The sequence below is a fragment of the Ascaphus truei genome, chromosome 1 (genome assembly GCF_040206685.1).
Source record: "Ascaphus truei isolate aAscTru1 chromosome 1, aAscTru1.hap1, whole genome shotgun sequence".
NCBI lineage: Eukaryota > Metazoa > Chordata > Amphibia > Anura > Ascaphidae > Ascaphus > Ascaphus truei.
The window spans coordinates 405684430-405756518 of record NC_134483.1 but is presented as its reverse complement, the minus strand read 5'-3'; the positions used below and the strand labels follow the sequence as shown (position 1 = coordinate 405756518).

At 42.0% G+C, this 72089-nt stretch overlaps 2 protein-coding genes across 7 annotated transcripts in view; both read left to right on the top strand.

The window, feature by feature from the left end:
* The window catches only part of ARFIP1 (ARF interacting protein 1), a 119637-nt gene extending 116734 nt beyond the window's left edge, over positions 1-2903 (top strand). For all 5 annotated transcript variants that reach the window (XM_075613324.1, XM_075613303.1, XM_075613330.1 and 2 more), the window contains one exon: positions 1-2903. This exon is cut by the window's left edge and continues 148 nt beyond it. In XM_075613324.1, coding sequence (XP_075469439.1) covers positions 1-8 — 8 coding nt within the window. In that variant the 3' untranslated portion in view covers positions 9-2903.
* Positions 2904-19458: 16555 nt separating this feature from the next.
* Positions 19459-71858, top strand: FHDC1 (FH2 domain containing 1). 2 transcript variants are annotated; one of them, XM_075613279.1, is made up of 12 exons: positions 19459-19677; positions 36818-37401; positions 48823-48884; positions 49501-49603; positions 55712-55797; positions 56269-56369; positions 60996-61066; positions 61180-61287; positions 62046-62116; positions 66829-66946; positions 68235-68399; positions 68987-71858. In XM_075613279.1, the coding sequence occupies exons 2-12, from the start codon at positions 36949-36951 to the stop codon at positions 71018-71020; spliced, it is 3372 nt and encodes a 1123-aa protein (XP_075469394.1). In that variant the 5' UTR covers positions 19459-19677; positions 36818-36948; the 3' UTR covers positions 71021-71858. The 2 variants fall into 2 exon arrangements, with proteins under 2 accessions (XP_075469394.1, XP_075469388.1); XM_075613273.1 differs by having other exon boundaries at positions 19459-19681.
* Positions 71859-72089: the final 231 nt, after the last annotated feature.

Sequence of the window (72089 nt, the reverse complement as noted above, 5' to 3'; positions counted from 1 at the left end):
AGCAGTAATCCAACCAGAAAGCAGGAGGCATTGTCTGCGCAGGAGCGATAAAGCTAATGCGAGAAGGGGGCTGGGAATAAGCAACAATCTTAATGATGCATACGCAGACAGCTTTAATTTTCCCGTTTTGTAATACTTTAACAATCAAGTTGTGAATGGGGGGGGGGGGGGGGAAGCTTTAATGTATCCAAACATAATTTCTGTAATTTAATTAGATAACACTTTTTTTTTCTGGACGGGGATGGCAGTCTATTTCTTGTAGTTTCAAAATATTCAATGTAGTTTAGCACTGAAACAAAATTGACCTGGTTTCTGGCCTCAGTGGTGGCCACTTGTAATATTTCCTAAGCGTGCGTTACAAGATTTGTACCAATAACATCTAAATTTATATTTAAAAATATTAAATATCTTTAAAAAACAAAACAAAAAATGTCCCTTTCATGTAATTGTGTTTGAAAAGGAGAGATGAGAGAATGCAAATATTTTGCGAAGTAATTCAAATGTTAACCTGTAAATATATAGCCTTTATACAGTAACATAGTCAGGGGCTGCTTAGACTGTTCGTTGGCTTTGCTATTGCGGCAAATACTTTTAAACCATACTAATACATTTTCATTGTAAAATATTAAAAAGGGAGAGGATTTAAGCTACGTGTATAACAGGTAAAATGTGACTCCATGGCAGTGGGGCAGACTGAGCCAGTTAAGCTTTTTAAATGGGTGTTTGTAGTTTTGTTTGTTTTTTAATTCGAACTACAATTGCCAAGATGCTGTAAGAAGAAAACAAAAATGGACTCCTGCTATCCCATGATTTCAAACAGTTTAATGGATGTATGAAGTCCTGGGAGTAAATGGCAGGAGTACACTTACTGTTTAATAGACTTGCATGGTTGTTTTTTAGACTTGACAAGTTCCTTCATATATGAGGTCTTCAAAACTCACGTGAAAACTATATTAATAAAGAAGCATCACGTTGGACCATTAACGGATCTCAATACATAGTCATCTACTCTGGAGAGGAGCAGAGCAGTAGGAATTACTTGGACAGATGTTACACCATCAGTCAAAGAAATGGGAGTAAAAGTGTGCTAAAGCTTACCATCCTTTTGTGGGTCTGGGCCTTAGTAGTAAAGACCAAGCTATGAATATGTGACAATCCAGATACCTTGTGTAGTACTTTGGCTGGGAAATCTATAGCATCTGGCATCCTCTAACCAGCAATGTTGGAGATTAATTTCTTTATGTGGTAAAGTTTGTCCGGTTTTTTGTCCATTTGTGTGTTTTTTGTTTTTTTCTTTATTACCAAACTATTTAATTGGTAGGTTTGTGCTTCTTTGTTACTGATAACTAAATTAGTCTACTTACTAGTAATTTCTAGATGGAATTGCACACCAGTTTTCAGGACATAATAATTCCCTGTGGAAGCTTGTATGCAACCAAGTCAAGTAATTGAAGAACGATCATGTTGCTTTATTAAAAGGTATCACAATGTGCGACAAACTTGCACGTTATTAGACCTGTGCTGAGCGTCTTTAAATACACGTTAAGGTGAGTTCTTTGAAGCAGCCCATTACAAATACACCGAAGATGTTCCTAGTAACCATACTGGGTCATTTTAGAACAATGTTTCTCAACCCTCAGCCAGGCCATGTTTTAGGGATAACTAGCTAATCACACATTCAAATATAAGAGAAGTGCAAATATTGGTCTTTGGTAATAAAATATTTCTGAAATGTAGTCTGCCCTGTGTGTCTCAAGGAGAGGGTTTAGAAATACTAAATGTAAAGCCTTAAGCATATATATTTCATATATATATATTTGTGGGCCATCCCATGAAATCTATCTGTTACTTTTTCACAATTTCAGCGTACACTGTACTCCGAGCATTTTGGTAAAACCACATGCAAGCTCAATGTAAAAACTGGGGCCAGGCCAAGATGTTTGGAAAATGTAGAGTTATTTAATTGGTAAGGACAATTTGTAGTTGGTTGACGGCATAGGTGGATAAGTCCTGTAACGAGTGAAGATGACCTGTTTCAGCTGAATCCGTTATTGATACTTCTCACTTAGGTGGACTTAAAAACACTGCCTTTAAAAGCCATTCTTGCAGTGAAAAGGTTTGTTCATTGGTGCTCGCTATTACACTCCAATAATATGACAAGCAGTCATTCCTTTGCAATCTTATTCCTTTCACATATGGAGTGGGGTCCAAAGCCACGCCTCCGCAGCAATCACCCAGGGAACGTGAGGGGGGGAACAGCAGTCATTTCATTTAGGTAAAACCATATTGGCCTTAATTCACAATTATGTGCCTTTTGCAAGATCTGACCCCGTTTAAGTTAGTACAGTTGGACTTAACAAATATACACCATTATTCATATTCTTATACATTTTAACGCAAGTTAACATTTGCTGTGGTACTAGAAAAAGGGGGGGTCAATGTTTTAGCCACTTCTACTTCATTACTTTGTTTATTTGATCCACATACTGTATAATGGAAGTCATGCAATGGTGGTTTTGTTTTGGAGTTTCTCAATCCTGTGTTTTTGTGTGTGGGGTTCGTTCTTTGCACATGCATTCCTTTGCTGTGTGCTGTTTCCTATTAAATGAAGTATAACTTTTTTTTACAGTATTTACTCTGTGTTAAATAGATTGTGTGATCTATGTATGATATGTTTAATAATGTTAAAATACTTTAGTTGGCCTGTTTTATTAGCAAAGCATACCATGACATGGTGATGTACATGATATTCTCTAATCGTTCCTTGTTTGATGCCTAGTTTCATCCGGTCATTTCTTTCCATTCCTGAATATGTTATCTTGTAATAATAGATCACTTACATTCCCCAGAATATGCCTCCAAGTGTGAACTTTGTATTCATATTAAAGGTGTTTGCTGCAATATTCTGTGGTCTTTGGTTTCCATTACAATCATTTTGAGACTATCCCCTAACACTACGTGGATACAAAACTAGCAAATGTCAATGTGTAAGTGAGGTAGAAGTGTAAACATTTTGAATCTGATGGTAATTGTGCATGTGATTTAGTTTATTTTTCTTCCCTTACACAGCTCAACACCTCTAAATTACACACAGAGTTGAGTCGTTCAGTGTGCAAATGAACATACTGTGTATTACAGGGCATTTGTATCCCCAATTAATTTCTAGAATTACATTTTTTTTTTTTTTTAACGGTGTTGAAATTGTATTCTGTTTTTTTTTTCTAAAGACGGTGATTACCAGATTTACAAGGAAAACATTTTGAGGACGCTCATGTTTAGAAGCAGCCATTGGGGGCTGGCTCACATTTCTTGAGTTCCTATTTAATGACCAGTTGATCAGCGGTACTAGGGGTAATTACTATATATTAAGTTAAGAAGAACCTCTTTTGTTTAAACAAAAAAAACAAATGGCCTCTGCTTTATAATGGTAATATTGAAAATACAGAGGGAAGGCTGTAGGGGAAAAAAACAAAGAGGGATAGCTAGACTTTTCTTGATGAAACCTGCTTTGAAAGAAGGGCTTTTTAATGAAAACCGTGGTGAGAAATCAGTCTCTCTCCTTGATGGTTGTAATGTCCTTCCTTTGTAAGAATTCAAAGAGTGTTAATGGGTCCTAATGATGGTGTTAATTCACCCATCACATTAACTGGGAGTTTCATCTGAAATTAATTTTAAATGCATTGTCTCTCCCCACCCACCTCCTTAATGAATGAGGGGAAAGACAACTGACTATTTGAGCCAAATAGATATGTAAAAAGAAAATGTATGTCATTTAAGGTCTGTGTTTACAAGGTGTTTTTGATCTAGGTCTACACCTAACATGGAAGAAAAGAAGAAAGGACAATACCGGGCTCATAAAGTAGGTTTTAGACAAATGTATGTTTTAAATGCATCTATAAAAGAAAATGAAAGCAGTTTTGGGTGTTTTATAATAACAGATTAGAGTGAAATGGGAAAGGAAAGACCATTTGTGATTGCCCAGGCTATGACTGTCCCCAGGAGGTCACGTTCTATAGAATTCAGTGGTGGAACACTGCAGTAACAGGAGTGAGCTTAGAGAGGACTGTTGCAGTGGAATGGGATATTTGGTCACGGCTGTTTCGCCACAACCATATGAGCACTGACGTTTGGCTGCAGAGAGACCCTTTGCCGCTGCCGATCCGCCACTGGAACCTCCGCCACCATCCGCTTCTAGGAGAAGGTAAGTTTTAGTGGTATGGGGTTTTAGCGGTTAGGGTAGGGGTTTTAGAGTAAGGGTTTAGCTTACACTCTAACCTTAGCAGCGAAGCGTCCAGCGGCGACAGGTCCCGGCAGCGGGGTGTGCCGCAGCGAAGTGCCGGCGTTCATAGACTGCTGTGGCAGTGCCTACTAATGTCTGTACCAAGGAAAAGAGACATTAGACAGGTTTGAGAATAGTTTACATTATCCCTCTTCGCTTCTACCCCTGCTACAAGCACAATGGGGTCAACTTAATGGCAGGGACATAAACCGCACAAAATCCAATAATTAGCTCAGCTTTAGATGGGTCTGCTTAGCAGGAGGGTTAACTTTTAGATCTTGTTTTTTTATTTTGTATTATGTAGACACCATTTATGTTTCCCTTCCAATAAAATTATTTTTGGCACAATTTTAAAAAAAAGCCTGTTGTAATAACTTTGAGTAGATGGAATGGAACAGAGCATAGTTTTGCACATGTATCAATTCTTAGTAAGACCACACATAATAGAGTAAAATGTTGGGTGCTGCTTCATCAAAAAGACATTGCTGAACTGAAAAACGTGCAGAGAAGAGCCACCAAATGTATAAAGGGGATGGAGGCCTGACTTATGAGGAAAGGCTATCCAAATTAGGTTTGTTTACATTATAGAGACATTCAGGATGTAATCGTCACGATTTGCAAATATTTTCAAGGTCCATACAATAGACTTTCAAGGGAACTTTTCATCCCAAGCACAGTACAAATGACCCACAGTAAGAGCAAGAGTATGGAATTTACTACCCATGGAGACTGTGATGGCAGATACAGTAGCCATATTTAAGAAAAAGGTTGGACCTTTTTAAAAAGGAAAAGTATACAGGGATATACCAAATAAGTTAAAAATAGGACGAGTGTTGATCTGGGGAGAAATCTGGAAATAACTAGTCAGGAAGGAAATGTTTTCCCCTATGACAGGGGTGGGGAACCTTTTTTCTGCCAAGGGCCATTTGGATATTTATAACATCGTTCGCGGGCCATACAGACACAGACAGACAGGCAGGCATGAAGGCACACAGAACCCCGCCCCCCTACTTCTGGTAGTTGCTGCTGCTGGGGGGATCGTGTACGGCGGATGCTGGGGTAAGTGCGGGGGGAACTGCTGGAGAAGCATGGGGGAAGTGCGGGGAATGCTGCAGAAGTACGGTGGCTGCTGGGGGATCGCTGGGACTAGTACAGTGGCTGCTGGGGATCGTGTAGGGCTGCCGGCGCCTCATACTACCTCCTCCCGATCGGGCGCTTGGTGGCCATTTTTAAAAAAATTAGTGCGACCCCGGTTATAGCAGTTGCCTTAGCAGGGCCAGACCAAATGATTTCGAGGGCCTTATACGGCCCTCTGGCCTGACGTTCCCCACCCCTGCCCTATGAGCTAGAATTGTCGAATGTTGTTCACGTTTTTTTTCTTCCTCTGGGTTAATATAACTGAATGTCAGATGAATATCTTGCCTAATTATAATTTAACAAAGGTTTAACTCTAGGTTGGGGGGAAAAAAATTCCCAAAAAAGAATCTGCTATGTAAGACTTGCTGTGATGGGCTTTAAAGCTGATGTCCAGTTAAACAACAGCATCGCATATATTTTTTTAGGACCAATGTAGTAAAACCACAACATTATCTGCATAACATACAGGACATTTGCAGTATTGGACTTTGGGTAAAGTTCAGTTAGTCAGAAATTGTACAGTGCAGAATCTTGAACACTAATTGCATCAAGCTCTGCTATTCCGTCCATCTCTAAGGAAAAATACCCAGTATATTGTTTTTCACAAAACGTCCACAATAATGCTTCAAAATTAATTGTATGGTATTGTTCCCTTCACACTCCACAAACTGTTCAAACTGCTTATGTGTATTGAAAATAAATGATTATTATTCATATTTAGTATACTTGAGCCATTGGGGGACAGTTATTTGTCCAAGGGCACACACAGACTTGACCATAAGGACATGCCTCCTCATGATCCTCTATATAGGGATTTAACAAAATAACCTTGTCAAGTGATGCAGCAGTAAAGGGCACTCTGACATTGAGGGGGGCATTTCTCCCCTGTGTTTATGATTGAGTATGAGACCGTGTATGACTTTGAGAGGGTTATAGACCTATACATTTGGCTGCTTAATCACACTGACAGACTGCAGTGGAAATTGTGCCTGTTTACTCAGTCACTTGATGTGCTTTGCATGGCGTCATGCTATCGTATGCATTAGTGTGCTCTTGTAGAAATCCTGTTTGGTTATTCAAACATGCTGAAAGAATGTAAATATGGATAGTGCAATTAGTAATAGTCTATTAAGAATTTAAAAAAAAAAACTCCTTCAGCCTAATCTCTCTCAAATACATCTGACTTCAACATAATAAATGGCAGAACTTATATTTTGTGTAATACTATTTGAGTATCTTGAACCGCACTACCTGCCTGTATGAAAGCATCATTATATGCCTGATATATATATACATATATATATAACCAGAGACAGAACATGAAACACAGACAGAGCTCAGTGATACATCCATTAACACAGATACACAGTACAGTGCCTATAGATAGAGATAGATAGATATCTTTTGAATAAAATGGTCTTTTAGTTTAACTCTTTGGCCAAAGTGTCGTAAGCCCTTGAGCCCCTCCAAGGCAGACCACATCTCAAGGGTCCTAACACTAAAATAAATTCTTAATAACCTGTACATTACCAGGAAGAATGATTTATAATAAATCTGTCAAAATTAGTTGCATAGTTCTAAGTCTGATTGAAGCTCTTATTAACCTGTACATTACCAGGAAAAGCACTCCGTATTAGATTTGTCGCAATCAAACTGTATGCAGGTTCCCATGAGTGTGGAGGTGAAATCGAGTGAGCTTTTAACCATTTAAAAGTGGGAGGGAGTGAGCTTCAAACCTGGGAAGGAGGACCCACCCTCCAAATCAGCTAGGACCAGCTGAACAGAATTGCAAAACATACAGAACCCCAATAAGCTCATATTGAACCCCCAAAATAACCACTATATATATGCATATAGGTGTCAGAGGAGTGCTACTGAGCATGGCAATATATATTTAAAACCAGAGACAGAACATGAAACACAGACATTTATATATATTTATATATACTCTGTGTATATGTATATATATAAAACACTAATTTTAATGGTACTCAAGACCATAATTAATTGGGCTCCTTAGGCTGAGTCCATGAAGACTTTAGATGTGCGGAGGCTGAGGGAAAGCGGGTGCTTTCCCTGGACTTAGACCGCGCGCCGTTCGGGGGCGTGTCGGGGGGGGGGGGCTGTGACGTCATGGAGCTGGTTCGCCCTCATTGGGCGAACCGCTCACGTGACCGGCCCTGCACTCCGGCGAGCTCAGAAACTAAAGATTTGTTAAGACACACACTTCCGCAAGCGTGCGCGAGCCCCTGCTAAAGCCGCTCTCATTGCAGCTGCAGGGGCTCACTGCCGAGCAGCAGCGCGCCTCAGCACGGATCAGCGCCTAAGCGCTGACCATGCCCGAGGCCTTATATTGGTTGGCAGAGAAGTTGACAGCAGGTATAAACCACTTGGCCCATCTAATCTGCCAATTTTCCTGTGACTTTTGGATTTATTCCTTCTTTCTTTTCTAGTCTCCAGGGATTTCCTGGCCATGGTAGTATTTTGCTGCTAGACTGTTCATTAAAAATGAATCTTTGAGTACACCGCTATCAAATGCACTCCAAGTGGGCGGGGAATAAAATTGAATTTGGATTATACAGCATATATTCTTTTTCACTGGAATTGAGAAACCAGTCAATAGTTCAGTGCATCTCTTCATCAAGATCAAGTTTACATAAGGCTGGGGCCATAGAGGGGGGGAGCAGTGCTGAGGCGCGCTGACGCTGAGGCTCGCCTGCTGAAGCTGTGCGAGGTGATCGGGAGGCGGGGGGAGGTGGTGGGAGGCAGGGCACTGACGTCGACGTCACGGCGCCGTGACGTTGACGCTGCTTCGCGCTGATTGGATGTTTTCAGCCGACAGCGCGCTGAAAAACAGCTTTGCTGTCGGCTGAAAAATCCAACTCCTCAGCACGCCTGCGGACGCTCGCGTGAGCCCCCTCTAAAGACACATCCTCATTGAGGATGCCGGGGCTCAGCGCGGAGCGTCCGCACGGCTCAGCACGGCTTGTCCTTCTATGGACGCAGCCTAATAGTCAATCCCTGCAGCATAAAAAGTCGAAGGAAAGACTGTTGTACAAATACAAATACTAGTGCAACACACAGGAGAAGCACTGTTGGAAAAAAAGATATTTAAGTCTAGTAGTGGTATTCAGAAATATTCTGTCTGGGTCGTACTTTAACCATTCATGCTCCAGCAAACATTGAAACAATCATTTACTTATTATTATTTTAACCCCCTCAATGCCATGGGGTCATCAACTTGCATTGCAAAAAAATGGCAAGCCCGTTTAGCACTGCAGGGGTTAAAGTGAGGGTGATAGTACATCAGGCATTTTAAGTTTAAAACCATCATCTAAGACCCTGGTATGTAGCAAAACATGTTAATTTCCTTTAATCCTATCAGTACTAGGTGTTCAGCCTTTTTAGTGGTGAAAGGGGTTAAAAGATCTCTAGGAAATGTTTTTTTCTACTTCTCGAAACATTATGCTGTTCCATATTTTACTGACGAAAAGTGATCTGAAAGAATTCATATCGTTGATTAACTTTTTCTCTGTCGTGAAAGTGTTAACTGGAAGAATTAGAGCACTTCCAATTCTTTTCCCAAAATTGCTCCTCTTATTCTAATACTTTAAAAAAGTGGTGTGATTTTTAACTAACATGGAATTACAATACGTTTTGTAAACTTTTTTTTTTAAAATGAATTCCTATATAGCCTAGTTGAGGATCATGTAGCTTCTTACTTGTCCTATTACCGGATGAGTTGGGACTCCGTGAAAACTGATAGGAAAGAAAAGGCTGCAAAAAGCTATTGTTCTTTTAGCACCAGAGTCATATAACCTTTCATAGGAAATAGTGGTCAACCCGGTCAGTGAAATACTTGCACTGCAAACACCCTGATCTACAGAATAATCACGTGGGACATCCTTCCCAGGAAACCCCGTGAAACCACTGCCAGATAAATATGATTAGCACCTTATCGGAATATAGTGATATTTTGTATGTAAATGATTAGATTAAAGCTGCTTTCCCATGTTTATATTTGTATATATTTGTATACATCATGTAAGTGATCCATTTTTATCTATAATCTATATATACAGGTCGAGTCCAGTATTGACCGATTTAGTCTTGTTCTACAATGGATATTGAAAAAAGGATTGCAATAGAAAGTAAGGTCAACCCTAAAAAGTTCTTTAAGTACCTTAATAACAAAAAAATCAGAGAAGAAAATATAGGATCTTTCAGTGTGAGATGGGTAGGCAGATTATTGGAGATAAGGAAAAGGCAGAGGCGTTACACAAATTCTTTGCCTCTGTGTTTACCAGGGAAGAATCAAGTTCAATAGTAGTGCCGCAGGAGGAAGCCACAACCTCCATATTAATGAACAATTGGTTAACTGAGAAAGAAGTTCATAGGCGGCTCGATAAAATTAAAGTAAATAAGGCACCTGACCCCGATGGCATACATCCAAGAGTTCTTAAGGAGATAGGTTCAGTAACAGCCAAACCATTATATTTAATATTCAAGGACTCCATTTCCACAGGCTCAGTACCACAAGATTGGCGTAAAGCAGATATGGTGCCTATATTTACAAAGGGAGCTAGATCGCAACCGGGGAATTATCGACCTCTAAGCCTGACTTCAATAGTGGGGAAGCTACTTGAAGGTTTAATACGGGATAGTATTCAGGAATATCTAATGGAAAACAAAATTATTAGTAATAGTCAGCATGGATTTATGAAGGATAGATCATGCCAAACTAACCTTGTTAGTTTCTTTGAGGAGGTAAGTAGGAATTTAGACCAGGATAATGCAGTGGATGTGGTCTACTTAGATTTTGCAAAGCCTTTTGATATGGTTTCACACGAGGTTGGTGTACAAAATAAAGCAAATTGGACTCAGTAAAAATATATGCACCTGGATTGAAAACTGGTTGAAGGACAGACAAAATAGGGTTGTCATAAATGGAACTTTTTCAGGTTGGGCTAAAGTCGTGAGTGGAGTACCTCAGGGATCAGTACTGGGACAACAGAACACAAAACCCCAGCAAGCTCTTTTTGGGAACCCCCACAAAATATATGTATGTATTTAAGTGTCAAAATGGAGTGCCATTGAGCGTGGCATATGTATACAACAGACAACAGAGAAGCCCAATGCTACATCCAACATGACAGAAATACACAGTAAAATACATATATATTCTCTTGAAAAAGGGTCATTTAGTTTAACCCTTTGGCCAAAGCGTTGTAAGCTTGCGAGCCACGACGAGGCAGACACCCGTTCGCAAGTCCTAACACTACCAGATAAAATACTAATATACCTCTATTAGGATTAAAATTCTCATTTACCTCTATTAGGAGGGAGAAAGACCACATTGGATCTATATCCAGTAAGGACTTGCAAACGGGTGTCTTGTGTGAAACGGATTGTTTTTCTCTTACCAACAAATTATTTGGGGATCAATGCTGACCGGATACTCCATTTTGACACTAAAATACATACATATATTTTGTGGAGGCCCCCGGTTCCCAAAAAGAGTTTGCTGGGGTTTTGGGTGTTCTGTTAACCTATTCTCAGCTGTTTCAGCTGTTGGGGGTTGGTGGCTCCTCCTTCCCAGGGTTTAAGCCCACCCCTCCCCACTTCCCAAGTTAGTAGGTCCTTTCATTCTGCTGGATATAGGTCCAATGTGGTCTTTCTCCCTCCTAATAGAGGTAAATGAGAATTTTAATCCTAATAGAGGTATATCAGTATTTTATCTGGTAGTGTTAGGACTTGCGAACGGGTGTCTGCCTTGTCGTGGCTCGCAAGCTTACAACGCTTTGGCCAAAGGGTTAAACTAAATGACCCTTTTTCAAGAGAATATATAAGGATTTTACTGTGTATTTCTGTCATGTTGGATGTAGCATTGGGCTTCTCTGTCGTCTGTATCAGTACTGGGACCCCTGCTTTTTAACTTGTTTATTAATGACCTTGAGGTAGGCATAGAGAGCAAAGTCTCCATGTTCGCTGATGACTCTAAATTGTGTAAGGTATTAAAATCGAAGCAGGCTGTAATTTCTCTCCAGAAGGACTTGGAGAGACTGGAAGCTTGGGCAGGTAAATGGCAGATGAAGTTTAATACAGATAAATGTAAGGTTATGCATTTGGGATGCAAGAATAAACAGGTGATTCACAAATTAAATGGAGATAAATTAGGGGAATCCTTGATGAAGAAGAATTTAGGACTGCATGTAGACAGCAGACTTAGCAATAGTGCCCAAAGTCATGCAGTAGCTGCAAAGGCAAACACGATCTTATCTTGCATTAAATGGGCAATGGATGGAAGGGAAGTAAACATAATTGTGCCCCTTTATAAAGCATTAGTAAGACCACACCTTGAATATGGAGTACAATTTTGGGCACCACTCCTTAGAAAATACATTATGGAACTAGAGAGAGTGCAGAGAAGCGCCACAAAATTAATAAAGGGAATGGACAATCTAACTTATGAGAGGCTAGCTAAATTAGATTTATTTACATTAGAAAAGAGGCGTCTGAGAGGGGATATGATAACTATATACAAATATATTCAGGGACAGTATAAGGAGCTTTCAAAATAACTATCCCAAGGGCAGTACAAAGGACTCGGTCATCCGTTAAGGTTGGGGGAAGGAGATTTCACAGAGGAAAGGGTTCTTTACAGTCAGGGCAGTTAAAATGTGGAGTTAATTACCCATGGAGACTGTGATGGCAGATACAATAGATTTGTTCAAAACAAGGTTGAACATCTTTTTAGAATGGAAAGGTATACAGGGATATACCAAATAAATAAACATGGGAAGGATGTTGACCATGGGATTAATCCGATTGCCAATTCTTGGAGTTAGGAAGGAATTTGTTTCCCCTTATGAGATATCATTGGTTAATATTTCACTGGGGATTTTGTTTGCCTTCCTCTGTATCAATATAGTGTAAGTACGGATATAGGATAAAATATCTGTTGTCTAAATTTAGCATAGGTTGAACTTGATGGAAGCATGTCTTTTTCAACCTCATCTACTATGTAACTATGTAAGACAGGATCCGATGCTGCATCAGGAAAATGACAAACTGATCCATAACTTGCTATCATTACCACTTTTAGTGCCAGTTCTGAATTTTTACGTAAATCCATTTTGGACAATTGTCATCATATCCTTGCATCAGATTCTACGTTACCAGCTGCACAGTACTGAGAGAACGAAACGGGGCGGTGCACAGCCGAAGAAAACTCCACCAGGCCAGGTAAGTGCAGTAAAACTTCTATTTATTGGCACATAGGGTTAAAAAAAAACACTCCAACGCGTTTCGCGCGGGAGGCGCTTTATCAAAGAGATTTTGAGGTTTTTTACTCACTGCATATATTCCTACAATTGTTGGGCAAAAGGAACTGTTGCTTTATATATTTGTCCACTGCTGCACATTTTCTGATGGACATCTAACTGAGTTGAGGGTTTAGATGCACTGTTTGGGTCTGCTACATCGTTTACCCTGGTAATCATCCCAGCTGTACAGTAGCTCACGCTAAACCAGATTTATTTTTATTTTTTTCTTAGCACCGAAGTACAAAATCTAAAAGATTTTGTGTGAAACGGATTGTTTTTCTCTTACCAACAAATTATTTGGGGATCAATGCTGACCGGATACTCCGTCAGCCACTCACATCACGGTTACTGTATCAAGATTAAACATTGTGTTACTTGCACCAGCCAGTACATGGTTTATAGGATGTGTTGTGCTTTCGAATTAATGGATGTAGGGAAGACAGACCGTACATTCAAGGAAAGAATGGCTGTTCATCAGTCTGCCTTTTAGGGAGAATAGAGTGAACCAACTGGTAGTACAACATTTCTCGGACATCGACGTCCAACGCTGAGGTACATGATCATTGACCATGTCAGCCCCCGTCAGCATGAGGGCAATAGATCACTACTGTTACTACACACCAAGGCTAGGTGGATACATTTTTACAATATATTGCTCCCCCAAAGGGTCTAATAAGAATCTTGCCCTGGGTTGTTTCCTGAAATCTGAATGATCCTATTATGATGGTCTCTGAGATACGGATATGTCAAGGTGGATATTCAACATACATTTTATTACACTCTGTCCTCTTGGTGTTATCTCATCTCTGACACAGATGAAAGGATCTTTCTGCACATGCGTGTCTGGATATAGCAATTTTCACCATAGAAATAGTTAATTTGGGAATATAAAGTCCTCCAAATAGTACAAAGTCTATTCCATGATCTTCCTTCTCTGTCGTCCATGTTCTCCATCGGCGGAGGTAGAATTCGGAGGATCTCAACTATATCCACTCCATCCACACCCGACAGCATCCTTAGCGATGCTCGTAACCACGAAGAAGAAAGATCATGGAATAGACTTTGTACTATTTGGAGGACTTTATATTCCCCAATTAACTATTTCTATGAAGAAAAATCACTGTATCCAGACATGCATGCGCAGAAAGACTGACTTTCACCACAAAGTCACCGAAAGCTCGGTGTAGCAGCCAAATCACCTCCGACTATCACTTTGTGATAACTACACTGGGTTAGGAGCTTTATGTCACAGGAGACCATGCAATTTACACATTTTTAACTGGGATAGTTCACTGAGCAAAACAAGGTAATGAAATAAATGGAAGTTTATTCGCACAAATTCGCTTACACACAATGGAACACAAAATACAGACCAAAAAGACACTTACTGGGCGTCTGGGGTCGAAAACTAGACTTTCCTAGGTGCAGGGAACTCTAAATAAGAGTTTTACCTTGACCGGAACTTAGTCCGGAATCTCCTGGTTCCAAAATCGGCGTGGAATTCCACACGCCACCGCTCCCTTCTCCTCTGAGAACTTGGACTTTCTTGACCGCGAGTTACTCCAAATCTCATGGAACTCAAATTGGCTACAAATCCCAGCCGTGTCCGATATTGAGAACTTGGCCGCAGAAACCGGGACTTAGTCTCTGCTGGTGAGTTCCTATTTTTTCTTTGGAGCAGCTGTTGTTTTGATCTACTTTTGCAATACTAGTCTCTCGCAAGCACCCTTTCCTGGCTTGAAATCGAAGCCGGTTGCTCTGCTATTCGCGCAAGAGCAACTTTGAAAAGCCCGCCCATGCTCTTACTACGGAGAACTCCAATATGATTGGCTCACAGGTTCTTTATAGTATTCTTAGTTTCGTTCACAAAACTCAGCAGCCAATCATTGCGTGGGAAAATTCCCAGCAGCCAATCAGAGCCCAGCCGGTAAGAAAAGTCGAGTCAGCGGGAAATATGAAATAACCAGGAGACATGCGCAAGTCTGGCACCTCACTCCCTGGCTATCTCAATGCCACCCGTTGGGACAGGCTCCTCCAGGTCTGGCAGAGCAAGTGGCATCCTAGATGACTGCCATTGTTCTTAAGAACTGAGCCCTTTCCTGCTAACCAAATGCTTTTCTCATCTCTGGCATCCTCTGGTTTCTTTGAACTCCAATGTCCAGCAGTCTTACTGGCACCTATGGTTAGCCTGGGCAGCCTGGCTGGACATGGGTTCCGAATGTAACAAGCATATTACATTACAGTACATTTAATAAAGTATATTTAAATACACTGGGGTATCTGTTGTAATATACTTCTGAGTCTCTGGGTACAGGAGACATACTAAGAAAGATGTTTGTACTTTCATTCTTAGCTGCCTTATTCCCCATACACTATCTTATAGACTCACACTGGACTCTCAGCATCCCCCCTCAACCTTATATACAGTTGGGGCACCCACAAACCCTACACTGGTTCTGGGTTATCTGGCACTAGCTGGGGTACCCCCTTTAACCTAGGGATTCCCTCAACTACAGGGATACCTATTCATCCCTGTGCCTCATTCTCCTTTCTGGACTATGCTGAAGCAGGGTACCCTAGTGGTGAGTCGTGCTTGCGGGACAATATCTACATGTATCCGAGAATCAGGCATGATTCCCGGGTACATATTTAGGGGAACTGACATCTCCAGACCCCAACTACCTAGGCACATTCTGACAACAATTCCTCTGCAAAACCTCCCTTGAAACAAATACCCTAGCAATCCCTGCTCGATGGCATGCCCGGAAAGGGAAAAACACATACAGTTAGGTCCGGAAATAATTAGACACTGACACAATTTTCATAATTTTGGCTCTGTACACCACCATAATGGATTTGAATTGAAACAACCGAGATGCAATAGAAGTACAGACTTTCAGCTTTAATTCAATGGGTTGAACAAAAATATTGTATGAAACGTTTAGGAATTGCAACCATTTTCATACACAGTCTCCTTATTTCAGTCTTCTTGAAGTCTGGAATACATGGACATCACCAAACGCTGGGTTTCCTCCTTTGTGATGCTTTGCCAGACCTTTACTGCAGCTGTCTTCAGTTGTTTGTTCATGGGTCTTTCTGCCTTAAGTTTGGTCTTCAGCAAGTGAAATGCATGCTCGATCGGGTTGAGATCAGGTGATTGACTCGGCCATTGCAGAATATTCCACTTCTTTGCCTTAAAAAACTCCTGGATTGCTTTCGCAGTATGTTTTGGGTCATTGTCCATCTGTAAAGTGAAGCGCCATCCATCAACTTCGCTGAATTTGGCTGAATCTGAGCAGACAATATATCCCTATACACTTCAGAATTAATCCGGCTGCTTCTGTCTTCTGTCACATCATCAATAAACACTAGTGACCCAGTGCCATTGTAAGCCATGCCGGCCCATGCCATCACACTGCCTCCACCGTGTTTTTCAGATGATGTGGTATGCTTAGGATCATGAGCCGTTCCAAGCCTACTCCATACTTTTTTCTTCCCATCATTCTGGTACAGGTTGACCTTAGTTTAATCTGTCCAAAGAATGCTGTTCCAGAACTGGGCTGGCTTTTTTAGATATTGTTTGGCAAAGTCTAATCTGGCCTTTCTATTCTTGAGGCTTATGAATGGTTTGCACCTTGTGGTGAACCCTCTGTATTTGCTCTCGTGAAGTCTTCTCTTTATGGTAGACTTGGATAATGATATGCCTACCTCCTGGAGAGTGTTCTTCACATGGCTGGATGTTGTGAAGGGATTTTTCTTTACCATGGAAAGGATCCTATGATCATCAACCACTGTTTATTCCGTGGACGTCCAGGCCTTTTTGTGTTGCAGAGCTCACCAGAGCATTCCTTTTTTTTTTTTTTTTTTTTTCCTCAGAATGTACCAAACTTGTTGATTTGGCCACTCCTAATGTTCCTGCTATCTCTCTGATGGATTTTTTTTTTTTTTTTTTTTTGCAGCCTGAGGATGCCTGTTTCACTTGCATTGAGAGCTCCTTTGACCACATATTGTGGGTTCACAGCAACAGCTTCCAAATGTGAATGCCACACCTGGAATGAACTCCAGACCTTTTACCTGCTTAATTGATGATGAAATAACGAAGGAATAGCCCACACCTGTCCATGAAACAGCTTTTGAGTCAATTGTCCAATTACTTTTGGTCCCTTGAAAAAGAGGGGGCTACATATTAAAGAGATGTAATTCCTAAACCCCTCCTCCAATTTGGATGTGAATTCTCTCATTAAAGCTGATAGATTGCACTTTAAGCCCATATTCATTATTTAACTGTAACTTGAATTTATTTTGGTACACAGCCGAAATAACAAAACTTTTATCAGTGTCCAATTATTTCCGGACCTAACTGTACAGTACTTTTATTACGCATAGTACATTGGAATGTTACAATGTTACTGAGTCCAAGAGCTAACTCTCTTGGACCCTTTTACACAGATCAGGAGTAACCAAAACGGGCTTAACCTTTATTTGAGAGCCTGGTCACCCCCTACCATCACACTTGACAAGGGACTTTTATAGTCCGAAACGTCAGCCATTTTTTTTAACATTGTTTGCCAGATGGTGTTAATAAATTTACCTTTGATTATCACAAGGCGAGTGCTGCAGATTTCTTTTTTCCCAAATGTTACTTAGGTCCAATTGGTAATCCTGGCCCTTCTGCGTGCACCCCATGGGAAGCTAAGTATTTTAAAGTTTTTATGATTATTGAGTGCCCCAGGCATTACTTTTCTCTCTCTATGTATATCTAGCCACACACAGCTTTTATGTCTGGGGGAAAAAGTGGGGATACTGTGGTCCTCCAACAATTTTTTTTGTGAGAAGCTATTAACACAGTAGCCAAGTGCGAGAGGTCGCGCATGTGCAGATGGCTACTGTGTTAATAGCTTACACCAAGGGGGAGTAAAAGTCGAACCTTCCTTGTCATCCGTGATATTAGTTGCCCCCGCCTGATGTAATCCAAATCACATGAAAAAAAAAAAACTTTATTAATTTAATATACAATATAAATGTGAATACAAATACATAAAAACACTTGTATATTTCAACATTTAAAAAAAAAAGCAAAACATGACAATTTTTTTTAAAATAAATAAATCAGTGTAGTAGTATAAGATAATACTGACTGCAATTATTTTCTCTCACCCCCATCCCTCCTCTCCCACACCCCTACTTTCTAATCCACCCCCTCATCATCTCACCCCCCCTCATTATTTGTCATCCTACCCACCCTCCCCATGATCTCTCATCCCCCTCTTCATCCCCTCTCTCCCCTTCATCCCCTCCCTCCCCTTCATCCCCTCCCTCCCCTTCATCCCCTCCCTCCCCTTCATCCCCTCCTTTCCTCCTCATCCTCGCTCCTCACCACCTCCTGCTCTCACCACCTCCTCCTCTTATCCCCTTGGCTTCTGAGGAGGACCTCGGGAGTGAAGCAGGGTGGTGGCAGGAGAAGATGAAGACAGCTCGCCAGAGCAGAGCACGGCAGCAGAGCAGTTGAATGGTAACAGAGGACGGCCGGGGGACGAGCGCACTGTAGCAGTGGCAGACACCTGAAGTCAGTGAAGATTTCCAGGTCGGACCACTGGGGCGCTCCTCCCCGCCGCTCCTACCCGCTGCTCTATCATCAGGCCCTCTGCTGGATGAAGGCCTCCCTAATGATCTTCCAGCTACTGTGGTTGTAAGTCTCTCTTCTCCACATTCCTCCAACAAATATTCTGATTTCATCCTCCTGTCTTAATTTTCAGAGACATTGGGAAGGAAATTTGTGACATTTCTTCATTCACCATTACAGGGAAAATAAAACAAGCATAAAGATTTTATCCACAGCGATGGTGTTTCTTGTAAGTAGAGTTGATTAAAAAAGGTGCTGGGTCCAGGGTCCCACCAGAAATGATCAGAGGCAAAGGAAACATCTTGTGCCAATTCAGAGATATCAGCCTCCAAAGGGAGGGCCAGGCAGGGCTCGTGCGCTGCGACCTGCCCAACCGGGCGATTCGTGGAAGGCTAGGTGCGCGCGGGGGGGAGGGGGCGTGTCGGGGGGCACGGATGAACCGCTCACGTGACGTGCGAGTGGCAGATTCAAATTTGCTTGCTTGCTTGGTAAGCGCCGCGCATGCTCAGGCGCTTGCTCACGCTTACTACACACATTGCTGCAATGTGTTTCATCACGGCCAGCGTGTGCGTGCGTGCGTGCGTGCGTGCCCGCCCGCCCGCTCAGCGCCACCCTGGACAAGGCTTTATACAGTACTTTAAAAAAAAATATATATATTTTTTTAAATAGAGACAGACTGCAAATCAGTAAGAGTTGACATGTCTTCAGTTTCTATTCGGTTTTATAGGAACATTAATGATCTTAACACAATGTGTAAAGTGGATCATATTAGCAGGGGCTTGGTGTGGGACAATAAGTGTACTGGACGGTACAGTAAATGGGTTTTTTTGTTCTGTCATTACTGGAATGCAATCACTGTAATGCCCTCTGTGGGTGAAACAAAACACAAACACTATTGTGATGCTGGAGTTTTATCAGACACAGTCTGCCCCGCTCCACCCTTGATCTCTCCGAGTGAGAGGTTCTGTTACACGGGAACAGCAGGAGCCCCAGTCCCTGGGAAAGTAGGCTAGGACTCCTGTGGGATCAGTCACCTGAGACAGCCCCGCCTCAGCCCTGCGCATGCGGGTCAGTGCCTCAGCCCAGAGCTGCTAGTGCTGCTGCTCCCTGCACTGGGAGGCAGGCTGAGCAGAAACACCACCTCTCCCTGGAGACAGGACCAGGCTTGGGGACTTCGCACTCAACACACACACACACACACACTGCTGGATTATTTATTCTTTCTGCTGCTGCTGCTGCGTTTCCATCATCACATGCAGATCCCTTAAAGGAGCCAATGCTGTCACTGACCCCAATGGAGAGGCAGATGCAAGGCAGGTAAATTGTATATCTTTGTCATTCATACGGCAGTGTCTGGGGATGAGCAACAGAAAAGGGGGCGATTGGGTGGGGGGTTGCCACTTACTTGCCTGGGCTCCCTGAGAGGACAGGAACCCTGTTTTCTGTGGGCGGAGGTGGGAGAAAATGCGTTGAAATGTCTGCACACATTGAGCTAGTAACATAAGTCATCCGTGCAGCGCTATAGTGAAGCTGGAGTTCTCCTTCAGGGAAGATTGAGACGTCCAGTGGTTCTGGTCTTACAGTAAGTGATCTGGTCTTACAGTAAGTGATCTGGCCTTACAATAAAGTGATCCACTCCTATAAGGCTTATGTGGGAGGTTAAAGATTAATCTCTGCGGATAATATACACAGCGCGTGATCCCAAACTAGTGGGTATAAGGGCAATAATGCGGTGTTATCAATACATCGCTTTTCTGTATGGCATGCACTGTATGCGCTGGGTGTAAGTGCTGTTTGGGGGGTGATACATTTGCACCGTTTATACGGGAGGTTTGCTTGATTCGGTGTATACTGTACTTGTCTCAGTGCTGGGAGTAACCTGCTCTCCGGTCTGGCTACATTACAGGGGTATATTCTGCATTGTATGAAACCTCTTGTGCTGCGAGGCTGGTGCCTTTTTTTATTTCGAAGGGCTATACTGCAGACCTATAGAAGTGCAGAATTATTGACATGTTTAGATCTAGAGCTGTCTTTGTATTAGCATGTTTTGTAAATAGTGTGTGTAGTAGACTTCACACCTGTCTGTCACAGTGCAATGAAGGGTGCTTTAGTAGTGCGGATGATTTCCTCCCCCCCCAACCCCCTCCCATTTGTGGATTTGGTAATACAGTATAATAACTATTTTTCAGTGTCAGTAACAAATATCCCACTTGTTACATTTTAAATGGCTATGCTACAGTGCTGTGATGACATTGATTGGGTGAATTTCTCAGGTTTCTCCATAATAGTGTGAGTTTCTGAGTAGCATGTCAACCCTTCAATAACCTGATTTGCATTAATTGCTGGAGGGGGTAACCTCATCAGTGCCTGGTACCAACTGCCACTGAACAGGGTAATTGATCTTGCAACAATGCAATCCTTCATTTAATAGTAGGGGTTACTTTGCACATCAGCACAGTTAGTTACATGGGACCAGTCTGCAAACTCCCCCTCTCCCCTTAAATTCTAATCTCTTCCCCCCTCATATTCTAATCTCTTCCCCCAACCCCTATGTTCTAAATCTAAACTCTTCCCCCCACCCCCTATGTTCTAAACTCTACCCCCACCCCCTATGTTCTAAACTCTTCCCCCCACCCCATATGTGCTAAACTCTTCCCCCCCTATGTTCTAAACTCCCCCCCCATGTTATTCTAAACTCTCTCCCCCTCCCCCAGTGTTCTTCTAAACCCTCCCCATGAACCTTTCAATCCTCAGACATCTTATTGATCATTGATTGTGTCTGATCTGTCAGAGCCTTCACAGTTGTGTGTCTGTTTTATTGTCTCTTGGGTTCACACACTATGGCCTGTGATTGATTCCCCTCAAATGCTGTCGTTTTCGTGACCCGAAGCCATGGTTGCAGGTCTTTCTCTCCCCCCTCCTCCCCCTTTGAATCAAAGCAGTGGCTATAAACTCCTTCCAGTTCCAGCCATAGAGGCTGGGTGGGCATGGAGGATGGGGAGGGTCACTATATGCTAACAACCACCCAGGTTCTTTCAATGGGGAAGCCAGCGAGTGATCTCAAATAAGGTTTGCATTGTACAATAAAGGGAGGGAGAACATCCTGGATAAGGAGGGGGAGGAGAGGCACGGCTGAGATCCTCCCAGCACCATCACAAGCATTACTAATTGTTTTTTCCCCCAGAAAAGCCACTGAGTAACCTGTTGTGTTTCTCCCTCTGTGCAGAGCTGGCTCTTTCCTGTTTAATTAGTTAGGACAGAGGTGGGTTGATGCTGGCACAGGATTGCAATGTAATTGCAATGCAATAAGTTTGTGAAGATGGGAATGAAGATAGAGAGAGAGAGACGCTTTGTATGTCGTCTTGGGAGCAGTTGAGGTGGCACAGTGCATCTCATGATGTGTTGCGTGTGTATATAGGGAGTGATTACCAACTGCACTGAACTCATGTTGGTGGGACCGGTTGATCCAGTTCTGCTTTATTTTCTGTTTTAGATCAATCTGCATCACCAACTTGGATCCAGTGCAGTTTGCGTTGTGTAGGGACAGCTTTTTAGGACCATGTTGTTTTGTCAAAGGTTTTGTATGTTTCATGCAGATGGTGATATTTTAACCCAGTGATTTCCAAGCTGGCCAGTAGCCCAGAGTCATAGAAGTGAAGTACTGTACATCATGGGGAATTGTGGCAAAGGAGGGCACAGTGTCAAAAGGGAGAGTGAGCAGGTCAGAGAGAGCGATATATATTTACAATGTGTCATCTTTACTCTTCTAAATGAATGTTGTCAAAGTGGTGGGCCCGGATTGCATAACCGTTCCTTTTTGGGGAGGGATCGGACATGTTTTTTCCCCTGTGTCTTTACAACGTCGGTAATTCCTGGCTGTGACGAGGTTCGCAAACCCCTTGCTTACCAAGGACCAGTATGTTTACTAGAATGTGTTTAACGGGGCATTAAAAAAATCTTCTACGGGGAATTGTGGGTTTTACACAATTATGTGTGTAACTGTGAATGTGTGTCGCCGCTGTGTTTTGATGAACAGGAATATTTTTTTATTACATCTTCCTGAAATCGCCCCTTCAAAAATGAATGAATGAAGCCCCCATATCTATATACATAATAGTTAGCCAAAATATTGGGGCCCTTGTAAAACTTAGTTTTCTAATGCCAAGTAACACTGTATATATTAGCAATAAAGAGCAAACTCCAGTAGCCGCCTCTTTGTACCTTTTTGTATATGCATAATACATTTGTCTGTGGAGGCTGGACTTTGATGTTTCTCGCATACTTAGTTCAGATGTCTCCTCTCCTTTGGATAAAGGCTGGGAAATGGTCAATGTGTGGGAGAGGCAAATCTCCACCCCTGGGGTTTAAACCATGCCCCACTAATAGATTACTGTCTCAACCATCACAGGACGATAAACCAACTCCCAGTGTCTCCTCAATATTCCAGCCTTTTGCAGTCTTATGTAACCAACAATAAAACAACAATGTCTTTTGTTATTTTTAATTTTTTTAAAGAGCAGAAATATAATATAATGTGATGAAAAATGAAAGAGAACCTAAGAAAGGCCTGCAGGGCAAAAACATTATTATATGTGATCTTCTTTTATTAGCGTCTATTCACATGAATCTGCTCTTTTAATGTTTTTACTTTACTTTTTTTTAATATTACTTGGGTTATTGTTCTTTTTTTTTTTTCTTCACAACCTCTGTACCCATATAATCGCAAATTTTTCTAAAGCTCAGATGCGTTTTCACAGGCCATGTTGAAGTATCTCCTTGAGGGTTATATCTCCTCTCATTGTGTGTTCTTCCCTGTCCTCCTCCCTCTCTTCCTGGCTCTGCACTTGTTCCTTATCTGTAGGAAGGATGTCATTAGTTCTTTAGTCTGGGTGAGGGGCTTACCTAGCGTCCCCATGTCAACGTGGCTCCTTATCTGCATATCTTTTCTTTGCAGGCCACTGTGATAGCAAGGAGAAATGCTTATGAGTTTCTTGATGAGGTGCTTATGCTCATTTTGCTTTGTGGATAAACATTGTCCCCTCTTTCTATATTGTGTTTGTATTTCACACTCATTGAGTAGCTTTGATTGAGCTGTGAGTGATACTTGTAATTGGAAGCAGGATGTTGAAGATTCCTTTTAGAACAGTGGTATGTAAACTTTTTTCTTTTCACCCCCCCCCCCCTATCTGCTCTCCCCTCCCCCCTCCCTCCTTACCTGCTCTCTGGCTTCGGCAGCATCATGACACCATGACGACGTATTGCCATGGCAACGCGTTGCCATTTGCCCCCTCGGTGTCATTTGATGCTGTGTTGTCATGGCGACACATCACCGAAGAGCAGGTAAGAGAAGTTATAGAGGCCTCACGCCTCCCCCTGCATTTAATTTAAAGAGTGCGGGGCCTCTGTAACCGCCGCACCCCCCTAGAAAATCCCACCCCCCTACCCCCCGCCAGTTTGCGCATACCTGCATTAGAATATGATAGGATTCATGCATCTTAGTCCTATATACATTCTTTGGAAATTGACAATGGCAGAAATGTTTTAATAACTTTGTGACACAAATTGTATATCATAAGGTGTTCGCTCCACTTGTTTACATAAAATAAGTCACATAAAATACAGCATTTGTCCAGCTCTTAATTTTTTTTTGTGTATGTGTAATATTTTGCGGTTTTTCAGCATGCAAGTGCATTAAAGATGGACATTACTCTCCGTCCTGTCAGATTTCAATTAAACAAAATGTATTATGTAGCCTGATAATTATTCTAAAACTCATAAGTTGTTACTCGACATATAACATACTAGTGAGAATGTTGCTATAGCCAGCAGAACTGTTACACTTCAACACTAATACATTAACACAAAATTACCCCCCCCCCCCCCACCTCAACAAGTCAGGTTTTCTGGCTATCGCTGCTTCAGCACAGGTGGTCCTTGACTGAGCCTCTGATTGGGACACGTGCTGAAGCTGGGACACCCTGAAAACCTAACCTGTTGGGGTGGGGGGGGGGTTGAGGTATGGAGTTGAGCACCCCTGTTCTAGATAACACATTTGACTTCCACAAACTGGAACGCTGCTTCCAAACGGATCTGGATATATTACCCCTTGGATGCGTTCTGAGTTTGTCTTCATGGGGTACGTTGGGCTTTTAGGCCTACATTTTCAAAAGTGAACTGAGTGCCAGTATATGCTATAAAGCATGTCAAATGTAAATGACACATCTCTGTGTGTAGTTATTGTGGTTAGGTGGGGCAATCAGTATATTGGGCTTGGTACTCTGATGGTTATTGGTCTAGACTTCAGCATGTTATAGACCTGGAAATGAATTGCAAAGGGGTTAATTGGAATTCTCCCAGTGCCAGGAGAATTGAATTACCCTGGGCGGGGAGAGTAAATAAATCATTATTTTATTTTTGCTTAGGGAGGGACTCTGTATTGTTGTGGATCATGGTTTTTCTCTAATTAACAATGATTCACGCCTCCCTTTTTTAATTTTGCTTCTTGAATTCTACCAACACCGTAACGTGTTATGTTACACGTCTCGTTCTGTGCACTTACTGACACTTTAAACAATACAGTATTTTAGCTTTTTAGTTTCATGGTGTTTTCTTTGCCCTGTGAATCAGTTGTAGTAGATTGTGAGTTCCTTTTCAGCAACCATCAGACAATAGGTAACACTTAGATCCATATTGTCGAATAGTAAAGTGTCTTTATTAAAGTTTCTCATGGGATGTGTCTTACCTGTAAAGGAAGACTGTGCAGATCGTAAAAAAAAAAGTCATGTGGATTGTTTCAGTGGCGTCAACCCCCTATCTGAAAAGAGAATGTCTAACCTTCAAGTCTGTATTTCTTTCTGACATCTGATTTGTGCAAATATACATTTTGGAAGTAGCAACTTCGACATAAGACGTACAGTAAGACATCCACTTGGGATTTGCACATTGCCTCACGTCTACCATTTTGTCTGTTTAATCTTTGCTCAGTGAAAGTAAAGATTTTAAGCAACATTTCATTACTTTTGCTAATTGTCTGGCATTACCAACATTTCATAGGTTGTTAGAAGGGCTGTTTTAATTAAATCATTTAAAAGGATGCCCCCAAAATTCCACTGGTTTAAAAAAAGAACACCCATGTATATTATTATTGCAGACACCTGTAGTGCTGCTTTAATGTTCCATACATGTATCATGTTTTGTGTGCAAAGCTTCAGAAGACTTGAAAATGTATATCTGCTGGTGTTGGAAATAGTTTGCTTCTTTGCCCCTGGTCAAATTGTTGTGCATCCTATAAAGTCCTGGGACCTCTTCTTTTTTCTCTGTACACACTCTTTGTAGGTGACCTAATCACATCTCTTGGGTTAAAATATTACCTCTATGCTGACGACACACAAATTTACCTTTCCACCCCTGACCTTACACCTGCTGTACAGACCAAAGTTTCTGAATGTCTCTCTGCGATATCATCCTGGATGTCCCTCCGCCGACTTAAACTTAACATGGCAAAAACAGAGATCTTCATACTTTGTCTCAAACCTGGCCCTACTACCTCCTTCCACATTTCTGTTGGAAGTACCATAATTCACCCAGCAGCCCAAGCACGCAGCCTAGGGGGTCACTCTCGACTCCTCTCACATTCAAAACATATCTAAAACCTGTTGCTTTTTCCTCTACAATATTACAAAGATACGCCCTTTCCTATGTTGCTCGACTGCTAAAACTCTGACTCTGGCCCTCATTCTCTCCCGTCTCGATTACTGTAACCTCCTGCTGTCCGGCCTTCCTGCCTCTCACCTGTTCCCCTACAATCTATCTTAAACGCTGCTGCCAGAATCACTCTACTCTTTCCTAAATCTGTCTCTGCGTCTCCCCTGCTGAAATCCCTCTCCTGGCTTCCTATCAAATCCTGCATCTTGCACTCAATTCTCCTCCTCACTGTTAAAGCTTTACACTCTTCTGTCCCTCCTTACATCTCAGCCCTAATTTCTCGCTATGCACCATCCCGACTCTTGCGTTTTGCTCAAGGATGTCTTCTCTCTACTCCCTTTGGATCTAAAGCCCTCTCCCGCCTTAAACCTTTCTTACTGACTGCCCCACACGTCTGGAATGCCCTCAATACCCGACTAGCAGCCTCTCTCTCCATTTTGAAGACCCACCTTAAGATACACTTGCTTAAAGAAGCATATGAGTAGCACCGTGGCTAATACTATACACATGATACATGAAGCTTGGCCCCTTGCAGACACACCAGAATGCCCTCCTACGTTCTTCCTACCTACCAATTAGATTGTAAGCTCTTCGGAGCAGGGACACCTCTTCCCTAAATGTTACTTTTATGTCTGAAGCACTTATTCCCATTATCTGTTATTTGTATTATTTGTTATTTATATGATTGTCGTGTGTATTACTACTGTGAAGCGCTATGTACATTAATGGCGCTATATAAAGTAATACATACAGACATTCAGGGAATAAGAGGGCTTTCTGTATGGAATGTATACGGTTTCACTCTCTGGCGTTGGGGTATTCCGTTTTTGGTGTGTGACGCTCCACTTTCCTTCCATGATGCCGATTACCTACTTCCCTACTCCTGCCTGCTACATCCTACATTTGTGTCATATGTGCTTCAGGAATGAATAAGAAAAGCTTGACATAATAATTAGGGGGGAAAAAAAAGAGGGGCGCAAGTGATACAAGCAAATACTCTGTTGTGAAAAAAAACAAAATATTATCACATCAATAAATTAATTATAAAACAGGATAAATTGCCTAATTCATTGATTGAAGCCCAATTCAGGGGGATCTGTAGTCCCACGCCACTCTCCAGAATAACCTCTTTTTAGAAGACATCTTATATAGAAGATTCATTGATGATCTTATATTTATTTGGCAGGGAGGTGAGGAAAAATTGAAGGAATTCATGACTCCTAGATGAGAACAATACGGGTCTTTTATTCACGTCCCAAATATGATAGAAAATCTATTGATTATCTGGATCTAGTGCTTTTTAATGATAAGTGTGCACCAAAACTTTCTTTAAAGGGGTAGATGCTAACAGCTATTTGGACTCCTGGAGCAAGCTCCTCCAAGTGTGGAAGAATAATATCCTTTTGGGCAGCTCCTCAGAATTCGGAGAAACTGCACCAAGGATCAAGATTTTGAGTCACAATCATTGCTACTAAAAAATACATTTCTTGAATAGGGCTGTAGGGGCAAGGTAATCGAAGAAGCCATTACAAGCGTGTGAGGGATGGACAGGAGAGAATTATTGAAAATAATACCAGAAGAGAAGCGTATAATTCAAACAAATGAAAACTGTCTTTTTATTACAAAACACAATAGGTCAGCAAATAATATAATAATAAAAAAAAATCATACAAAACACTGTGCCATTTTACTTAATTACCCTATCTTACAAAATAAACTTGAGAAGCCAGCAGTTGTTTTTATTTAAAAAAAAGCTAAAAGCCTAAAGAATTTACTTGCCCCGAGTGTGCTACCTAAAAAACATACACAAAATGAAAGATCAAAGCACGCAGGGGAAACATGGCTCCCGGTTCAACCCACAGGATGGACGAAACGGTTGCATTACCTGCAGACATATCAATAACAACTGTAACAGTGGGATATTTGTCCATTACTACGGTGTATGGTGCATATACCTGCTGGTAACAGGAGGGCTGAGTCATTTGCCGATGGTAGTGGGGACACAGGACCAGGCATCTGGGGTTCATACCCCACATATCTCTTCAGCAGTGCAGCGCCTCCATCTGCCGTAGACTCCAGGAGCTGAAGGTGATCTCCCACGGTAGAACTTATTACCTCTCCCTCCAGTAAGGTCACACACCAGGCAGGAGGTATATAACAGGAATGGTTTATTCACTCTATGCAGCACTGTTTGTAAGACTCCTTGGTGAAGCCAGTTTCCTGAAGTTTGTGGTTCAATACTATATCAACACCGCTGATCGATGAGGAGTCTGTTCCTTCATCCGGGCTTCTGCTTCTGCCCAATGCAGTACTCTGAGCTCTCATTAAATGATGGTCCTTGGACCGTCACTACAGGACAAGGGCACCCGCAGCCGTCCTAGCTCTTCCCCACCTCCCTAGCAGAGGTATGGTCCACACTCACTCTCCCCCGGAGGGAAGAGCTCATAGGGAGGCCCCAATCTGAAGCTCCCAGTTGTGTGACCTGCCTTCCTCAGAGGGAGAAGGAACTACTAACTTTAGTGTGATCCTGCCCTTAAATACAGCCAGGAGGCAGGCATTCCTTTGTCCCATCTACAACAGGATGTACCACCCTCTGCTGTCACTCAAGTGCAGTACCAAAAGGAAGGGGGAACCCCCCATATAAACTACTGGCAACCTGATTGTACCAGGGTTCACTGCCAGCCCAAGGGCAGAATAGTAGCCATCAGGTGACCTGGCTGCACTACTAAGAGTTTTACATCTTAGTTTCAGTGTCACCAATGAAGTCATTCACCTTAAACACTTGATCAATTGCAACACAACCTACGTTGTGTATCTCTTAACCTGTAGTTGCGGCCTACTATAAATCGGCCGCACCAAGAGGACCCTGAGGGAAAGGTTCCTGGAGCACAGGTGCAACATTGTAAAAGGATTTATAGGACTTGGGGTGTCCAGACACTTTCTTTATAAACACAATCATGATCCAAAAGGACTTGTGGCTAAAGGCATAGAGTGTGTTAAGAAGGGCCCAGCAAGAGGTGACAGATTCTTAAAAAATGCGCCAGCCAGAATCCTATTGGATTTTTAAAGTACAAACAATGCAACCAGGGGACTAAATGAGGAGCTTGATCTTTTAGCATTCCAACAGGTACTCCCCATTTCCGGTCCCCCTAGGTTAGATAGCATACTCCTTTTAGGATTCTTTTAAGTAATAAATTGACGACAATCCCCACTGACTGGATGAGATGGGCTTTTAACCAGTTTTTAGCTGATCCTGTCCTCCAACTCCCCATGAGCAACCTGATCTAAGTGCTAAAGAAGTTTTTTTTAACAGTTTGATAAAGCATTGAACATTTTTTATGTTTTAAACATCTAATGTATAATCCTGGTTTGGTACAGCAACCAGCTGTTTGTACTATATATCTTAGATGATTTCGTCTAGTTTTAATATACAAAATTGAGATATAATGTTTGGATATGGTTTAAGGATATGTTATATTGGTCAAACACATTTTTTTATTTATTATTTTTTATTTCATCTGACCAAATGTATATTTCAAAGAAAAGGACATTTCTGCTAGCCTGTTCTAACCCTTCCCATTCGTCTGGTTAGAATCCTATTAATATAAGAATTTAAGGCAAAAAGATTGTATTATTGTTTCTCTTGAATACACTAAGCTTATATGCATGACATGAACCACTGTCCACCACAGAGTGATGTTCCTCCTTCTCTACACGGAGGTGAATAGTTGGTCCCCTGCAGGTATCCTTACAGGGGTTAACAAACTACACAATTCTGAGGAGGGGAATAAAAACAAACATTATTGATTGATTGTGGGGTTGCCGCCCCTCCAGTGTATCACTCCTTTCACAAATTCCCTGATGAAGGCACCCTCGTGCCGAAACGTGTTGGATTAACATTGGAACAATCGCACTGTAACCCCAAGATTGTCCACCTGCAAGTTCCTGCAACTCACAGACTCTGCATTCCAACAGTGTCTGCAATTAAGTCAGTTAGACACAGTCCACAGCTCAGGGGATTTCAGGAGACGTCAACCAGATACTATCGAAAGTGACATCACATCAGGGTTCCAGCGGAGAGAGGAGCACACCAGTGTCCGTCCGGCGCACAGAGGATTAATGCTTCAGTAGGGAGACATTACAGCGGTAAACATCAACCACAGCTTTTCCTCATGATCCCATGAACCCACGGAGGACGCCCAGGAGAGTGACGTGGGACTACAGATTCCCCTGAATTGGGCTTCAACAATCAATTTATCCTGTAGTATCATTATTTATCTATATGATAATATTTTGTTTTTATTATTTTTCACAACAGAAAATATTTGCTTGCATCACTTGTGCCCCTCTTTTCTGTTCTTTTTGAGGTTCCTTTGGAGGATTGGTTATCCCTTTATTGGGGATGCAACCACTGTGAGTGACTTTATACTGGACTGGACTTTTTATTTTTTGGCTCATTGTGCCATGCATTAGCATTTTCCCCTGACTACCTACCATAGTCAAATTGGAGTAATAATTTTTCACTTATGCTCAGTTAGGAATGATATGAAGGTTTGCTGATTAATTATTACGTACCAATATCACCTGCCTTGACAAAGGGTTTATTGTGTGGTTCATGTCATGCACTGTGGTAGAATATAATCTCAGTGTATAATTACCCCTTGTCGAGCACGCAGATCAGGTACACCTATAAGGCTGGGCCATGGTGCCTTCGCCCGCGCGGAGGCGTGCAAAGGCTGGGAAGTGACCCGCGTGAAGCGGGTGCTTTCCCTGGCCATGGTGGGGGGCCATGGTGGGGGGCATGCCTAGGGGCGTCACGGAGCTGGTTCGCCCTCACGTGACTGGCCTGTCGCACCAATCAGTTTCAACTGATTTCTTGCGCAACGCTCGCACGCCACCATGGCCCCAGCCTTAGAAAAAACCGTTGGCAACTCCCTGTCCACAGCATATCTCCCTAAAACCCACCTCCTAATCCTCACCTCCCACCAACCCCTCCCCCCCCCCCACCTCACCCCATTTTTGCCCATGCCCATTCCTCCCAATTTGGGTTTAATATTGTAAGGTTCCAGGTATTAATACCTTCATCTCTTAAGGGTTTAGTTTCTGAGCGCATAACCACAACCTCCTTTGTTTGTGTTTTTTTTTTGTCATTATAATTTGGCATTTTCCTTTTTTTTCTTTTTCTCCTCTAAATAATCAGACCGTACAGGATTCACTGCGGACAATGGAAATAGTAACAATTGATGTTTAGGCAGCATAGCCGTGTTTGAAATGACGTCAGAAATGAACCTTTTGCTTTGGTATGTTGCCATATTTCAAACGTGTTGCATTGGCATTAACATCTTGTAGTGTCTTTTAATTCCACGGTGCTTTCCAGTTGCACTTTGCAAACACATGCAGCCTCCTCTGGACTGAAATCCGGCGGCCCTTTATATGTCATTCTGGTCTGATTCACTCTCCCGTGGGGTTAAAGGGTTATGGGCAGACAAGAAAATAGTGGTACTCATATTGCCCTAAATTCTTCCTTCCTTCCTTCCCCATAAAGCTGTGATTAAAGAAGCCATCCACTTAGGACCTCACGGCAAAATGAACACAAAATGCAGTTAGTCACATTTCGTGTATATAAAAATAAATTCTAACCATAGCATTAGCAACATACCATAACCATGAAACGTTCATCATTATATCAATTCCAACCCAGTCACATTTGCATCCTCCACCTAATATTAAACGGTGAACCATCTCAACGACATATTTGAAGAGGCAGTTCCATCTAGGATCAAAGAGAATGGTCTGTGTCATGTTTAATAGGTTAAATGGTGCTGAATGACACCTGGACAGGTCTAAGTATTTAAAATATATATGTTTTTACTTGTAACGTTTCTGTGGTAAACAAAATCTTCAGATGGTTTTTTTTTTTTTAATATAACTATGTTTATGGGAAGTCTTTTAGTGATTTATTTGTTTTGTCCAGTGTTTGTACATTAATTACGAAGCCATCGTTCGGGGAGCAGAAAAACACCAGTAGCTGATATGCTTGAAATCAGCAGAGCCGGAGTGAAGGGAAATATTTGACAGGATGCAAATAAGTACAATTGTTATTTTGAGGGTGGTTGACTCTTTCTGAGGCGGCAGACTGCACTGATGAGGAGTTTGATACTGTTGTTGGGATCTGCTGCATGGAACTGCTTTTTACATGCTGTAGCAGGGTGTTTTTTAGTCCAGTAGCTTTTGTTTGAAACATCACTTGTTTTTGTAGGCTGCTTTAAAGATGATTTGTGATATGAAGTTTCCTACTTGAGATGGTCATTGGCATAAAAGCTCTTCTTGTGAGTGGACACAGAGGGAAGACTTGGAGTAACTTTTATCAGCAAAGGGTCATAGCAATGGCAGAAGTTTGACTTCTCAGGAATTGTTTGCAGGTCTGTTTTTGTTTCAGGAGGTTTTTTCCTACTTGGCCAGACAACCTCCAGAGGATTAACTAAAAAGATCTGGTTAATAATAATCATTAAAGATTCACAAATAGGTGCAAGGGGATTAATGTTGCTCTAATGTGTTTTTAAAATAAGCGATTCAATGTAGGTAGTGCTGCCTTTTAGTAGACCAACAGTTTTTGATAGATTAAGTCCGAGTGTACACGGCTTTTCAAAGATTCACAAGTGTTCAAATGTAAAGTAAGGGCAAAGCTACATAGCATCTTATTCCAGGAATGCAGAAATTCCGAGCAAAGAACTTATCAATTATGTGTAAAATAGCTTTTTTCTATTGCTGTTGCTATATGTTTCTCCTTATAATAACACCTCCACACCTGCATCATGTTGCTGTGTACACACACGATCATTCTCTAAGTACATGACTAAAATAAACCTGCATACCTGTCGGGCTTACAATCGATCATTAGATTTTTTGGCTTCCAGAGAGGCCTGAATGAGTTTTATTCCAGGCCCATCTGTTTCTGAATCCTAGCAGTCAAATAACCTTACCTAACATTTTAGGAAAGGACAACCTTTAATAAAACAGGATTATTGGGGAGTTTTAAACAACAATACTAGGTTGGTGATAGTTGAACAGAAGAACTCTTCTCTCCAACTTGTGCACGATTCTTGTGGTGTTTGTCTTACTTTTTGAAGTAGTTTCCATGATAAATATTTGCCCTGGTTTTGCATTGTGTTTGTCTGACATACAAACACACTTTGCCATGTTTCATCCTTTTGGAAACAATGAAAGCGATTTTTCTAGTCCCTATGATTTCACAAAATTGATACACAAAATGTGTATCTATTTATATGCATGAATATAGGTGTGTGTTTGTGTGTTTGTGTGTGTGTGTGTATATGTATATACGTACATACACAAATCCCAGGCGCCTAAAAACTCAATGCTGGCACCAAGCTGACTGACCTATCCGTCACCTCCGCGCCCGGCAACACACAACTTATACTGCACCACAAAGTTCGGTGTGGGGTGGGAGAGATACAATCCTCTCATCCCCACATTGCTCCAACAAAATGTATGATTTGATCATCCCATCATTTGGTCTTTTAATTTCCCTTGGAATCCAGTAGAACAGGGGTGCGCAAACTTTTGTCTGCGCCCCCCCCTTACCTTTTTCTCCAGCGTCATCTGATGTCCTGATGTCATGGTGTGGCCATTTGACCCACGCATTGTCATGGCGAAGCTTCCCAAAGCCGCCAGAGACAAGGTAAGAGGGAGTTACAGAGGCCTCGTGCACTCCCCCGGCACTTAATTAAAATGTTGTGGGGAAGCGTGCGGGGCCTCTAAGCGCTGCGCCCCCCTAGAAAATGTTGCGCCCCTCTACCCCAGTTTGCGTACCATTACAGTAGAGTAGCATCTTTGTCCAACGATGTGTCCGGCCCACTGCCATTTTGATTTCTTCACCCTTGTGATGATGTCACCGATTTTTTTTCTTTGTTTGTTTGTTTCCAACCCATTCATTAGTTTTCCTGGGGTCTCTTTGGGTAATACCCAGAATACATCTCTCTATACTAATTGTCTGAAGCTTCAGAATTATGGTCTCATTTAGGGTCCAAGTCTCACTTCCATATGTGAGCACAGACCGAATACATTGATCAAACACTGGAGGCACAGTGTAAAACTCCTTTGAAAGACGGTATTCTTTCTTTCAAATGCACTCTATCCCCTCTTTATTCTCCTATTGATTTAGTTGAAAAGGTTCTGCTATACTTTCCAGCAAACGTCGACGTAGTCTTCGACTTCTAGTTCTATGACATTTATTTGGATCTTTGCAGAGTTAACATATTTATTGAACATCACGTTGGTCTTGCTGAGATTCATGTGGATGCCACGTTCTTACTTCGGTGAGTTGTCTGATTTGTTGCCGGAGGTCTTCTGAACTAAAGGAATTCATCATTTAGTTTGATTCCTTTTTTCTTCCCCATGCAATGTATGGAATACATTTTCAAGTGTTGCTGTAAAAAGCTTGAGTGGACATGGTCTCTCCCTGTATCTTCATGTCATCTAATGGTGGAGGTGAAATTCTCGGAAATGTTCCTCCTTAATGCATTTAGAGCCACGGAAAGGTAGACAGTATCAAATGCTTTTTCAGAACCAGTCATGATTTCGGGAAATCACTTCTTGTGCAACTTGGAGATGGTCCATTGTGCTGTATGCAGTGTGAAATCCTGCTTGTTCAGTAGGCTATGCGAAGTCCAGTGTCTGCTGCAGCAGATTAGTGAGTATCTTCATATAAGAAGTGTTGGGTGGTAGAGTGACCAGTAGGTAGTTCTTGGGGTCCTTTTTTTGTCTCCTTGCTTGTGGATGAGGATAACTGCAGGTTTGCTCCATTGTGCTGGAATTTCCCTGTCCTTCGAGCAGCATGGAACGAGATTTAGAAGGCATTTCTCTATTTCTTCCCCAGCTTCTTACAAGATTTCACTTGTAATTCCATCTTCTCCAGGAGCCTTCCCATTTTTCATGGCTTTTATTGCCTTTGCCGCCACGTCTGGAAGGACCGCATGCTACATCGTTGGTGGTTTCTCCTCTCACTTGTCTGGATGATGCCCTGTGTTGTCTGTGTTCTCGTACAATTAAATGTAGAAGTCCTCAAATGTCTTTATTATTGGTGCTTGGCGTTTTTATTGTCGATCCATCGTCATGTTTGAGTGCGATGATTTGCTTCTTCCCAAACGTGGGTCGCTGCTTCGTCTTTAAGCTTTTGCTATCTTCGATATAAGTGTGTGTATATTTAGTTATATATTAGGTTGAATATTAAAACAATCAGCGTGAGACATGCAGGGGTTACAAAGTATTGTAGCAAATACCATCCCAGGATGTGTGTAATGGACTGGAATGGACTCTGCTGTATTTGTGTTTCTTTCCATCACTTTCCATGTTCAAACTAAAGAGTGTTAAAAATAGGGAAGTTGGAGTCGTGTTTTTGTTCTCCGGTAGTTACATCATGGAAAGGTGTGACAGCTCGGAAAGTCATTTACATTTCAGGTACTTTTCCTACTGACACCTCCTGCTCTCGGTATATTGCAGAACCAAGTGATCTTATGAATGAATGATGCAAAAGCAGTGCATTGCCAGCACCTCGGGCAGTGAAAGGGTTACACCAACCAGAATCTGCTTCACCCCCCCCCCCCCCGAGCAAAAAAACAAAAGAAAGTCTTTCATCAACTTTATTTCTAGTGGAAAATTTAATTAATTCATAGCAATTTGGAAGTAGACCAGATAGCTTAGGTAATTGTGCTCAGTATAGCTTGGCTTTAAAGAATAATTCTGATTGGATGAGGTTTTTTTTATATATTGACTTTCCCTTCTCCACGAGAGGGGCCAGCAGTGAAGGGTTTCATGTAGTGATTGGTGCTATGCGTTTCTACCTAGGAATGGCTTCGAGGTGACACGAGCTGTGAATGTTAATTTGAGGTCAGTTAACGCTCTTGTCAAGACGGTTCTGATTGAGTCATTATGGAAATACCACCTACGACAGGGGGTGCGCAAACAGGGGGTGCACAAACATTTTCTGGGGTGGCACTTGCAGAGGCCCCGCGCTCTTCCCCACAACATTTAAATTAAATGCCGGGGGAGCACGCAAGGCTTCTGTAACTCCCTCTTACCTTGTCTCCGGTGGCTTCTTGCAACACGTCGCCATGTCAAATGGCCACGTGATGTCATATAGCGTTGTGACATCAGATGACATCAGATGACACCGGTGATAAGGTAAAGGGGGTTAGGGGAGGGGGGGAGAGCAGGCAGGGGGGTGCAGACAAAACAGTTTGCACACCCCTGACATACACCATTAAAAGGGGATTTTATATTTGCTTTGTAGATAGGTTCTGATTTTCTAAGTGGGGACTGCCAGCTAAGCAATTCGAACTCATCTATCATCATTGCTGCATTTTTATTTCGGAAAGTAGATGTAACAAAAGCCGTGTATATGCTATATATTCTGGGATGCTTATTATTGTGCCTTTCGCTATGTTTTAAATTGTGAAACACTCACTAAAATATCTGAGAAGGTGTGACGTGTGAGTGCGAACATTGTAACTGCCACATGTCTGTATGACGTCCTGGAAATGTTTTGGGGGGCAGTGCAGCAGTTTTGACAGGAGGGCCTAGCTGAAATGTAGGCAAGTCTGTAACCTTTCCTCATTTCTGATCGATACTACCGTTCATTGTCCGATCTACCACATGCTTCCCAGCTAAATGTAGCCTAGACAGTTGCACAGTTGAAATTAACATTGTTTTTCTCTTGGTCCTTTCCAGGTTTTGAAAGTAGATCTGGCACATTTCGTTGCGTTTGGAATTAAAGCGGACAGGTTCCCGATAGGAAGCTCCTCTCTCGCTCGGTGTTTCACCACCCGTGATGCTGCTCATGTCGGAAGGACTGCAGCAAGATGCATGTTATGAATTGTGTCTCCTCGGTCAACGATAAAGAAAATGGGGATTGCAACGTGGTAGTAACAGGATTAATGCTTGACCACCCACTGCCGCCACCTCCTCCCCCTCCCCCACCGTTTCACTTTCAAAATGCTGGATTTGATAATGCACCGCCACCTCCCCCTCCTTTACCTGGAGCCCCGCCACCTCCCCCATTACCCCAACATGGGGGTCACGGACCCGGTCACAACAGTAAGAAGAAGAGGATGCGGAGCTTCTTCTGGAAAACCATCCCAGAGGAGCAAGTCCGGGGGAAAACCAACATCTGGACCATGGCTGCCCGGCAGCATCAGTACCAAATCGATACAAAGACAATCGAGGAACTGTTTGGTCAGCAGGTGGAAGCGAGATCAGGCGTGATCAGAAGGAATGGAAGCTCAAAGTCCTCGTTCCGAGAAGCCAAGGAAGAGGTATGCGTTCTTTCTCTCTCCTTTTTTTACATCTCCCCTGTGAAACATTTATTTTGTTTTATATTCTATCTGCAATAGTAATTATTTTTTTTCCGGTTACATTTGTAGCACTGCTGTATGCCCAGAATGCATAGCAAATAACAGATTTGCTCATTTGTTTGCTGTTTCTAAAAGTCGTGCAAGGAACGTCCTTATTAGTTTATAGAGTGGTTGGGTGGAATGGACCCTTATGGTTCTCAAGAGCACTGAAGTCCCTAAAAGGCCAAGAGGGAGATTGACTATGGAAAATACATATTTCAGTTTGCCACAACCTGTTTTAGCAATCTATCATGTAGCAAATTATGATTTACATAATAATGGTAAATGGGACCGCTGATATCTTGACATGTTGGGGCCGGTCATGTATACTTAGGTGTTTAAAGATAATTACCCACAAAAGAAAGAGGACGCTTCCTGATATTGTTCGTAGGTATTTTATGGCGTGAATGGTGGTGTGTGATTTCTGACGCATCACAGAAGTGGCCCAACCAATCAGATGAAGGAATCCTTATACCACATGATTTAACAAGACTATCCAGCAGCTAGATCCCGGGCATTGAATAATTTCAGTTACACGTACTACCCACCAGTTAGGACTAATGTTCTCAACTATCAGTGGAGTGTTGTTTAAGAATATTGCTCCTAGAGTGGCATTGATCAGTATTGGATACAAGAGGAGTCTGATTATATCGTATTTATAGGTTGCTTAATAATTTGTATATCATTGTCAGACTACTTCTAAGATATATGATTTCTCTTCTTCAGTCAGTGTAACTCAGCAACTACAATCTATCCTTATATTGCTCCAGTAACATTATCTATTGTTTGTGTACAGTTCAAACTGCTGGGATCATTGACAACAAACTATCACAAATAGGAAAGTGTTGCAAATATCTGCACTGCTTGGGAGGTGGGCTAAAACCTATAGAAATCAAAGGATGTTTTCAAACCCATTAAAGTGGCATTAAGAGTTGAATTATAAAATTTTAAAAACGCAGTAAGTCTAATACTACAGAACTGATTTTATTTTAAAAATAAAATAACGGGTAAGCGTTCACGTTTTTGCTGCTTTAAGTGGTAGACGATGATTGGAGGGGGTGTCAATATCAGTGGCTGTACATTTGCAAAAACACTTTACACTGATTTAGCAGACGTTGCCCAGAAAGGTTATTCCTGTATCAGATTTGCATTTCCAATGGCAACATGTTACGTCACCAAATTTGTTTCAAACCACAAAGGGATCTGCTCTCTAACTTGTAATGTTGTTCAGAAGTTTTTTTTTTTCCCCTCACCTCAACCTTTGTGAGGCTGTCGTCCTATTCACCGTTAATTTGTACTGCATTATGTTTAATCAAATCACTGTCAAAATGGTTTGCAATCCCGGCACTGCAGCTACAGCCAGTGCCGCCCAGAGACTGTTCCGGCCCCGGGGAAAAAATGTTTGTGGCCCCACAGCAGCTCTTTTCCCTCCTGAACTTAGCTGTGGCGGCCGGCTACTTCTGAACCGCAGCGTCAAATGGCGTCGCGTTGCCATGGTAACGCATCGTCGTGACATGATACTACCGAGAAAGACAAACACATTTGCAACATAGTCGGGCCTTCCGGACTGCCGGGCCCCGGTAATTTGTACTCTCTTCTCCCCCTCCCTCGTCGGCCCTGGCTGCAGTACACATTGTGTTTTTTATTTTTGTTATGGAGCAAAAAAACATGTATAGACGACGCCTGGCTGTATAGATGGCAGGAGAAGATCCAAATCTTAAAGAAGTATCGCGTTGGTCCACTAAAAGGTTACACAACCGACGACAAATACACACAATGGGATAAAATAAGCGTTACAAGATATGTCGGGAACACCGATGTTCTCTGCTCGGCTACAGTTCCCTTCAGGGAGGTTTCATTTTAGTTTGAAAGACTGGACCGTTTGAAAATGTCAGTATCAAGTAACATCATTTGCCATTTGGTTTCCATGTCCTGGGTCCTATTCAGTGTGTACTGGGTGGGAATAAAGCATTGATCGGTCACCCCAGAGAGAGGACATGTGATCTAGCCATGTCAACTCTTTTTGTTTCTACCCTCAACAATGTATATAAAATCAGGAATAGGGCACGCACAAAATAAAGGGAGGGTGCATACTGTCCAAAAACGTTGAACCAATAAATGTCACTTTTTTGCATATAGGAGTGCCTGTCCCTTTTTCCCTTTTCTGTATATTTTTGGACAGTATGCACCCTCCCTTTATTTTGTGCTTGCCCTATTCCTGATTTTATATACATTGTTGAGGGTAGAAACAGAAAGAGTTGACATGGCTAGATCACATGTCCTCTCTCTGGGGTGACCGATCAATGCTTTATTCCCACCCAGTACACACTGAATAGGACCCAGGACATGGAAACCAAATGGCAAATGATGTTACTTGATACTGACATTTTCAAATATATATATATCTTATCTATACTGTATCTATATCTTTGCATAACTCAACACAAATATATAAAACAGCAGGGGAAAGGGGGGGGGTGTTACCCGAGTAGCTAACTTAATCTCTCTTCGTTAAACTTTAGTCTTAATAGTATATAATCAAGTTTAAACTTGTATATTCAAGTCGTCTCTTCTCTCTCTTCTGTAGGACGTTCCTGCCCCGCAGGGTATATCTCTTTTGACCCCATAATAATACACCTTCTTTCCTCTGGCATACATTTTATAATTGGTGCCCATTTTTCTTAAAATGTTACACCTAGTGGAACCCCATTATATATTAAATCTCTGATATCAAAATCTATCAAATGATATATTTCTCTTTCTAGACCCTGCTTGAAGGTGGGGACGTATCTCACCATTTGATCATTATAACTTTCTTCGCTAGTACAAGTATAGAGTTGAGTGCCTTTGGTCTTCTCTTATCTGTTACTTTATATTTAGAAAGGTTCCCCATAAGGAGACTTGTTTCTTCTTTACTTACATTGATATTTAAAAACCTTTTAATATATACTGTTACTTTGTACCATAATTTTTCTATTTGTCAGCATTTCCCCCCCACAGTGAATAAAATCTGCCCTCTCATGTGAACATTTTGGGCAACTGCCATTAATTGATGTATCGTATAGATGTTTTCGCCATGGCGATATATATGCTCAGTGTGTAAATTTTACAATCCTTTCTTGTAAGGCTCTTCACTTCGTGTACACTCTTCATTCCTGCCTTGTTACTTTATTCTAGTAACAGACATGAACGCTCCTTTTTGTATACAAAAATAATGTAAGCTGCAGATATTAATGCACATATTTAAATGTAGTATTTCACAGCTTAACCTAAATATTCTGTGTAGAAAAACGTAATTGAAGCATAATTTCTTGGTGAATTAGACCTCTCGTAGAAACCCAGCCACAGGATACAAAGGCAGCCCAAAGGAAGTATGGAGACTAATTAAAACTGCGCAGAAAACCAGAGTTCCATTGTGTGAATTTTTTTCTTCTTCTGTTAACACAGATTTTTTTTAAACTAAAAAAATAAATAAAATGAAAACAAAAAAATGAGCAGCAGAATCCTTACGTATAAATGACCAAAGCACTAACTATATATATATATATATATATATATATATATATATATATATATATATATATATATATATAATCATGTCAATCAGTATCGGAGGCTAGGGGTATATACTGTACATTAAGTCCACAAAGTTGCATGTTTGAAATTTGTTCAGAGATAAAATATTATTTTTAAATATGCACCCGGCGGGGCGCGTGCACAGCGCTAACCGTGATCTGCGGTCTTTAGGGAGAGAGGGAGATTGCGACGGGAGGGGGTGTGGTCGGGGTTTTGCGGGGGCGTGGTCATGACCTCACGCGGCTGGTTCGCCCTCATTGGGTGAACCGCCGGCGGGTGCGTGGCCACGCCTCCGTCGCCAGTTCTGAACTCAATTCCATTGAGTTCCATTGAGTTAAAAAAAACTGCGAGTACAGCGCGGCTGCACCTTCAGCGGGAAGGGCCCAGCCCCATTGAGGGGCAGTGCTTACACGCACAGCGCACGCCGAGGTGTGCGCTGTAGCAGTGACTGGGACCGCAGCCTAAGGCTGTGCGTATAGTGCCCACGACGGGCGACAGCGACGCGACGTCGTCCAAAAACAAATACATTGCCGCCACTGCGTGCGCTTATAGTAAGTGCGACAGCGACAATGCGACAGAGCGACGCATTCTTAACTCTGTATTTTACTGGGATGTATCTGAGTTTTGTCTTGTGAATGGGGGAATTTATTTTCTCTGTCCTATAAACCTGGCAAGGCAATGGAGAAATTACCCAATTTGCACAAGAAATCAGTGCTAGATGACTTATTAGAACTTCATACATTTGCCTCTAGTGCATGTTAATGTGATTTGCAATTTTTTTGTTCATTTTTCTTGTGCAAAATACATAATCTCAATACCTTCCTCCTTACACGTGGATAATGCGCATGTTCCTATGCAGAGGTATTGTTTCGTATAATACCTTCCTCCTTACACGTGGATAATGCGCATGTTCCTATGCAGAGGTATTGTTTAGTATAATACCTTCCTCCTTACACGTGGATAATGCGCATGTTCCTATGCAGAGGTATTGTTTAGTATAATACCTTCCTCCTTACACGTGGATAATGCGCATGTTCCTATGCAGAGGTATTGTTTCGTATAATACCTTCCTCCTTACACGTGGATAATGCGCATGTTCCTATGCAGAGGTATTGTTTCGTATAATACCTTCCTCCTTACACGTGGATAATGCGCATGTTCCTATGCAGAGGTATTGTTTAGTATAATACCTTCCTCCTTACACGTGGATAATGCGCATGTTCCTATGCAGAGGTAATGTTTCGTATAATACCTTCCTCCTTACACGTGGATAATGCGCATGTTCCTATGCAGAGGTATTGTTTCGTATAATACCTTCCTCCTTACACGTGGATAATGCGCATGTTCCTATGCAGAGGTATTGTTTCGTATAATACCTTCCTCCTTACACGTGGATAATGCGCATGTTCCTATGCAGAGGTATTGTTTAGTATAATACCTTCCTCCTTACACGTGGATAATGCGCATGTTCCTATGCAGAGGTAATGTTTCGTATAATACCTTCCTCCTTACACGTGGATAATGCGCATGTTCCTATGCAGAGGTATTGTTTCGTATAATACCTTCCTCCTTACACGTGGATAATGCGCATGTTCCTATGCAGAGGTAATGTTTCGTATAATACCTTCCCCCTTACACGTGGATAATGCGCATGTTCCTATGCAGAGGTATTGTTTCGTATAATACCTTCCTCCTTACACGTGGATAATGCGCATGTTCCTATGCAGAGGTATTGTTTCGTATAATACCTTCCTCCTTACACGTGGATAATGCGCATGTTCCTATGCAGAGGTAATGTTTCGTATAATACCATCCTCCCTACACGTGGATAATGCGCATGTTCCTATGCAGAGATATTGTTTAGTATAATACCTTCCCCCTTACACGTGGATAATAATGCGCACATGTTCCTATGCAGAGGTATTGTTTAGTATAATACCTTCCCCCTTACACGTGGATAATAATGCGCACATGTTCCTATGCAGAGGTATTGTTTCGTATAATACCTTCCTCCTTACACGTGGATAATAATGCGCAATGTTCCTATGCAGAGGTATTGTTTCGTATAATACCTTCCTCCTTACACGTGGATAATGCGCATGTTCCTATGCAGAGGTATTGTTTCGTATAATATCTTCCCCCTTACACGTGGATAATAATGCGCAATGTTCCTATGCAGAGGTATTGTTTAGTATAATACCTTCCCCCTTACACGTGGATAATAATGCGCACATGTTCCTATGCAGAGGTATTGTTTCGTATAATATCTTCCCCCTTACACGTGGATAATAATGCGCAATGTTCCTATGCAGAGGTATTGTTTAGTATAATACCTTCCCCCTTACACGTGGATAATAATGCGCAATGTTCCTATGCAGAGGTATTGTTTAGTATAATACCTTCCCCCTTACACGTGGATAATAATGCGCAATGTTCCTATGCAGAGGTATTGTTTAGTATAATACCTTCCTCCTTACACGTGGATAATGCGCATGTTCCTATGCAGAGGTATTGTTTCGTATAATACCTTCCCCCTTACACGTGGATAATAATGCGCATGTTCCTATGCAGAGGTAATGTTTAGTATAATACCTTCCCCCTTACACGTGGATAATGCGCACATGTTCCTATGCAGAGGTATTGTTTAGTATAATACCTTCCCCCTTACACGTGGATAATAATGCGCATGTTCCTATGCAGAGGTATTGTTTAGTATATGTAATGGTGTTGCTTGCCCATCTAGCAGTTAAGAGGTTAACACGCCTTTCTTTTTGGTTTCTGAAAAGTATTTGCGATCGGGACCAGGTTGAACCCTTGGTGAAGCTACCAGCGCATTGCAAAATGTCCCTAGGGCAACCGAGACTGAGAGTCCCAATTCATGCATCCCCTGCAGACACGCTCCTCCTTGCTCGGCACTAAAGCAGCAATAAAACGTCTGTGTTGAAGTGACCGTTGCTGTCGGTCTCACTGGGTGTCCAGTAGCCTTGGGCAGCTCCTTGTTTGTTCCCTTTCCTCCATGAGCGCTACCCTTGGTGAGTGTTTCCTATAAGCTAGTGGCATGTCAGCAGCCCTACTTGAAACAAATGACATCATGTTGCCCACCACCACTGCAATGACTATCTTACTATATCTAGTTGTTTTTCTAATGTGCATAAGTACAGTTATATAAAAATATGCAGTTACATTTGTTTTTATAAGTCCTCAGTGTCCATATAGGATCATTTAGGAGTGAAACGTATCAATTGGATACTGCAAAACACATTAAAAAGTCCTCATACTGTATCTTCTACATCATATCGCCCTGTTGAGGATTGTTGCTTCCATTGAATAGTTTGTTCTTGGTATTAATACAATATGTGTATCTATATGTGCCTATGCATTTGTTAGCATGGTTATGTCCTGAATCGTGGCTATTGTAGCCATCAGCTTGGCAACAGATTGTGGCTAATCACAGAGATTGCGATTTGGGTTTATAAGGTTTCTTTTTAAGCTATTTGTGTTGTCGAGCGTCATTTATGTGCAGTTGCATACACTAAAATAGCATCGTTTTGACATGAGTCCTGGTTTAATTGGGGCTGCTAGTGGGTGCTGAATGAATGTACAGTGAGTCAGTGCTTTTATAACCACAGTAAGACGCAAGTGTCATCATGAATCCACTGACTGCAGTGCAAACCTCCAATCGCTCTGTTAACCCTGTCTTATACGCTTTAACTACTTAAATGCAGTAGGTATGTTTGTATGGCTATTAAACAACATAGCCAGTGCTTCCTCTATTTCGTATCCTAGGCAAATTCCATTCGCTGTAAAAGGCAGGGATTACTGTCCACATGCAAATCCTAAATGAATGTGCTGGGAAGTAAAGAAAGCCTTTGTGGTTAGCATTAGAACTTTCAGATCCGCCTTCATGCTTCCAACTTCTACATTCAACACTGCACTTTGCCACCTACTGTATTATCTCTAGTTGGTTCAAAGAGAAAAGAAAAACATTCCCATCATAACATTATAGCAGCTCTTGCCTTCACCTCCCAGACTGCAGCAGGGATAGGAAAACCGAGATCTTACTATCCATACTGGAGTCCCAGTTTGGGAACGGGGCTACTTGCATATGCTGCCAGAAGCTCGTCTCTCTAGTAGCAATTGCATTTCAGTTTGAAAATGGTTTAAGTTTCTATAAGAGTTAAAATACTAAAAAGGCACCGTTTAGATAATGGTGGTGACTGACGCTTGTACTTTTTTTTTTTTTTTTAATGTCTGAAGAAGGTGGATTTCTTTTTTTGGCAGCCAATATGTGCTTCTGTCCTACTTCAGAACATTTTCAGACTCGCATGACTTGTTTATATAGCCTACAAGTGCATGCGAAGCCAAGATTATATTAGAACTGTGATTGTTCTATAAAAGAACATTGCCAACACTCTCCACTGTCTGGGAGAGGCTAACCCCTTTATTACAAACCAAAAAGGTGCAGATCCTTCTGGCAGGGAAGGGGTCAAGGGGACAAATATACCCACATAATTATGTTGGCGCTTCTTAATAAAACTTGCCATGCTTTGTCCACCAAGTTCTTTCCATTTAGTATATTGGAACGGGAGGTACCAAATTCAGATCTGGTCAGGCTTGTCATTGGGAATCTAGTATGGGTATTCACTTTACTTCCAGAAGTACCTGCACATTTCATGTTGTGGCTGCATACGTGGTACAGTGAGTACTGGCCAACATATGAAAATGCTGTTTAAGGAGATTTGGTAGAAAAATGTGGGGAATCTCTTCATATTCTGTTGACTGGCTTTGGGTTGAAGGTATATTTTCCCCCCATGGAGAACATGTATTTGTTTTTCAGCAAATGTTAAATACTGTACAAATGAGTGCGATTGCTTGTCTGGCACCAGTGCCTAATCCTCCCTTATTCACTCCACTGTCACACAGTGCACGTGAAGACAAGATCATGTTAGCACGGCGATTGTTCTATTATAGAACATTGCCAACACACTCTCCACTGATGGTGGTAAGTCGCAGACGAGCATTCTGGGTAGTGACATGTAACTTAGTACCCAGTGTGTCACTTAATTTCCTGTTGCATTATTCCGCAAACATCAAAGGTGCAATCCCACATAGTCTGCAAATGTAAGTTCCTCTGAATGGTGAAGTATTTGTCGATCAAGGGTTTTCTTGACCCTAATGCCTGTCCTTATCAGAGAACCAATAAAGTTGTGGGAGAGGGCACTTGTTGAACATACTGTGACATCAGACAAAGGAAGTAGCCAGAAGAAACCAGCCCCTCCCAAGTCTAACTTAAAAAAAAAAAAGTCAAATTCTTGTTAGATTTGGGTAAGAATGGTATCAATTACGCAGATGAGACCCCGAGGACATATCACTGGAATTGCTTCGCTTTGGTCCCAGGAGGGATTGCCTCTTTAAGAGTCTCCCTCATGAATGGGGACACTTGGCCAGTAAGTTACAGTACATCCTGTTCGAGTTTACAGTTGTATCCAGCTTGCACCATGTGCTTTTGGTATTACCTTTTTGGGACAAAGGCCTGCTTGTGAGACGCATGGATGCTCTCATGAGTAGAGCTGTATGAAACTGTCCCTTGAACACAAAATATCACAATCTGTCTTGGATCCTGCAGAGAGTGAGTACTATTTAGTAGAGTACTGATTTGACTCCCAAATCACTCCTTTATACAACATGTGGAGACATACCTGTGAACACACTTAAGATTCCAGGACAATAAGACCATTTGAATATATCCTTTCGGAAGCCCTATTTCAGGGTCTGGTGTGAATTTTGGTGAAACTGAACAAATGTCAAAATGTTCTGCGCAAAACCATGGGTACATTTTGGCACGGTTCGCAACATGCTGTGAAAATGTTGTACGTCTCACCACCTGAGTGTTTATTTACTGTTTACTGTGTTGTCCTTGGCATCCCTTGGTTACACGAGACCACACACACCTATCACAGTGCTGCCCTTGGTAAATGCTGAGTTTCACTTGGCTTTTACACCGACTTTGAAACATGGATGAGTGAGTGCTTAGACTGGTTATTTGGTTGAACTAATTAATTAAATGTTACGACTACAAAGGGATGCAATATGGCGGGTTTAAAAATGGAAACAAATCGGTTACTGTTTAACTTGTTTGAAAGAGGCATTGCCCCAATGCAAATGAAACTGTTTACCACTGTAATGAACCTGAATGTTATTTCCACATCGTACTTCATGGACATAGCAGTGTCTGCGGGCTATTCCAGTTTTAGTTACACTGTTCTTTCTACAGATTGCCTCCGCTTTCCCTCTCGTCTCGACCACATATTTATTATGAAATCGTTCATTAGTTCTCTGTTACATGAATTAATTAAGTAATATTTTCTAGTGGTTACTTAAAAATGGCAGCTCTTGTAATGTCCCAATGCTAGCTGCTTTATTACACTTTACTGAACACCTCTGGATGTTCCTCTAACCAGCCCATGGCAGGAACCGTACCTCATTTATTTACACTTGTGAAACTTGATGTTGGGCATTTCAACCTTAAATTTATGATAGAGCTGTTAAATTATACAGATGTCACAGCACGTTTAACCTTCTTGTAACGCCAAATAATTTTTAACCCTTTGCCACCAAATTGGCTTGCGACCCTGGCTGAGTGACTGCATCTTGTATTAAGATATACAGCTGAAATGTAAGACAAAGAAGCACAAGATTATTTGATGGTGCCCCCGTATCTGTAGAGAAATAAAATAATGCGTGTGGTTTACTTTTGGGATGCTGGACTTTATTATTCTCCCCTAGCCTCGGTACAGCTCTGTGTGCTATATTTAGACCCTGGAGTTGTGAGAGCTATGCTGCTCATCGCATGAGATAAAGACATGTTTATGGAGAGCTCCTGTTTGACTACAAATTGGAAACTGATGTCATTCCACAGGAAGATGATAGTGGGGGTGGGGGTGGCGGGACTCTTTAATCTGACTTGCTAACGTCAGTCATTGTGCGATGGCTGATAGCCGTTTGTTTTTGATGTGTTGTTATTGAAAGCTTTTCAAGCAAATGGCTATTCAGCTTCATATAGTTATGCAATTGTCTCTACTCCATTTCAAAGCTGTGAGATATTCTGGATAGAAAACCATTTTAACCTGCCTACAGTACCTCCAGCATCTCTTTATATAGCACCATCCATGTGCACAGCGCTTCACTGCCGTTACACACATGACAACATAATAGAAGCCATAATGGGAATAAGTGCTATAGACATCAAAGTAAAAATTAGGAGTAGTGCCGGCCCCGAAGAGCTTACAATCTAAATGTCTGTTTTATGGTTGCTGTATTCTGCTAATGATCGTAATCCAAATAGGATTAAAATGCACCCTTATTATTATTATTTTTTTTTTAAAGCAATCCCCACAGATGACCAATACTTTAATGCTACACTTGTTGAGCGAAGATATAATTTCAAAATCGGGACACTATATTCCGTGTCACGTAGTGTTATTACCTGTGTTATTAGTATTACTACCAGAATCGGCTTTCTTTCATTTGGGGATGGTGCTGCGCCCTCACTTCTAACTAATTCATGTAACTGACACAGATACTCCACACGGTACGTTATGTGAATGTCATACAGGTAACTCAAGTGTTAATCCACGTACTCAAATATACCTGAAAGGCGTGATCTGTTTCTACATGTACTTCTCTGTGTCAAAGGCCCCTTCTGGAAGCAAAATTCTCGCTGGGCCAAATTGTGAAATAAATATATACATTTTCTCACTTTTGTAGGTCTCCGTTTTGGATTCAAAAAGAAGCATGAATATTGGAATCTTTTTGAAACAATTCAAAAAGTAAGCCCTTTTTTTTTTGTGTACCTCTGAAAGCTGGAATGCTTTAAACCTCAGACCAAAATGGCCTAGTATCAAATCAATGCATTAGTAACCTTGCATGTTATTTATCATTTTAGTTGTAGGGAGGTTGGCAAAGCATTGCAGAACAATTAATTTGCTGACCATTGTGGCAGTTAAGGCTCAAACATAAATAATCTTAAAACTGTTTTTAACTCTTAACAGGCAACATCCATTTCTTCTAAGTATTATATAGATATATAAAATCATTTTTTCTTGATTAATGTAATTCCGTTGTGCAATGCTCTCAAATGGATCCAAAATTTCAGAGAACGTTTGTTGTAAAAAATAATATTTGTGGAGCCCTATTATTACCCCTTATTCAATATGCTTTTCGGCAATATTTATCTTGTTCGGAGAGAGTTGTTTACCTTTCAGAGCATGAGGAATATGAGTTCACATCATATTAAGAATGGGACAATCACATGTAGTAGGCAAATAGAAGCCTGTAAACACTTTTGTTTTACCCTGAACATTTGACTTATTTGTGCCCTGAGAAAGTTGAATATTTTTCTTTTCGGATCGTGAAATGTATGCTTATTAATGCTTCCGCCAACAGATCTGCTGGACAGCTCATTGAAGACATTCGTCACGGAAAATGTGACTTGTATGAATCCGAGGCCCTTCAAGACCTTCTAAAGTTATCCCCGGAGGCAGAGGAGGTATGACTTTTATGCAGACATCCGTACAATGTCACGCATATTGTTGTGTATTTTGCACATACCACAGTTTGATATCCACCTAGGTCTACGCTGCCAAAAGAAGACGCTGCAGCATTCTTTGGGAATCCATTTGTAATACAGTGTTTTGTGGCGTGGTTACATGAGACAGAGGTACCTGATGCAGGTGTGAGAATAGGAAATGCACTTTTCCCACTTTTATTCAGATTCTGTTTTTTCCTACTCTAGTGCTATAACTTAAACCTTGAGTCTGAGTTGGTTGTGCTGGATCAGTGGTGCTCAACTACAGTCCTCATGACCCACCCCCCCCCCCCCCCAAACAGGCCAGGTTTTAAGGATATCCCAGCTTCAGCATAGGTGGCTCGCTCAATGGCTCAGTCTTTGACTGAGCCACCTGTGCTGAAGCAGGGATATCCTTAATGGTCAGGTTATATCCCAGCCTCAGTACAGGTGGCTCAGTCAAAAGCCAAGCCACTGATTCAGCCACCGGTGCTGAAGCAGGGATATCCTTAAACCCTGATTTTTTTTTGGTGGGGGGAGAGAGAGAGAGGGGGGAGAGAGAGAGAGGGGGGAGAGAGAGAGAGGGGGGAGAGAGAGAGAGGGCGGAGAGAGAGAGAGGGCGGAGAGAGAGAGAGGGGGGAGAGAGAGAGAGGGGGGAGAGAGAGGGGGGCTTAAGGACTAAAGTTGAGCACCACAATGGAAGGGGTTAGTTTGGCCGAATATTAAGTAATTGACAGGACATTATAAGTAGCCTGTTGGAATACACAGTCCTAGAGAATGCTGGAACCCCATTTAAAAAAATAAAAAATATAAAGGTGCCATTTTTTTACTATTCTAGAAAAAAGTGAATAATCATTTTCTAATAAAGTTTGATTTTAAAAGAAACGGGAGTGTGAATAAACACAGTTTTAATCTGAGTGTATCTACTCTAACCATGGTACAAGTCTTTCCAAAGCCCGTCTTCTGGAGATTCTCCTGATGCCCAGATGTGGGACTGACACACATGGCCGCCAACAGAAATCGTGGGGCCCGTGACAAAAATTTTGAGCAGGGCCACCCCACTGTCAACGATATTGCCCGCCACCCCACCCCCATTTCACACCTCACGAGCCCCCTCTCTCCCCCCCCCCCATCCCATGTATTTCTCTCCCTTCCGTCTCACCCCATCTCACTATCCCGCCTCGCATGTATTTCTCTCCCCTGCTTCTCACTCTTAATCCCTCTTTTCCTCGCTCACCCCCTCTGTCCTCTCCCTTCGTCAATTACCCCATGCTCACTCATTCCACCCCCCCTACACACAATTCCCCCCACAAGATATATACAAAAAAACTTCCCACCCCCAATGCAAAAAACTTCCCACCCCCCAATGCAAAAAACTTCCCACCCCCAAATATATACAACCTCCCCCCCAAATGCATACAAAACCCCCACCTACCCAATACCTACCCAATACATACATACATATACTGTACATATATATATATCTCTATATCTCCAATACATATAAAAATTACCCCAACCCCCCCAATACATATATATAAAAATCAGACTTACCTGCAAGGGGGGGGGACGCGTGCCGGTGCCTGCGGGTGGTGGCGGTGGTGCTGGGGGGGAGGCCGATGCTGCGGGGGGGGTGCCGATGCTGCGAGGGTGGGCTGTACGGGTGTGTCCGGCGGCTGCAGGACGTGTCCGGCAGCTGCGGGGGGGGTACAGGACGGCCATGTCCTGCGGGGGGAAGGGGATGGCTTTACAGAGGTGTCCCGCGGCTGCGGGGTGGGATGGCCCTGTCCTGGGGGGGGGGGAGCGGTGCAGCATGGGGCCCTGCGGCTGGTCACAGCAGTTGCCACCGGCCCCGCTGCAGGCACGCCGCTGCTCCCGCGCGCACCGGTGTGCTGCGGAGGGGGGAGGGATTGGCAGGACGGCCCGGTGGCAATGTGGGGTTAGGTGGCAGTGCTGCAAGGGGCCCGGCGGCTTGCCACAGCAATTGCCGCCAGCCCTGCTGCACCTGTCTCACGATGCTACTCCCACGCGCGCCGGGCCTCCCTCTCATGCCGGCGCGCCGGAAGCTTAACCTACTTCCTGCGCTGTGAACAGGGAGCCCGGCGCCAGGGGCAGCGGTGTTTTTTTTTTTTTTACATTTATTAACTGGCGCCCGGGTGGCCAGTACCCTTTCTCCCCCCCTCTTGGCGGCCCTGTTGACACATCTAACACCTTTATTGCTGGGGGATTTTTTAAAGTGCAGACTTCTGTTCCCTAGACTCTAAAATCCGTTCCTGCAAAGACTTGATTTGGTTATTTGATTTCTGCTCTCTCTGGGTGAGAATTGCCTCGGCTGGGCTATAAATGGGGTTTGTTTCAGGGAAGAAATGTGAACAACTAGGCAAGGTTCCTTTGTTACAGGCCTTTGTAACTAAAATGATACTTCCAATAACTTTTTTTCCCCAATGCTGGTACTTTAGAAGTACTCAATTCGCACTTTTTTAATCTTTAATCTTAACTATATTTTTCTTCTCCAAATCGTATAAAATGCATATTGCCAATAGGCGATAAACCGTGATTTCCTTTAATAAATTACAGTATCTTTTTTTTGCATTCCAAAACGAATCATCCTTTTGTTATACCATGTTAAAGAAGAGACCTTCGTTTAGCACCAGCATGTCTAAATCCTTTTGGTGTGCAATCCGTTGCTGCCCCGCCTGTCTGTGAAAGGGTTAATGCCAGCATATTACTAACCTATTCTTGGTGGAACTCTTTGCATTAGTAGAAGTAAAACCTTGTCTGCAGAATACCTTCTGACCTGTGTGGGCCGTGACTGGGGGAATGAATGGAACACGTGCATTATGCAGAGTCCTTAACCTAACATCATGTTTCATTCAATATGCTGTTATCTTTTAAATGACCTAGGAAATAAGGGCATAACGGTGACTTGTTCAGATAAGTCACCTGTGCATGTTCATTGTACGGTAGCATATGGCATTTTCCGTCCTAGCAACCTTGAAATCATACAAATAACACATACTTTCTCAGCATGGTGCATGCGTACATTTTTTTTCTTCTCTATTTCTACAGTTTTCATTTCCTGTTGTAAAGCAAGGAGGGGACATACAATCAATACGATAGCTGGAAAACAAAACATATCCTGCTATGTCACCCCATTTCACATTAGCTGTTTCCATATGCTCTTCACACCCTTTCCTGCCTCAAATGGCATCAATCCCCTTTCAGTGCCAGCGAAAAGTTATATTTTGAAACCCAAATAAATTATGCACCAGGGATTCTTGTATTTTGGAAACTTTCATTTGAAAGAGGGAACAAATAGTCTTAGTTACTACATACTGTATGGCAAATCCTGAAATTCACCGTTCCTACACTATAGTCTCAAACTCTAAGACACATGTCCTAGTTTTATTATTGCTGCCACCTGATGAAGGTTTCTGTGTAATTTGGATGATTTTTCATTCTATAGGAACTACTTTAGCATTAGGTAAGACCTTTTTTTTTTTTTAATTTGGACTAACAATTGATATTATAAGACAAGCTTTCGAGAGTTCTACTCATCAGGTCAGCAATTCTGATTGACAAAATATTCCATAAGCTTATCACAGATGTAAAAACCAAGATCATCTAAGGTAGAGAAGTATTGGCAGAGGGAATAGTAAATAAATACTATTAGGGCAATGAAAGAAACTAACACAGCTATTTCTATTTAATTCATTCTAACTACAAAAGAACTCCCATGTTTGTCAGTAAAAAGCTATACCAAGTTTTAGGAATATAACTCTAGTTTGGTCAAGGACCAATGTCTTTGAATTCGTGCCTCTATATTTGTCTGGTCAAGGGTTTCATATTATTTGCATGCAGGGACTCAATGTTCTCTTTATCTTCGCACAGTTTCAGCTCTTGATGAGCGATATCTTTCTGGCAAAAGTGAGAGTGGCAGTACATACAATTAGGGTTGCCAGGTGGCTTCTCTAAAAATACTGGGCACAATGGTGAAAGGTGTGGCGTGCTCAAAACACAGACATTCACCCCTTTCTCTCCCCTCTCTTTATGCTGTTTCCTCCTCTCCTTGGCCACACCCCCAGACTACTGTATTACCTAGCAGCAGCCAATCAGGATAGAGGAAGCTGCTCAGCCCCTAGCAATAGCCCTGGTCTCTCCCTACTCTGGGGAAAACCTGTGGCCCACCAAGCCGGTCAGGTCCAAAATAAAAGCACACGCATGCGCAAAACGTGTCAGAGGTTCCTCTCAAGATTCCGGTCTGCTAGCATGTTGCAGTGGATTCAATAAAAAAAATTAGCGACCCAGCCTCCGTTTTCCGGTTTTTGGAACGCAGTGCACCGCCTTCACTTACCTTTCTGGGACATCATTTCTAGAAATACAGGACAGTCTGGTTCAATACTGGACAGCTGTTAACACTACAATGCAATACCTGTATAACTGAGACCTAAGACGGCAACAACGCATCACCGTGGCTGTACTGCAGAGAGTCTTAAATTGTGGGATATAAAACATGAACAATAGAAGGGACTGTTGCTAAGTACTTGTATTTGTATGTGATTTTATTAGAAGGCGTCACAAAATGACAATAGCCCAAATCCCCAATACAGCTGTTTGCTGTTTAATGAAATGTAATTGATTTATTCACAATAAAATTAACCAACCGTTTGTTGGCTCTCTATTAACAACCTATTGTGTTGGGACCACACTCATCCTAGATTGCTGCTATTCATTTGAGGAAGAATAGTGAGGGGGCAGAGAACATTATTAGTGTTCATTAAAAAGCAGCACTTTCAATAACCTAACTGAATATTTGCTCCAGCCTGATTCCTTCTATATATATCCCTCACAATTATGAGTGCTGTTACTGTATTTGTTCAACAATCTATGCTCTTGGGGACGGATGAGTGGTCAAGTATGTTAAACTGGTCAAGTATGTTAAACTGGAAACTATATGACAATACTATCACACAGAGATAAAAAAAAAAACGCTAACGAGTATTTAGTCCTGGGTGTGCATATTGCAGGTTTCCCCCACCTAGCCCCACAGCCAGTGAGAAATCCTTAGTAAAACATCTGTATCCCTATGGGGTTTAGACCACACTAGCATCCTTTACGTGCTCCTATTTCAGTGAAGGCGTTGAGTGGAACCCTCTGTTCATTTAGTGGAGTCTTTATCGGGCTCATCACACAAATGATGAGGATGCAAGTCCTTACAACAATAATGATAAACACCTTTCTACATTGCGGTGCTTGGTGACTGCCAGCTTTGCCCCGAAGCTGATTCTGTTATCACCTCTGCCCGAGCCTACAGTATGTTCCTGTTCATGGTACTCTGCTTGCGTAACTCCAGATATTTGGGAAAGCGTTTATTATGCATTATATAAGTACAGGTTATTTATTAGCACACATGATGTATGAGTGAGAACACGTCCTCCCACTCTTCGTAGAAAAAGCAATAAATATTTTTGAACATTTTGTTAGCTGGCATCTCAAAATATACTGTGTATTGTTTGTGCATGACTTGGATAAACCGCTTTTTCAATACATGTACCCATATAGCTGATAAGGTAGTAAATCATGTAATAAACCCCATTGGTGCCAAATATCGTGAACTTGCCCACTCATAAGGTAGTTTATATATACAGTTCTATGTGGTTATGCATTTTACATTGTATCTGATGTTAACAGGCAATAACATGCAGGTATTGGGATTGCAAATAACGTCATGGTTTTATTTTAAACGTTTGCTTTGAAAAAAAAAAATATTTGTAATCTGGAAAAACAACTCTCACGGGATTATAGTGTTGAAGAAATTGGGAGTGTTCGACTATTCTATTAGGAGGTATTCTAGTTTCTGTTGAATAAACCTTTCGACAATTAGCAGTGGAATTGATGCCATTATTGTCAGGACATCTTCCACCTTGTTATACAGGTTATCTTTGTATTGTCTGATAATAGTGTACCTTGTCAGCTAACATATATTTAGAAGTACTGTACCTATACATCAGTATTTGCTGGTAAAATTGGCTCTAGTAGAAAATAAACACTTGTTTTTGTCCTTTTCTGTTTTTTTTTCCCCCCTCTTAGCTAAAGAAACTAAAAGCATTTAGTGGGGACATCGCCAAACTGTCTCTGGCTGATTCCTTCATGTATTTGCTGATTCAGGTGCCAAAGTAAGTACAGAAGCGTTATTAACTCAATTGCCTAAATTATTACTAGTGAAGCTACTTATTTTATTTTGACATTGAGTAACATCTTTTTATATTTAAGTATAGTATTCCAAGGAGTTATTTAGATCAACTTCTACACTTTGCTGCTGAATCCCATACTTTATAACTGGTTTTGCCTTTTGTTAGTTTACAAATTCAAGCTTTCATATTTATTATATTATTTTCTAAACATCTGTTAGAAAATAATAAAAATAAATATATATATATATATATTTTTTTTTAATTTATTTAAAAAAAAAACAAACCCTATTTCTGTACAGAATACATTTACAATAAAGTGCTTTTTGGTCTCTGTGTGTCCCGCATTCAGGAATAATGCAAAGTCACCTCTGTTAAAACTCTGCCCATGAAGTACAATGCAATTGCAGCACTTGATTCAAAGGTTACATCTGTGTATTATGTTTCTTTTTGCAGCTATTCTCTTCGGATAGAAGCTATGGTGCTGAAAAAAGAGTTTTCACCTTCCTATTCCTCTTTGTGCAAGGCTATGATGGTAATCAGACTTGCTACAAAAGGTAACTGAGAATGAGTAATGTTGATCTTGATGTATTGTCGGAATGGGCAGGGAACAGACAGGTTGAATACAATAAATAAGGTAAAATAGGTGTGGCCCTGAATTATCTATACAATTGAAGGAGTAATACTTTAAGATCATTTATGTTTATATTCAATGGAGCTAGTTGTAAATACATGTACAAAAGCGGCATTTAAAAATGCCAATACCCACCCTCAAATCATGTCATTTGTAATCGTTTGGTATCTGGCTCTGGCCTCATCATTTAGGGCAGATTATGGTCTGTCTCACCAGGAGTGTCCAGACTTCCTACAGTCAAGAAAAAGTCTTGTAGTATAAAGAGCGTGTAGAGATGGGCGACTTTTTCTTTGTGGATTTGGATCCGTCTCAGATCGGCTGGTTCCTATTGGTCTGCGAATTTCCACGGATCAGCCTCAAAAAGGGGGGATTTTAGTCTTTTGCCGAAAGTTTTTTTTTTTTTTTTTAAACATGTAAAATCCACCTGGCTGGCGCCTTAATAATCCGTGGTTGGATTTTTATCAATCTGACAACGGATTGTGGAATCCATGGATTGGCTTCTGAAAGATCCGTCCATATTGTATCCACTGGGTGTTGTGGATGAACCTGAACGGATTGAAACTGGAAGAATCTGTCAACGGAATTTCCAGGGCTTTCCCTGCAAAATTCAGAGAACGGATTGTGACATTTCCGCCCATCCCTACGCCGATAATGTATAGGAGAGTTGGTATTGATGTATCTAATATCTCTTTAATGATTGCAGCATACAGCTGAACAGGCTGTTCTGGAATTTTGTTTGTTGCTTGGACGTATTAGGACATACCTCACTATGGGCACACATAAGAGCTTTTAGTAATTGGTATAGTTTCTGCACTAAACTACTCAAGACTCCACAAGTCTCTTGCGTAGACACTGGTAAGGTGTTTGTATGTAACATAAAACCTCAATGTACATACAGTATACAAACATGCACCATCTGAAGAAATGTGAGCTCTTCACATGGCACATATGATCTCTGAAGAGATTTTGTGTTTATCTTTTGATAGGTGTCGCTACCTACAAAAGACTCTAATTAGACTTGAATGTTTTTTTTTTTTTTTTTTTTTTTTTTTTTCTAATCCATATTTTCATTTATTGCTTGTTGCCTTGGCAATAGTAAACATGCCCTAATACTTCACATGAGATTTTTGTTCATTCTTGCCTTTTTTTTTTCCTCCCGGTACATTATTAATTATAGAAAAAAAACCAACAAATGGACGTTTAACGTTATAGATGGTAGAAAGGAACCACTTTTGTAACTAGAACGTTACCTTAAGCCAGAGGTGCACCCCCTGCCTGCTCCCCCCCCCCTGCTCGTGTCCGACCCCCTTACCTTTCCTCCGTCATCAGCGCCATCATTTTGACTCTGCGTTGTCATGACGACACGGTGCCAGAAGCCGCTGGAGAGAAGGTAAGAGACATACAGTACAAAGGCCCCGCACGCTCCCCCGGCATTTTATTTAAATGTTGTGGGGGAAAGCGCGGAGCCTCTGTAAGCGCTGCGCCCCCCTGTTTGCGCACCCCTGCCATAAGCTACATGTGTCGAGGTGTCTCGATTTTATTTCAGTATTTGATTTGCCATGTATCTTTAGCATGAACACAATTACTTGGGTGGGTAGTAGGACTCATTTGTTCCAAGCCTTATCAAATTTAAGAGCACACCTACTCCTGCACCTTTAGGCTGAGTCCGTGGTGACTCAGCCCGTGCGGAGGCTGAGGGAAAGCGGGTGCTTTCCCTGGCCTTGTTTAGCGCGCCGTCCGGGGGAGGGCCAGTGACGTCACGGAGCTGGTTCGCCCTCATTGGGCGAACCGCTCACGTGACCGGCCCTGCGCTCCCATGAGTGCGCAAATTTAAAATTTTCCTAATACCAACGCTTCCGCATGCTTGCGGAAGCGTGTGCAAGCCCCTACTAAAGCCGCTCTCATTGCGGCTGCAGGGGCTCACTGGTAAGTGAGAGCGCGCCTCAGCGCCTAAGCGCTGACCATGCCCGAGGCCTTAGCCATTAACTGCTGACCAATGCAAAAAGCATTACAGGTCTTTGTGAGTGATGCAGTTACAATCCCCTTGGGGGCACACACCACATTTTGTTTGGGTGTGTTGGTGTGGGTGTGAAAAGACAATCGCGTTACACCAATAAATATACAAATTATATGCAATAAATTGACAAGTTTTTGTTGCCTCTTGTTAAGATTGACAAACTCCTAATTTAATAATTAAAAACATAAACTGTGTAGAGATTAAAGGGCAGTGAAGAGGTTAATTATTCAGTCCTTTTAATACGATATAAAGAAAAGGTGACAGTTGTGTAGTCAGAAAGATGGGCAAGCTTACCTGGAGTCTTACATCGTGGAAATGAAAGGAAACCAGCCATTTTGAAAAATAAATATTAAGGCATTGTACTGTATGAGCCCCTCAAAAAATCAATTTTAAACTTGAATCAGGCTGCGCTTATAGTGACAGCGACGTCGCGTCAAAACAAATGCATCGTCGCCGGTGCTTATAGTGGATGTGATGGCGCGACAGTGCTACCAAAAATCTGGTAGTCGGTGGTTTTTATTTTTGGAGAGACGGTCTCCACATGTGACTGGCTATAAGCCAATCAGGGAGCTTCTCTGCCCGTCTGCCTTCCTCTTTGCTGACGACACCGGCCTTGCAGCCAGCGATGTCTCCAAACAACAAATTACAACTATTGCAATGGCGACGGTGACCGGTGACATCATCGGTCGCGTCGCCGGCTGTATAAGCGCAGCCTAAGGGAGAAGTTCCCCTTTCTATAGGAATGGACGACAGGTTTTCCATTGCTAGGGAAATTAATGTACGAGGGGAGTCTGTAATGTTCTGAGACTTGTTCATATCTTTAGTTAAAGTAAGCAAGATTGTTGGTACTCTAGAATATGCGAGGAGCGGTCATGTACATATTGTGATGACATGTACAGGCATACCCCGCATTAACGTACGCAATGGGACCGGAGCATGTATGTAAAGTGAAAATGTACTTAAAGTGAAACAATCCCTTTTTTCCATTTATTGATGCATGTACTGTACTGCAATCATCATATATGTGCATAACTGATGTAAATAACGCATTTGTAACAGGCTCTACAGTCTCCCCGCTTGTGCACAGCTTTGGTGCAGGTAGGGAGTTCAACTTTGCTGTTCAGGACGTGCTGACAGACGCATGCGTGAGCTGCTGTTTGACTATTGGGCGATATGTACTTACTCGCGAGTGTACTTAAAGTGAGTGTCCTTAAAGCGGGGTATGCCTGTACCAAATAATGGATTGCTCATAGGTGTATTGTCACATCAGTGCCGTTTTTGTAACGCTACAATTTAAACTTTGCATTAGTAAATACTATAGCTCATAAATCCATCTGCCAGTACTTCTCATGGTAATTCAAACGCATTGCGCTTTTATCTCATCTAGACATATATTTTGGATGTATATACTAATGCAGTGAGACCAGTGGCCATGCACAGCCCTTCTGTTCTCATTCTGTCTGATGTACAAGATGTGAGTTTCTGTGCATGTGACATTAGAAATGTCAGAACTTGAGCGTTACTCCCTTTTTGGGCAGAATTTCAGCCTCCCTTCAGCTTGAACTCTTAACAGGAAAAAAATGACTTCTACTTGCAGAACCAGTTTAATTTTTGTTTTTAACTGTATTTCCGTGTTGGCACCTGGGGGAAAAAAAGATATACATTGTGTATTGTGTAGTGCATCCATGCCGTTTAACAACGTCACAAGGAAAACTAATAGAACAGGCTTCATGCCACTTCTATTCTGTAGATCAACAGGTATTCCCATGATGCACCTCTCATGTACTGAAGTCACAAGTAGAATGTTCCCTTCTCTCTATTTACCAGAGGCATTTAAACATTTTTGGTATTGTTTACATACTCCCAGGCAAGTAACTGGTAACATCTACTTAAAGATGATGCTGAAAAAAATAATGGGAACCCGTAACACATTGGTTTTGATATAAAGCTGGTGCTGCTGCAACCCCAGCTTATAAAGTTAAATAAGCAGCAAGGAACAGCCATTTAACCTTCGCACGCAACAAATGACTCAAGAAAGGTTCACGTCTACGGAGATTGCTCAGAGCATTATTACCAATAACCAGCATTTTACACAGCACTTTGTAATATGGGAGAGGGAGCTGGTAACATACCTAATGATAACATATATAGTTGAATCTGTATTTATTATGGGTTCAGAGCTTTCTGTTGGGCGAGCAAAGCTTACTGTCCTAAGCACTGGGCTGCCATCCTGTTCTTTTAATCATAACATGAAGGCTGTGAATGTGTTACATGACCGTGACGCATGATGAAGTGGTGCTAATATATAAATAGATGTGAATATGTATGGATTCCAGCCCCATCTTTCATTCACAAGCCACTTCAGGTTTTTTTTTAACTGTCAAATATGAAATTATGTGAATATAATATTGATTGGTTAGTCTCAAACTATGGTTCAGCTTGGGGCTCTGGGGAAACAACTGGCATACAGCACGCCCAGTCTTTTGCAGACATGACCACTTCACGGTGTATTTTTTTGGTTCCTCTTTTCAGAGGTGATGTCCTGTGAGCAGCTCCATTCCATCTTATTCTTGGTCCTCCAAGCTGGGAACATTATGAACGCGGTAAGCGACGTGACAGGCGGCTGCTTCCTGCGTCCTCAGTTCATGCTCTGATGGTGAAACTGGTTAACATTGCGGACCACTGATGAGGTTTCTCTTGAATTTGTTGCCTATAGGGGGGCTACGCTGGAAACGCAGTTGGCTTTAAGCTGTCGTCATTGCTCAGGCTTGCAGACACCAAGGCAAATAAGCCTGGAATGAACCTGCTGCATTTTGTGACTCTGGTATGTAAATGATCATGTTTTTGACTTTTACATCTACTCAAAAGTTAGTGTTTACATGCACTCAATACAATGTGTCATAAATGTGTCCTATTTATCTTGGCATTACTTTCTTCTGTAAATCTTTTTTTTTTTTACTGAAAGTATGCATTATTATTAAACCAGCAATTCCCATCTGCATTTATTATTGTAATGTCAACAATTGGGTTACAAATGTTGCAAGCACTTTGGAAGAGGCAACCACTTAGTTTGTAAGATGGTCCTACACCAGCTAATATTGTATCACTGTATAATTAAGTGAACATACATCAAGAGTGACCAACTCCAGTCCTCAAGTGCTAACAACAGGTCAGGTTTTCAGTATATCCCTGCTTCAGCACAGGTGGCTCAATCAGTGCCTCCGTCTGTGCTGAAGCAGGGATATCCGGAAAACCTGCTCTGTCGGTAGCTCTTAAGGACTGGAGTTAGCTACCCCCCTGACATTGATGGTTAAACTATACATAGGCAGCAAACATGGTGCTTTCATTTTGAACTGCTGGGATGTCCATGGAATCACGTGTTTGTTTATATTTGCCGTAAGCCCTAATACATACTAAACCAATGCAGCAATGTCTGTGGCTCTTAAACCGTTCCTCACATTTGTCACATTCCTTGTTTTAATTCAAATACGCAATAAGGTGAGAATGTAAGCGTGAAAAAAAAAATGCAGAAATCTTAATAGGTTTTTTTTTTTTAGATAATATTTTTATTATTTCCTTTAGGAAGCCCAAAAGAAAGATGCCACACTCTTGACATTTTCAGAGAACCTGCTTCATGTTCATGAAGCTGCCAGGTAAGCACATCAGACTGAGAGATCTCTGTTAAATGGACTTGGGGCACGTATTCTCCTTCTTTGTAACACCCTGGAACATATTCATATTCTTGGGCATGGGCGCTGTAGTCTTTAGAAATGCTCATCACAGTGCAGAGTTCCTCCTTTTCCGAGGGGAGGAAATGACCTGGGGCTTTTGTATCGCAGGTTTCTATTTAACCATTCTGCTGCTAATAGATGAACACACTTTTCTGTATCTAAAAGGCACTTCTTTTTTGAGAATGTAAACAATGTGTTTGTTGTGAATCTTACATTTTGATTTTATTCATGACTTGTACAATTGTTGAGCTGTAGCTATCCTGAACAATAACACGCAGCTCTTTCTGAAGATTTGGTAGGAAAATGTGGGAAAGATCCCCTTTCCCTTGTCTGGCATTGGGCTGCTGGACTTTTTTTTTTTCTCTGTGTGTGTGTGTGTGTGTGTGTGTGTGTGTGTGTGTGTGTGTGTGTGTGTGTGTGTGTGCGTGCGTGCGTGCGTGCGTGCGTGCGTGCGTGCGTGCGTGCGTACATTTTTCAGTGTATACTGGAGTCACCCACATACATTGGGAGAGTTGGCCAATATCTCCATATATCTGACATTTACTGATGTCACATCGATTTAGAACGCTGGCGGCAGACGGAGGATAGTTGCTTCCCTTACAGGAGAATCTGGTTGGAATATGATAGCACTGATCTCCTCTTCCAGGAAGCTTTGCTGTTCTGACCAACCCTCCCTGTTAAACAGGGAAAGTCGAAGGGCTGAGACCCGCTGCGCCCGGCGGCGTGGGCGGCCGCGTGAGCGTTCCCCACCAGCAGGGGAATCCTTCCGAGCAGGTCCCAGTCCCCCCTCGCTGCACGGCTCACAACGTGCTGTGACGCGTCAGCCGCCAGGGGATGCAAGAAAATTGTGATCCCGAGCGGTGACGCGTCACGTGGTGCGCTGATGAGCCTATCAGCGGCGGGGGCGGGAGCTGTCAGACAGCTTCCTACACAAGGTAGGGGGTTGTGTGTGTGTGTGTGTCATTTGTGGGGGAAGGGAGAGGGAGCGGCAGCTGCTTACCTTCCAGCAGCCCGCAGCAGCTCCCTCCTGCAGTCCGGGAGACCGAGCCCGTGGAGGGAGGGGGGGGAGTAGCGGGTCCCTCCGCTTACACTACACCCTGCCCCTTCCACTCCCGCCCCGCTCCGGCTCCCTACAGTCCGCATATCGCGGTCTGTGCCTGTCAGCGCGCCGCCTGTCTGTAGTGCGGGCGCGCTGACTGAGGGATCGGGGCCTTAGCCTTAGATGTTAGATGAAAAATTATTACAAATATTCCAGTCATCCCAATGCAAGTCCATTTTTATCCCAAATCTTCCAGAACAGAGATTTCCTGTTTTTGGCCAATATGGGCTTGGCTTCATCCTGTCATGTAGAAATTGGCACATTTAGAGATCTTCTGGGACTAAACACTCCAGACACTTATTTGAATGTATTTAAATATTACAGCGTATATATTGCCAAAAGCTACTACTATAGTACAATTTTAGTGCAATAAAGACATGCTTGTTTCCTTTGATATGTAGATGATATATTATGCGTTGTCATATCTTCCCTAGCTCACAGTTTGTTTCCTCATTCACTTCTTCCCACAGCTCACTTCTTATTTCTGAACTAAATAGAGTGGGCACTAATTGTTTTGATTATTTGCTGTTAGTGTTTTTCGAGGAATTTAGCCTTTCTGGTGTATACAACAATCTCTGCAGGGGTTGCAGTATCCAAAATCATCTGTTGTTGTCCACTACCCATAGTTACATTTTTCTAGTTTGGTCCATCATAATTTCGCTAGAACTGTTCTGCCATTTTGACCACGCCTGTACACTCAGCTGTAAAATATGTACCGAAGGCTTGGCTATTTTGGCAATTATTTAATTGTCAGCATGTCAGTTAATACTGTTACCGGAATAAAATGTCGATACTGTACACACATCATTGCATAAGATGGGCGCATATAACAACCACCTTTATTAACTCACTGATTGTTGGAAGAGATCCCATGTTATTTAAAGATGCAGTACACACTGTAGTTACATTTCTTTAGTCAAACGGCTGAAGATACTCGGCGGAAAGAAAAATTGGGAAAAACATAACCTTTTTGCTTTAGTCTCTTTAACCTTTTTGCTACCAGAAAGATCTACCACCTATTGCAAATCAGCGTTGCAAGCCCCTGGCAGCAAAGGAATGAAGCTGTTATTTAGATGCCTTTTAGCAGCTACGGTGCTGTTGTGCCCATCAGTAAGGGTGACCAATGATTGACCTTACCATTAGTTTGCCATGAGGGGTACAACTTGAAAAAGGGCAAGTGTCCTCTTCTCTGAACAAGGTTTACTGTGTCTGACCTTTACCCCAGAGCACCCCTGATTTGAATATTGCAATAAAGAGGGCAGTACATTGGGTGATTGTCGCTTTAATAGGTTAGAACATTTTCTTCTATTGCAACTAGGTCAGCCCAGTGCTTGTAACAATTCCACCTTCCCGAGCCCTGTTTGCAGCAGTGGCATACGGTGCAGATCCAGCACTGATGAGCCCATCGTTGCCACCAGCACTTTTGATAGTGATACAGCCACAACAATACAGTGAACATCAGCATGTTTTATTAATATTTAGCCTCAAATATGCAAGATGCTCCCTGATATGTTTGAGACCCAGACATCTCTTCGCCTGACGTGTGTTATGTCTGTGTGTTGTTGCTGAATATTAGAGGTGTTAATACTGTGCTTACTTTAGTAGAGGGAAAAAATGAAATGCATAGTGAACCCTTGAATGTACTTTTATTATTCATTTCTGCACATATTTTAGATGTGCCCCATAACCTTTCCTTAGTCCCTAAAAAGCAGCCATGTGCAATGTCCATGAATAGAGCTTATTGTAACATTAAAGGCATGGTTTTCGCTTTCATTTTCTGCCCATGTCAAAACCCTGTAAGAGAAAACAAGTGCAAGACTTTAACCTTCTTCTGTCAGGTGCCCGGGATTCCCACATTACTGCTTGGTACGGACTTCACTTGTTACTATGACAGAGAGAGTTGGATGAAAAGGCTGATCCTTGCACAAAAGCTTTAGCGTGTACTCCGACACTGAGCAAACTTAACTGTCCATAAAAGTGAGGAAGTGGAAGCTGGCACAATGAGAAACATCAATACATATTCTCCCACACAGCTGCCATTGTAACTTCAGTTCTGCTAGCAAAAGACTAGCTACCCGTTCTCTACCATGTATTTTTTGCCAGGGCCAGAGAGCAGTGTGGAGGGGTGTATTTTAACCTATCCAATGCTGATGCATTTCCATATCCAGGTAGCTGTGGAACAAATCTATATGTTACTGTAGATTCTGGCCAGATGTGCAATGTAAATCGTATGTTGCCTCAAGCATGTAGCCCACTATGAAATCCACTATTTCCTCTCGGTAGTTTTAGAAAACTCCCTTATCGAGTGATTTTCTGATTTCTGAAAAGTGCTGCTCAGGAATAACATACAAGAAGTTGCATTGGTATTTTGTTTCTGCAGCAAGAAGTTTTTTTTAATTGATGGAAGCCAATAGTGGATTTAATGGCTATATTTGGTTCGCTATATAAGAAAATCTTTGGACAGTTTGACGTGATTAGTTATTCTCAGTATTGGATTAGATTTCACAAAGTTAGTTTTGACATAGGGTGATAGGTAAAAAGAGAAATGGCCGTGTTCAGATAAATGGCTATTACAAAATAATGCGTAACAAATACCGATTAGAGACACGTGAACCTGCCAAGATTTACTTTGCCACTATATTGCTTTTTTTAAAAGCCGCAAAATAGCAGCTCCATGACTGACTTCCATCGAGTTTCGAAAGCAGAAGTAATTGACATGAATCAAACATGCAGTGCCCTTTTGACTTTTTAGTATTAAGCAAACTTGTTGCCAACTTTTGTTTGGAAGTGACCTGTTTTTTGGCGACCAAGTAAGGTGAAATATGCAAAGGTCCCCAACACGTGCAACAAGTTTGCACATGCCCATTACTGACCAATTGTAACTTCAATCACAGTAATATTTGTAATGAAAGTTTAAGTGGGTTAATAGGAAAGAGTATTGGTCTGCCACCAGGTTTTACAAAAGGGATTATTTGAAACCATTTAAAATGCATTTAATGAGATGTAATTATTACAATATGATGCTTTTGTCTAAAGTTATTGATCAGATGATATAAAGGCATGCAAATTGATACATTAGCAATGATCCTTTTTCTGTATAAAATCACATTTTATTTGCTGCAGATATTCTTCTTAGGGCACACAATGCATAGTGCACCTTCATTGGCAAAGGTGCTAGTTAAACTCCTGCAAACCAACATTTTGCGTCATGCTATTCACTATTGAACAGGGAAGATTCTGTACGAGCTGCAGTAATCTGAGGTTCAGTCTCTGTAATTCACTGTCTGGGCGTGGCATGCTCTCTGTCAAGCTCTACAGTGATAGGGGAAATTCAGTTATAAATAACCCAGCAAATATACACCGATGCCTGTGTTAATTTACACCCTTCTTATCGCCTGGTTGGATTTACCAAGGAGGTATGGTTTTGTTTGAGATACAGGTGTTGTGATGAGCTGTCCAAACATTACACATGGATGTGTGTCTACAGGCCGTCATTTATTATGCAATGTTTCTCATACCTATTTTTATCTCTCAGAATATCCATTGACAATATCGAGGCAGAATTCCAATCGCTGTCAACCAAAACAAAATCTCTGAAGGACCGTATCAGGCAGGATCCTGAACTCGTGCAGCAAATGGAAGATTTCCTCCAAGTACGTTAAGTTCATCACTTTACAAAACTAGCATCATCATTCTGAATCACATCAGTGCAGCAGCTAGGCCGCAGCACTGCGTTCCACGCATGCATTATTCACTCTACAGATCACACACAAATAGCGCTGGCATAGTGGTAGAGGCAGTGGTCGATAAAGCAGCAAGACGTGAAAAATCCTATGTATTTTTATTTATTTATTTTTTAAATAAATCAGTTCTGTAGTATTGGATAAGATTGTCTGCATTTTTTTTTAAACTCCTAATGCCATTTTCAGAGACGTTTTCTTAATGTATTGATCAGACATTGATTGCTACAGCAACCACTTAGAAAGTAATATCCACTTCCTCTTTTGAAACAGACTTTGACACACATCTTTTTTTAGCTCCACCCTTTGGCAACAAAGTATCACAAACAGATCTGTTGCTGTGTTCCAAATAGCAGACTGTCTATTACTCTGAAAGCTGTAACAATAATGTGTTGCACTTAGCAATACAATGTTACATATCAGCTGCAGCATTTCACAGACTGCAGCACAGAGTTTCTCCAGCTTTCCAGTAGCCTCTGCGGTGCGCCCTACGGCATGCATGCCACACACCACACCACAGCACAGCCCTCTACGGGGCAGGCCCCAGTGGGCGTGTGTGGGCGCGCAAAGCGCTGTGACATGTACGCTGGCAGGGAAGACGAGAATTTTGTCTTCCTGTGCCACGTGGTCGGCGCGCACAAAAAGAAGGGCAGAGATGCCCCATCATGGCCCTGCCACCTGTGCTCCCCTACAGACCATCAATCGCGTCTTTAGACTGTGCACGTGCTGCCAGGCGCGCATGCTGCAGGTATGACTGAGCCCGTAGCTTCAGCAGGTGGATATTTAGTTAGGCACACAATTTGGATTTTGACAGATTTATAATGGAAGCACCAACCGATTTGCCATCTTAGGTAAGACTGTAGAATTGCACATTGTCCCATGCTTTACATATACAAATAAGAATGGGGGGAGGGAGTATTATTGCTGCTTTAATGCTGGAAAGCATATTTTATTAAAAAAAAAAAAACAATAGCTAGATATACTTTGTTACTTTTTCTTTTAAATAGAAGTAATATGAAATATACTGTAAAGTAAAGATGTCCAGATAGGTCATCTTATAAATCTTGGAAAAATTGTTCATATCAACCAAACCCAAACCCAGATTCTAGTTTTTTAACAAACAACCTTTTATGCCTGTGCTTTGCAGGTCCTGCAGTAGCTGTGATGCATTTGCTGAGGGCGTGTGCTTCTTGTATTCTAGATTGCTGTGAAAGAGCTGAAAGAGCTGGAGAGACAGAGGGCCGTGTTACAGAAGGAGGGACATGCCCTTATTGATTTCTTCTGTGAAGATAAAGAAACCATGAAACTTGACGAGTGCTTTCAAATATTTAGGGATTTCTGTGACAAGTTTAACAAAGCTGTAAAGGTAAGATGAATGAAGAGTGCTGTTTTTTTTTTAAATTTTTATCTCTATTGTCCGCTTTCTCATTTTCTTTGCCGCCTACAGCAGGGGTGGAGGCTCCTACTGTCGTGAAATGGTTAATGAAAGGTTGGGTACGTTTGCCATAGCGTTGGTTGATTTCGTCATGAAAAAAAAGTCGCAAGTGTGGTTTATAAACATTGTGTATTTAACCTACGACATTTGAAGGAGTCACCTGTTTACCTGTAAACACTGGCTTTCTACAGGTAGTTATAGCCTTGTATAAATCATAGAAGAAAGGAACATACCAATCCTACCCAAACAAAGTCAATATGCAATTTTCCTTGGCACTTTCACCCCCTACTTCTAATTCAAAAAAATAATTGTTACAAAGAAATATGAAAATGTGCCTGGTATTGTAAGGTAACGGAATAATCTGCAATCAGGAGGGGTGGGAAGGAAGATGTCTCCTGGGTGGAATCTTGATCGTCTTGTGAGTTCCTAAGCAAAGAACGATTGCGGTGGTTGTTGCCTCCGATATCACAGGAGTATGATTATATCCTCTTCTTTTTCTTTCTTTTTTTTTATTCTAGGAGAACAGGGAGAGAGAAATCCAAGATCTTCGACAACAGAAGAGACTGATGGAGTCCGAGCAGAAACGGCATTCCTGGGCTGTTGGAGAAAATGGAGGTTTTGGAAGGAGCAGCAGTGAAAATGACGTGGAGCTACTGTCAAAGAATAGACTTGAAGAATTTTTGCCTTTCACGCAGCAGAGACTTCAAAGTCCCTTAAGAAGGAACTCTAGCTCAAGGCGTTCCCGCCTTTCCTTAGAAGTCACAGCAGATAAGGAGCTTCAGATGTTCCTGGAAGGCCCTGAAGGGGAGGAAACGGGCAAGTTTAATAGCCTGCCGAGAGCTAACACGCGCCAACCGCGACCAACAGTAGCTTGGATGGAGTCCAGCAAGAATAAAGACCAGAGCCTAAATAATTTGCACTTAAAGAAAAATGATGACGCCACAAACACTCAAGACCTGCTGCCCACGGTGCTGATAAGTAGTTTGGTTGACAAACCAGATGCACACACTGCCATTACTAATGTGCATTGCAAGAGGGAGAAATCAGACGGTAATAATAACAAGCCACAATATTACCAGTACGGGACAGATGATCACACAAAGTCTTCTCCTTTAAGTCCTTTGGCAGTCACAGTAGAAGGGCATGGACTGGTTAAAAGATTACAACCATTCGATTTCCAGGGGACTCTGAATAAAAATGTGGAAGATGCATTTATAACAGAATTCGAAGTATCAGAGGACTTAAGTTTGTGTTCTTTTAGCTTTGCAGATGACAATACAATACCATCCAGCAAAAACACCAAAGACAAGCATTGGGACTCAGAAAGTACCTCAAAGGAGGCTAGTGATATGAATGAGGCCTCCATAAACAGTGTCAGCACCCCTATGTCAGCAGATACATGTGTATCTGACAAAAAGGAACGCAAAAACAAAGAACACAGACCACAGTTTTATGCTGCAGATGCCACTGATTGCTCTTTAACATTGGACTGTTCAGAAGGACACGATTTGATATTTAAGACACAAGACCCCAAAATTAAAAAGAGCCATGCGTTTCCAGCTGATGATCGACAGAGGCCTGTCTGTGCTCAGCCTGAGAGCATAAAGCACAGTACTGAAAAAGCTAATCCTTCAAAGGAAAACGCATTGAAAACTAAAGAGAGTTTTAAAAGACACAACTCTTTAAAAGAGAGAACACCTAGCTTTACAAAAACTAGTGTCAGTCGTCCAAATAACACACCCGCATCAAAACCTGTGCGTATGTTGAATGATTCTGAGCACGCAACTATGAGGAAAGTCGTCCCCATTTCAAAGTCCAGCAAGACTTCGGGGAGTATCCAGCGAACAGAGCTCAGAGTGTCTGTGCGGGAGAACAGCAGCAGTGAAATAAAGCAGGCACTTCGCCACCCAGCCAGAGCAAGAGCTGAAAACTCGCCAAAAAGTTCTCCCAAAACGAGCACACAGGGAGAGGAACCGAAGCTACAAAGAGGGGGAAGTTTCATATCGAATGGTCCCCGTTTTCAGAAGGACCCGCTTCAGCGCGTGGGCTCTGTGAAAAAGCCAGCTGCAAAACCAGTTCGGGATATTGCTAAGCCAAAGCCTGAAGAAACAAAGATATGCCGTTCCAACACTAAAGTGTTAAACAATTCCGAAGCATGTAAAACCCCACCCGCTCCTAGTCTCAAATCCTCAGGCACTCCAAGTTTTGCCCGGAACACGGTGGCCTCTTCCTCGCGACGTACGAAGCCAGATCCTATTCCTCCTCCAACAAAAACCGCGACCATTACTCGATCTAGCTCTCTCCGCCTGTCTACAGGAAAGTCTGAACCAGTAACCAAGGACACAAACCCAAAGGAAAACGGCAGCGTAAATACAGCTAAAGTAGTTAATAGCATTCGAGGGAATGGAAGGATGAAAGGAGCAGTTAGCTGCTCCACTATCGGATCCGAAACTGCCCCAAAGGAAAAAAGCATAGTGGAGAAGTCCTCGCTAAAATTGAAGGACACAGGAAAGGCAACGCTGGGAAAAATATTGAAACCTTTATTAAAATAGGCATTGTTTAAAGAAGCCTTCAGGACTTATTGACAACCCCTACTTGGGCGAACACATTACAGGGAGCTTGTCACAATCGCTCCCTTCTTTTGGCGTAGATTTGAATGTGGTTATCCTTGTTGGAGTACAACTTGATAGACGCATTGTGTTTAAGTGTCCTTGTATTGCATACGATTTTTCCTACATCAAAAAATGTCCATGAAGGAATTTACACTACAAGATATAAAATGTGCTAGCCACAGAACTCGGCTAGAGTGGCTACTATTCAAAAATCCTCTGCACCCGTGAGTTGTTCAAATGCGTTTCACTGTCCTAGAAGGTCCAGCTAAGGGGGGGAGGGAGGGAAGCGAGAAAGAACTCTGAAAAGCATCCTTTCAACCTCCCAAAGGTGCAAGTTAATCAATGACATTGTGTGGTTGGCTGCTTCCAACTAATGGACGAATCTGTCATGCTGACACGGACTGGGAAAAGAGGGACTCTGCTGGGTGGAGTCTTCATGTTTCTGTCTTAAGAGAAAATGACTGGCGCAGGCGTGATTTCCGACTGCACAAATAAATAGACAGACTGTAGAGAGCGGGTGACTCATGGATCTCGCTGCGTTCACATGCAGAATTATCCACTCCTCAGAATACAGAAGTGCCATATATTTATAATGCATATCAAAGGTGTTACAGATCTCTGTTTAAAGTCAGTGTCTTTTGTTAAGAGCACTTCAACCATTCCGTGTTTCCTATTGTGTTTATCTGCTGCTGTATTGTTCGTATGTGAATGTTGCTGCTAGGCTTCTTATGTGTAAGCTTTGATAAAAAAAACAATCTCTCTCTGTTCCCCATCCTCCTGCGCGTTTTGATCAAACAGAGAGAGGAACACACAGGTTGTGAATGGTAATCCTGTTCCGTTTATATTCCATTCAGATTCCACTCACAATTCACTGAGGCCTTTAGAAGTTCTGAGAGTAGGAGCTGAATGAGATGAATTAGCATTGTAACCCCTTCACTGCCAGGGGCGCAGAGCAAAGCGTCGCAGGTCACTGTTGCAGCAAAGGGCGTTTAAGATGCAGAGTGTTTAC

Coding starts and splice junctions, on each gene's coding strand:
- FHDC1 (XM_075613279.1), top strand. CDS start 36,949: ATGCATGTTATGAATTGTGTCTCCTCGGTCAACGATAAAGAAAATGGG. Junction 48,885..49,500: donor TTTTTGAAACAATTCAAAAA/GTAAGCCCTTTT, acceptor TTCCGCCAACAG/ATCTGCTGGACAGCTCATTG. Junction 61,067..61,179: donor CTGGGAACATTATGAACGCG/GTAAGCGACGTG, acceptor TGTTGCCTATAG/GGGGGCTACGCTGGAAACGC.